This window comes from Hydractinia symbiolongicarpus, chromosome 10 (genome assembly GCF_029227915.1).
Source record: "Hydractinia symbiolongicarpus strain clone_291-10 chromosome 10, HSymV2.1, whole genome shotgun sequence".
In the NCBI taxonomy this organism is placed as follows: Eukaryota; Metazoa; Cnidaria; class Hydrozoa; order Anthoathecata; family Hydractiniidae; genus Hydractinia; species Hydractinia symbiolongicarpus.
Window position 1 is genome coordinate 26,766,749 of NC_079884.1, and position 72,089 is coordinate 26,838,837.

At 33.2% G+C, this 72,089-nt stretch overlaps 4 protein-coding genes across 8 annotated transcripts; 1 reads left to right on the forward strand and 3 right to left on the reverse strand.

Moving 5' to 3' along the window:
- Positions 1-822: 822 nt before the first annotated feature.
- Positions 823-2,016, reverse strand: LOC130613024 (cingulin-like protein 1). Its single transcript, XM_057434346.1, has one exon. The coding sequence runs from the start codon at positions 2,014-2,016 to the stop codon at positions 823-825; it is 1,194 nt and encodes a 397-aa protein (XP_057290329.1).
- A 3,414-nt stretch (positions 2,017-5,430) lies between these two features.
- On the reverse strand, positions 5,431-21,690 carry LOC130612244 (uncharacterized). Of its 3 annotated transcripts, XM_057433550.1 has the most exons (19): positions 21,627-21,687; positions 16,814-19,214; positions 16,666-16,735; positions 13,808-13,837; positions 13,451-13,699; positions 13,250-13,375; positions 13,040-13,129; positions 12,848-12,925; positions 12,642-12,758; positions 12,292-12,399; positions 11,980-12,171; positions 11,803-11,895; positions 9,486-9,668; positions 9,309-9,401; positions 9,009-9,107; positions 8,112-8,177; positions 7,326-7,475; positions 7,163-7,252; positions 5,431-6,463 (listed from the first exon to the last, which is right to left on the reverse strand). In XM_057433550.1, the coding sequence occupies exons 2-19, from the start codon at positions 19,190-19,192 to the stop codon at positions 5,670-5,672; spliced, it is 5,007 nt and encodes a 1,668-aa protein (XP_057289533.1). In that variant the 5' UTR covers positions 19,193-19,214; positions 21,627-21,687; the 3' UTR covers positions 5,431-5,669. The 3 variants fall into 3 exon arrangements, with proteins under 3 accessions (XP_057289533.1, XP_057289534.1, XP_057289535.1); XM_057433551.1 differs by lacking the exon at positions 13,808-13,837 and having other exon boundaries at positions 21,627-21,690; XM_057433552.1 differs by lacking the exon at positions 12,292-12,399 and having other exon boundaries at positions 21,627-21,688.
- Positions 21,691-23,326: 1,636 nt separating this feature from the next.
- On the forward strand, positions 23,327-44,192 carry LOC130612243 (laminin subunit gamma-1-like). The gene is made up of 27 exons (XM_057433549.1): positions 23,327-24,284; positions 27,494-27,727; positions 27,815-27,920; positions 29,521-29,688; positions 30,345-30,835; positions 31,950-32,120; positions 33,540-33,794; positions 34,011-34,191; positions 34,262-34,411; positions 34,789-35,067; positions 35,160-35,508; positions 35,590-35,842; positions 35,956-36,078; positions 36,370-36,649; positions 36,727-36,953; positions 37,116-37,290; positions 37,696-37,889; positions 38,063-38,159; positions 38,350-38,487; positions 38,628-38,878; positions 39,158-39,466; positions 39,630-40,025; positions 40,211-40,494; positions 40,597-40,738; positions 41,074-41,250; positions 42,126-42,270; positions 42,811-44,192. Exons 1-27 carry the CDS (start codon positions 23,718-23,720, stop codon positions 42,951-42,953), a joined length of 6,285 nt encoding a protein of 2,094 aa, XP_057289532.1. The 5' UTR covers positions 23,327-23,717; the 3' UTR covers positions 42,954-44,192.
- Positions 44,193-47,599: 3,407 nt separating this feature from the next.
- On the reverse strand, positions 47,600-55,786 carry LOC130612468 (LIM/homeobox protein Lhx2-like). 3 transcript variants are annotated; one of them, XM_057433784.1, is made up of 4 exons: positions 55,337-55,786; positions 49,245-49,478; positions 48,894-49,132; positions 47,600-48,748 (listed from the first exon to the last, which is right to left on the reverse strand). In XM_057433784.1, the coding sequence occupies exons 2-4, from the start codon at positions 49,445-49,447 to the stop codon at positions 48,018-48,020; spliced, it is 1,173 nt and encodes a 390-aa protein (XP_057289767.1). In that variant the 5' UTR covers positions 49,448-49,478; positions 55,337-55,786; the 3' UTR covers positions 47,600-48,017. The 3 variants fall into 3 exon arrangements, with proteins under 3 accessions (XP_057289767.1, XP_057289768.1, XP_057289769.1); XM_057433785.1 differs by lacking the exon at positions 55,337-55,786 and adding an exon at positions 53,523-53,578; XM_057433786.1 differs by lacking the exon at positions 55,337-55,786 and adding an exon at positions 50,403-51,512.
- Between the last annotated feature and the right edge of the window lie 16,303 nt (positions 55,787-72,089).

Consider the following 72,089-nt stretch of genomic DNA (forward strand, 5'->3'; position numbering starts at 1 on the left):
ATCCTACTTCGAACGATGAAGTTTGTTGTGATGAGATGGCGCCAAATTTGATAAATACACAGAGCGGAAACTTTCAACAAATCGAACGCGCAATATGGCGGTTTCAGCTTTGTTTACAAATCTTTATTTTCTTTATCTTTACTCGTGAATTAGTTTACTAAGTTCAGTATTAAAAATAAAAATGTTTTTTCGTGTTATTCAACTAATGTTCGCCTGTCCTTTAAAACGTGCAATATATTTTGTCTACAACGTATTTTTTTAACAAATGCATCGAAAGTACACCGTTTTTCATAAGAATACTGCACCAGAAGAAAGCCTTCAATGTTCTTAATTATAGCTCTTTGAAACGTTCTTAAGTTGTTCTTTGCTGTTTTGTTTTGATTATCTTCTTAGATACAAAGCATTCAATTTTTTAACTTGTTTTAGAATTGGTGAACTAAAAAACCTTATTTTTTTATCGTATTTTTGTGTGGAATTAGAAAGTTTTCGAATCTTCAACCTCTTCCCAATGTCTTAATTCAAAAAATTTATTCTTTAGATAAATAGTTGTAGTTTTTTATAGAGTCACATTCACTTAAAATAAAAATATATAAATTCTATTAAATTTTTGTACTGTTTTTATGGGTATTTAACTTTTACGTTGTTTCATGGTTTTGTCGTGTTTCTGGCAGTTAATCTCCGAATTTTTAGGTATGAAGGTTTAAAGATTGGAAGATGAAATCATTAAGATTTAAAAAATACGTTTGTCGAATTTATTCTTTAAAAATTATTAAAAAAAAGAACATGAAATATTAGAATTTTAGGTAACTTTACGAGTTTCTTCTACAGATCTAACGCTTTACTTTTTAACTCCAAAGATTTTTTAATTTCTGCATGTGTTTCACTATAACTTCTGTGTAACATGCGTTTTTCTCGTTCGAATTCTGTTTTCAATTCATCCATTCCGAGACAGTAATTGCGGTCCATTTGTTGCCGTTCAAATTTCAAAATGGAGATTTCCCGTTCGTAATCTTCAATGGTTTCTTGCCAAGCTTTCCTTTCAACACTCATTCTTGTCTCATACTCCAGTCGCACATCCTTCTCAAAACAATGTTTTTCTTCTGATAATTTTTTATCGTATTCCTCCTTTTCGGAGTTAAATAATTTCAGCAGTTCAGTTTTTTGTTTTCGATACGCCTGGGCGAGCTCATGTTGTATCGACGTTTCGTCAAACGTACCAGATGTGGTAGACTCTGTTTGCTTTCCACATGTACATTGACTGTTATTTTCTTCCGTTTTATCCAGTAACAAGCTGCAAACGTTTCCATAGTTTCGTAAATCTATGGACGAGAATGTATCGAATTCTTTGCGCAGTTGATTATATTCGTGCCAGTTTTGAGAAGCGATTTCGTTGTTTTCCATTACTTTGTGTAAATTATCAACAAAAATCTTCATTTTTGATTCTATCAATGTAAACAATTCTATTTTATCTTTGAATGAGTTTAAAATTTCTTCTCGCTGTTTACTTAATTTCTTTTCACTTTCTTCTTTCAAAACTTTTGAAAGTTCAACCAACATTTTGTCGCGCCGTTCTATCTCTTTCAATAACTCTGTTTTCTCGTTTTCATAAGCTCTTTTCATGCGCAACCTTTCCTCTTTGGAGTCTTCCATTATCTCCCGTTTTTCCCGTTCGAATTTTTCAATAATGTTGTTTTGTTCGAATAGAAAACTTCTTTCGACGTGGTACAATTTGGCTTCGAAATCTTCATTTTCGAAGGAAGCCAAAATGTGTTTACTTTCTTTCAAAGTGTTAAATTTATACGAATTTTGATTGCTTTGATTTGTTAATGAGTTTTCATCGACCTGTGATGTTGATTTCATGAGCCCGTCACTCTCCCCAGTCCTTTCTGGATCTTTTAAAATCGTCTGTGTTGATGGAGAAGAGTTGCTGCGGAGTAAAACCGTTTTCTCCTCGCCACTCTTGTTTACAGTCTCGACATTTTCCATCTTTCTGCGAAAGAGATTTCTAGGAACCATGTTCATTAGCTTTCCCATATTACCATCCCTCTTAAAACAATAAAACTTTTTTTTTTTTTGCTAAACGGAAAACAATAGAACTCGTTTTGTGTAGAAGGGGAGCATAAAACCTCTCGCATGAATGCATCTATCAGTTCTTCATCGCATGGCTTATAATTTCCACACACTACGCATGATGTAAAGCTAAATACATTCCATGAAGGAGAGTCTAATCTTAAAGGTTTTTAATTGACTTGTTCTAAGTAGTTAGCTTTTGTGTTACAAAAACATTGCACGTGTCGCTGTAGACATTATTTTCTACTTTAAGTAAGTCAAATGTTATTATAAATATTGCTATTAAATGAACAACAACAAAAAACCATCTGCCAAATACAAAATTCATTTCTTCTTTTAAATGTGCTAATATTTACTTGCATTCTAATGCGATAATTTTCTCGTAAAAATCCAAAAATGGAACACCTTTCTGTGACCACAAGCTTCGCGGGAAGAAAAAGGAGAGTGGAAAATTACTAATTCGTACGCCCCGACATTGCCTTAAACGTAATCTGTCTACACGCCTTCGTAAGAACTATTCCTATGACTTGTGTTTTAGTAATAAATATTCAATTAATTAATGAAATATGTTTAGAAAAAAAAATACAGTTTCAATAAGAAGCCCAACCTACGACACAACTATTTTCTTATTTTAAACTTTATAATCTTCTCTTTTTATTAACAAAGAAGGATGAAAGGTTAAGATAATAAAAGAATTATCACAACAGTGTTTCTTAGACGTAATTAGCATAAGTTGTTTTTAGGGACGATTGTGCTTTCTACACAGGCCTGTAGTAAACTTTTATGCTACTCAGAAAAACGCAAAAAGCATTTTGAACATTTTACTTTGGAGTGTCCGGCCGTCATTTGACTTCCGCAGCAACTCTCCACCTTAGTTCCTAAATCGATTAAGATCTGACAATTTCACTTTTCAGGGTTCGTCGTAGTGTTCCCTTTGTGAATACTCGTAGCTTGGTTTAAATTAATATTCGTATGCTTATAATTTCATGACAACAGTGCTGTGCAAAAATTAAGAGATGTTTAATTTAGGTAGAATAGCTAAAAAGTCACTTAACAATTGTGAAAATGGTTGATATGCATTTAAATTTGCGGTTCGTTGGGGAAAAATGAAAATGCGGGGTTATGATCCATTTGAGCGGAATACTTTCTTCCATTGTATTCTCGGATGAATTTTGTTTGTAGTATAGGCTTGAAAGGTTCTAGAAATTTGGAATGTTATGAGAGGGATACCAACTTTTAAACTTGGTATGTGAAGGTATGACTAACTGCTTCTGTTGACAAAATGTTGTCTTTACTTGAGAACTTGATTATCCAACGCCTTATTTTCATCTCGGTTATCTAACCACAATATGCGCTGCATGTCTTTTCTTTTCGACTGCAAAATTTAGTAAAAACAACAATTTATTTAAGACTCCGAACTTTTGCACTTTGTCTGTCTTGGAGCTGCTGAGTTTTCAAGTTTTCTAACATTTTGTGCAGCCAACAGCAACGAGCATGAACATTTTGCGTTCTGAAATTCAAACGTAACTAAAATATCTTTAAAATATTGAGAATCGTTTACAAGGATTAACCCTTGTGGTAACAAAAAATCATCTTTCAAAAATTCGAATTGCGGTTGGCAACTAAGTCCAAGACCTAAATGGTTCATGGTTAGCACCTTAGAGTGACACAATTCATCGCCTTTCTAAAACATGAGAAACACTTCTCATGACAACACATTACTCGTCAAGAATTATTCATGACGGTCAAACAGTGGGGCTAATTTTGTCCGGATATTTGCGGGACTCGTCCTTTAAAGGGTTAACGAATACTCTTGACAAGATGTTAAAATTTTGAATTTTGAAACAAATAAATGTTAATGTGAAAAATGTCAAACATAAATATTCGCCAACCTTGTTGTTTTGTTATTTTTTAAAGGTACCTCCTCGTGTGAATGTGTTTGAGAAGAACGTGTTTTTGGCAGTAACCAAATCACAAGTAAATTTTATTTGGAAGATGACAGAAGTTGTAGGTTCTATGAAGACACACAATTCGTCACTGCAAACAGCACATTTTAAGTGTTGCACGCCGTTGAAATATAATGAGCCTGGTACGAGTTAGTTGGCAACATTTTTAAGTACCGTAATTGACTGATTTATTGGCATTTACTTCAAGAATGAAATTTTATGCACAGTAAATCAATGTGCAGAATAAAACATTGCGCTGTAAGTTTGATTTACACGAAGTGAGAAGCGATAACAAACAAATCTAAGGGAACTACTCTAACGCTTCTCAACGAAAAGAATTTTGTACTTACGTTTAAAAGGACTGTAAAGGAAGAAGAAGCAAGGTCCAGAAAGATATTAATATGCCTTCTTCTAAAGTGTTTCTTTCAAAAACATGAAAAAAATTGCTTCCAGCTTTCTGTTATCCTGTTAAATTAAGTTTTTTTTCACGAAAATCAATTAGCAACCAATTCTCAATTATAAAATCAATATAATGACAACTCGTCGTTACCACTAATTGGACTTTGCAAAAATTGTGCAATACATCTAAAGAGAGGATTTGGGCTAAGTAAAAAAAAAAAAAAATCACCAAACCTTTAAAGCGACATACCAGTGACACATGCCATCGTCCAATCAATATACAGTCCAGTTTGTAGTTCGAACAAATTTTAAATCACTGGAAATGATTCTCTCGTTTTTCTTTTCGTATTTCGAATCTCTCTACTTCTAAGATTTCATAATTTGGACGAAATTTCAAATCCCTTCGAAAAATTTCATGTAGTTAGTTTTACTATGAACCGTGTAACTATTTTGGAAATATTTTGATAATTTGTCTGTTTTATCAGTGTCCAGCAAGTAAGAAAAATGCGCGGAAGAAAAGCGTACCAAGGTTCACTTAACTGGGGTGGCCTCGGGTGACTCAAATGGTTTCTGTACCGTAATTTGAACAAAATTGTTTTTAAAAAACCAAGCTGTCTATAATACGGACCTGTCTCCTGATTTGAATAAGAGAATCAACTGTGTACGAGTTTTTAAATACAGATTAAAAAAGAAAAAAAATCAGTTATTTGCAAAACTGATTTTGGCGAATGACTGGTCCCAAATTCTTTATGATGTCTCGAATTATAGTAAGACAAGATAGATTTTAGACAAAAATACTTTCAATTAAGCACGAAAAACTGGAAAGTGCGAAGAGCTGAGAACCTTTGTGGATGACCTGTTTTTTTTTTTAATTTTTTGCAGATTTTGCTGAATCCAAAAAAAATAAGTTCTGCAAAAAAAACGATCCGCAAAAATTTCTTCCAGAATTAATTCATAACCTTAAGGTATTAAGGTTCTACACCTGTTACTTCTTGTGATAAATAAAAAAAAAACATTTCCCTGTAATGTTGTTATTAACAAAATATACATAAAATAATTGAAGATAAGCATAAAAATATTTTCACATCAAAATTAATTTTAAAGTTAAAAGTCTTGAAAAACAAGACGTTATCACACGGAGCTATCATAGCACACAATCAGAAAAATGGCGAAAAAGTGGCGAGAAAAGTTTCGTTCGAGGAGTCGTATAATTTATTACAACACCTGGATCAGCAAATTCTCTCTTAAATATCATTATTTTTTCTTTGTGCGTTTTTCTTGACCTCTGGATTTGTTCGCATAACTTCCTCTTCTTTTTCGACTTGAACGGTTTCCAAAATCCATTTGTTTTATTGTGAAACTTTGGTCAGTCAACAAGTCTTCAAATGTTTGTAAGTTTGGGGGTTTAAAACTTACCTCGTTATCATATACCCAGTCCGGTTCTTGTTTTATACTAGTCTGGAGTTTTAACTTTGTATTACTTTCTTTACAGGGACACGGATAAGCTGACCATCTTTGCCTCTTTACTCGTCTGGATTTGCTCTCGTTACTTTGGTAAAACAAACTTAACGAACTCACAGCTTCCTCAGGATACGAAATCTCCTCTTCCTTGATGTCTTCTTTAGAAATCAAAATTATGTTTTCTTTTTCTTTCTTGATTTTTACTTTTCTTTGTACAGGTTTCGCATTGTTGGAATCGAAAGATCGTCTTTTGAGTCGTTCCAGAATTTGTTTCAATCTTTCCCCTTTCTTTGAACGAACTGACAACATGGTATCACACGGACTGCTTTTCGACGAATTTATAACATGCTTTGGATTTCTCACTTGCTCAGATGTTTCTTTCTTTGATGTAGCATTTGTTTTTGTACTATCAGGCAAAGTATTACATGGCAGTTCTGGACGCGCAATTAGTTCACTACTTGCATTCTTTTCCATGAAGACGTTCCGAGTACGGGCTTTTGATTTTAATCTTTTTAACGCTTCCTCGACATCTCTTGCACATAGAACAACAAAGCATTCCTTAACAATCAAACTGGGTGAATTAAGCCCTAAAAAAAGAAATTGTCGTTATCAACATGACCCCAACAATTTTCGTATATGCAGACATGGTGAATGAGGCCACATTCGCGGTTCCTCCTATTTTTTGTAACAACTTATGAGGCATACCGTTTTAGTGGTTAAAATTTGGCGACTTTTCATCATTCTTAGCTAGCTCCCTAGCCGTCAAAAGGTTTTTTGATATGACGTCACGGATGTGTCATGGTGACTTATCGGTTAACAACAGGTAGTCATGAAATAATCGCATAAATTTTAAATACTTTATTAACAACATATTATAACCATTTTATTGCTTTTATAAAGTAAATTTAGACATCTAAACCATTTGATAGTTTTTTATTTTAAAGTTTTTATTTCAACGTTGTAGCTTTTTTTAGGCTCAGAAATATATGATGATGGCATATTGAACTAAATAGCGTCATGCAAATACTTTTTATTCCCAATTGTCCCGCAATGTGCTACCAAAATGTGAGGCAAATTTTGTGGCAACACCATATTTAACACTTCCTCCCTTTTCCTCGACTTTTGGGAACCCTGAAATATCCCCGTATGGATATGGTTGCGCCAAGTCAGCACTACCCAAATGCCATCATGTGCGGTTTAAAAAAAAAATATTTCGTCGTCTTAAGATAAGTTTTTAAATCGCCGTAATTTGTTACAAAACGTTTTTAATTAATTCAAATTTATACCTTTGCTTTTTGAGGAATTCTTTACTTGTGTTTTTATTTGAACATTACGCGACTTCTCCATTTTATCACTTTCAGGATGCATGTTCTTTTCTAAAAACGAAAACAAAACAGAGTGTTTAATTAGTCAAAGTGATCTTACACGTCCCTTTTAAAAAACACTTACCATTTCTTGAAACTGATCTGGTCTTCACCACAGGGGTGCAAAACACCTTTATGTTTTGTATTTCTGGCGTCCTTGATATATTTTTAGTTTGGTCTTTAACCCTTTTTGGTACTGAAGAGCTTTCAACTTTCTTTATATCCATCTCTTTTTCTAAAGCATATAAAGAATATGTTGTACACACAAGCCTATTACAATTAACGAGTCAATTCATGGAACAAATGAAGAACATTTTTACAACATTGAAATTTTCAGATGGGGATAATATAGCTAGTTGATATAACTAGCTGTAAGATCGTAAACAAATCCACGGAATTAACTTTACAATCTTTTGCTCATGGACAGACAGCGAATATTATAACATAGATGACAACAAATAATGCTTTTTATTGGAATTAAGCTTAAAAATAATCTGCATATGGATAATTTATTGCACGTTTTCGTCATAATCGCAACATAAACGCAAATGGGTGCACATGGCAGCCCAAGACGTCCAATAAGGCGCCTTTATGACTTACTAAAAAGACTTCCAGACAGATAATATATATATTGTAATAGGTTAGACCATTGATCGCTGCTCAAAAGTACATACTTTTTTCCATATTTTAAATAAAATTACACTTCGAATTATTAACAAGACATTTAGTGATTTGCACTTTGGCAATGTTTTCTTGTCACGAAGATTATAAAATTAAAAAACCTTATATTTAAAAAATGGCGCAAGTTACAAACGTTCTTAGGAGTTAGGTTAGGATGGGTTATTAATTATAATAACGGTACAGTACTCACCTTGTGTTTTTGATGGAGACTTTTTAGAAGGTGTATACGAAATCCTGGGACTCCATTTTAATTTACCTAACAGAATAAAAAAAGTAATTCGGACTGCAAGATCATGGAGATGGGTTATACTAAGTAGGTATCACAAGATATTTAAAAAGTTTTATTATTTTAAGTACAGAAACTTCTACGGAAGGAAAAAAACGCAAAATTTTTACATTTCGCAAAAAATAAACTTTCGCGGAAAATTTTTTAAAGCATTATTTTTTATTCATCAAAAGTTAACTTAAGAATCTAGAAATGAACCTTCAAACATATTATTTTATTATTAAAGATTTCAACTGAAACTGGAACAGGCTATTCTTGTGGATTTTTTGAAGAATCAAATTTGTCGTTTCGAATAATAATAATAAAAATAATAATAAAAAAATAATGAAAATAAGACTCAGAAACTTCTTTTTTCTGTAACATTGACCTTCGCGAATTAAAGAAAAAGTTCAGAAAAGTTCAAAGAAAAAGAAAAAGTAAAAGAAAAAGAATCGACACCTTTGAAAACTTTGGCGACGAATTTTATATGAAATATTCTACACTTACAGCATGAGAAAATTTCGTCAGTTTACTTTATCATATGCACAATACCTCAAATTGGGGGAAATTTGATTTGCCAAATTTTCGTCCAAACTTGCCTAACTTCAATATAACGTTAATATACCTTTGTGTAACATTTTGTTAGGAAAAAACAATAAGTTTTAATGCACCAGACCTAGGCCAACATCTGTGTACATTTCGTCTACATCGTCTCATGAAATAGTGGTTCGCTTAAATTTTTTAAGGCTCGGATAGAACCCCAGGTGTTGCAGAATCCCAGGGATTGCAGAAGCCGTGGGGAAAATAAAACAAAATCCTAACCTTTCTTTCTTACACAAGAGGTTTTCTGAGTTGACGCAATTTCATCTTTCCTTTCCTGTTCGCTTTCCGTTTCAGTGAGTCGTCCATCCAACAGGTCATCTGTATCATTTGCAAAATTTAAAATATAGTCAATAAGTCAAAAATGTAAAAAGAAATAATTTGTGCACTTACTAATTCAAAATATAATTTTAACATTTTTTTCTGAACGTTTACCTTTTTCAACTTTTCAAAGAAAACATGTTTTTCCAGGTCTGAACAACCATCGAAAAACTGAACTCGTAATCTCAAAATTCAACTAACCTGAAATAGCCATTGAGTTTGTAATAGATGTCGCTGATCTAGTTAAATCGTTTTTTGAAGTTAAAGAATCGCAGCCTTTACTTTGTTTACCATCTAAAGGTAAAATCGAAAACATTAACAATAGAATAGTATCATTATTTTACTTCACCAAAAATATTATAAGAAGTATACACCAACCTTCTGATTTTGAATCATTTTCGCTGTGATTCAAAATGACTTCATCAACACTTTCCATTTTATTCACTTCAGGACGTTTCAAAGCAGTTCTTGCTTCAGGTGTATGTATTGACTTCTTTTTGGTATGTTTTCTTACAGTTGAAGTGCCATGTAGTGGATTCTTCGACTCGGGGACAGAATCTCCTAGTGTAAAGAAAACACTTCTTTTAACTTAAAATGACGTTACGAGGGTTTAAAAGTCAAGAATTAATGTGATATTAAAATAAAAATGATTTAACAATTGAACTAAACATTTTGTTTGGTGTTTCTGGAATTGAATATGATTTTAAAGGTAATGCCATGCAAAAAGAACAAATTATTTCTTCTACAAATTAAAATATTAAGCAAAAGTAAAAATTGAGGGCAGTTTTGGAGATTTAAGGAGTTTTAAAGAGGCGTGAAAAATCTAATATGGACATGTTAAGTAGAAGCTGGCACATGATTGAGAAAATGTTGCAAACTGTACCTTCGAGAAAAAAATTTAGGTAGAAGAACTACTTTGCGCATTATTATTAAATGGTAGTGAGCGGGGATTGACACGTAGTCCCCCAGAACTGGGAACTACAAACGAACGCACTACAACTACGTTCAGGAGAACTACTGTGCACATCACTAACACATTGCTATAATTTTATTTACACCAAAAAACAGAAACAAACAAAACTTTTTTAATAAAAATAATGATAGAAAACATATAGTTTTCGAAATTATTCTTTTTTATCATGTAATTAATTAGAGGAAGAAGAGAGCTTCTGTTGCCCTAAATACAAATTTTAAAATGTTAATGACAAATGTTTGAGAAAAAGGTATTTCATAGTGATAATAAACTAATATGTTATGAAGTTATCTATGATTTTCTGAAGTGGTATGTTCATTACTTTCCTGTAACTTAAAATGACACGCGTTGGGGCATTAGCAGATCAGAAGCAAGTGTTTACATGAAATCACAACAAAAAGAAATAACAAGTGTTTACATGAAATCACAACAAAAAGAAATAGCAAGCAAGTGTTTGCATGAAATCACAGCAAAAAGAAATATCAAGCAGTTGTTTGCATGCATTCACAGCAGAAAGAAATATCAAGCAAGTGTTTGCATGTATTCACAGCAAAAAGAAATATCAAGCAAGTGTTTGCATGTATTCACAGCAGAAAGAAATATCAAGCAATTGTTTGCATGTATTCACAGCAAAAAGAAATATCAAGCAAGTGTTTGCATGCATTCACAGCAAAAAGAAATATCAAGCAATTGTTTGCATGTATTCACAGCAAAAAGAAATATCAAGCAAGTGTTTGCATGTATTCACAGCAAAAAGAAATATCAAGCAAGTGTTTGCATGCATTCAAAGCAAAAAGAAATATCAAGCAAGTGTTTGCATGCATTCACAGCAAAAAGAAATATCAAGCAAGTGTTTGCATGCATTCACAGCAAAAAGAAATATCAAGCAAGTGTTTGCATGCATTCACAGCAAAAAGAAATATCAAGCAATTGTTTGAATGTATTCACAGCAAAAAGAAATATCAAGCAATTGTTTGCATGTATTCACAGCAAAAAGAAATATCAAGCAAGTGTTTGCATGCATTCACAGCAAAAAGAAATATCAAGCAATTGTTTGCATGCATTCACAGCAAAAAGAAATATCAAGCAAGTGTTTGCATGTATTCACAGCAGAAAGAAATATCAAGCAAGTGTTTGCATGCATTCACAGCAAAAAAAAATATCAAGCAATTGTTTGCATGCATTCACAGCAAAAAGAAATATCAAGCAATTGTTTGCATGTATTCACAGCAAAAAGAAATATCAAGCAAGTGTTTGCATGCATTCACAGCAAAAAGAAATATCAAGCAATTGTTTGCATGTATTCACAGCAAAAAGAAATATCAAGCAAGTGTTTGCATGCATTCACAGCAAAAAGAAATATCAAGCAGTTGTTTGCATGCATTCACAGCAGAAAGAAATATCAAGCAAGTGTTTGCATGCATTCACAGCAAAAAGAAATATTAAGCAATTGTTTGCATGTATTCACAGCAAAAAGAAATATCAAGCAATTGTTTGCATGCATTCACAGCAGAAAGAAATATCAAGCAAGTGTTTGCATGCATTCACAGCAAAAAGAAATATTAAGCAATTGTTTGCATGCATTCACAGCAGAAAGAAATATCAAGCAAGTGTTTGCATGTATTCACAGCAAAAAGAAATATCAAGCAAGTGTTTGCATGACATCAAAGCAAAAAGAAATATTAGCAATTGTCTCATGACATCACAACAAAAAAAAATTACCTGAAATATTGATAGACTTTGTAATAGTTGTCACTGATCTAGTCAAATCGTTTTTTGAGGTTAAAGAAACGCAGCATTCACTTCGTTTACGATCTAAAGGTAAAATAAAAAAACATTAACATTAGAATAGTGTCATTATTTATTTCAACAGAAATATTATAAGAAGTATACACCAACCTTCTGATTTTGAATCACATTCGCTGTGATTTAAAATGACTTCATTAACACTTTCCATTTTATTTACTTCAGGATTCATCATAGCTTTTCTTACTTCAGGTGTATGTATGATTGATTTCTGTTTTGTATGTTTTGTTACAGGAGTAGCTTCAGGGTTGGGTAGAAGATTACTCAGTTTTTGTGATGCATCTCCTAGTATATAGAAAATGTTTTGTCAATAAATCAAAGTGCAGCAAGTGTTTATTAGAAGACACAAAGTAGATATCTATTTTTAATCTGTTTTCCAAATATAAAAATCGGTAACAAACAAACCCAATATTTTGTTCGGTGTTTCGGGAATCAAACATGCATGAGATAGTATTTTTTCATAATCATTTGATGTTGAAAGATCAACTTTCTTGTTCTGTTTGTCCTCTGTTACTAAATTCAAGAAAATAGTCCCTAACTTATTAAGAAATCGTCTTACATGCCACTTTATTTTGATGCACAAACAGTCAAAATACGACTATTAGGAGAAACATTTTATGGATAATAATCACCAATTTTAAGTTACTTATTTTTTTAATAATAGCAAATATCTCACACCCTAAAAGGTTTAAAAATTAGGAATTCACAAGATATGTCTAGCAGATAAAACTAAGTATTAAAGCGAAATAAAGTACCTGAATCTCTGGTGTTTATTGATTGTGTGACCTCAACCAGTAAATCTAAATTGTTTTCACCAGAACAATGTGGTGCTTCCATGTTGTTGTTATTTCGATCAAGATGTTGCACCTCATCTAATAAGGTAATTGTGAGTAGAAAGAAGCAATATGGACAAAATGAACAAAATGAACAAAAAGTGATATGTTAAAGTTAAATTTTGTACCTAAAGTTTTCTTTGTGGGACAGCTTGGTAATTGATAGTACTGGTTTTGTTGTTGACTCTCTTGTTTTCCTTGTATAACTTTATCATTCCGTGAAAAAAAAAAAGTGTGATAATTTATAACAACTAATGACGTTTTAAATATCTTAAAAGAATAAATTAAAGTTCCAGGAAGATTATTCCTTTTCTTCTTACTTTTTGGTAGGTATTCAGTCGAGATGCTTGTATTCTTTTCATGATTTGTAAAGTCTTGACTAACATCAGAATTATTAATGCTAACATTAGCTGGAAATAAAATTATAATCGTGCTAATTTGTTAACTTTGTTGACAATCCCAAAAATTAATACACATGTAAGACTTTCAAACACAAAGAACATGAAATCCATCCATAAAAACATATTTACCATTAAAGTAACTATTATCTTGTCTTGGAAAGAGATCGGAAGAATTCCTCTGAAACATAGACTCATCTTGATTTCTTTGAAACACAAAATCTGTGTAATCACATCCAAGTGGAAGATCATCGACTTCTAAAATATAAAAAATATTACAAAATTCAAACTGTTTGAGTTAACCTCAAAGTAAGTCATGCAACTTATTGTCACCTGGTGGATACATGAAGCTGCCATTGGATTCTTCTGAAGGTTCAAAAAGTTGATTATCGTTTTCTGTATGCATACTAACTTCTTCAGGAAAATGACTTAATACTTGTTCGATGTTGGCATCAGCAACTGGCATATTGCTTTCAGTAAGACAACTGTTTAAATCCAGTTCTGTATTCATCTCACGCAAAGAAAGCATACTTTCGCTACTTTCTCTTATGCTCTTACTTTTCATTTCTCTCTCTTTCATGCCTAATGAGAAAAATTAAAATAAAGCTAAACGACATAATATTTATAGGATATTATTAGTAGGAAATTTGACATGATTTAATTTAAAAGATACAATTTATGACTATGTACCTCTTTGGCAAGCAGTAAGCAATCTCCCACCTAAAATTTAATACAGCACAGAAAAATCATTAAAAAAAGTGCAAGAAAGATTGGGATAAATCATTTCAGCTGGTATTATTGAACAATTGTGCGAAAAAAACTTTTGTGTGCAAGGTCTAAATATTATATTATGTTGTCTAAAACTGTTTTCATATGAAGCCTAAACATTTCCACATTCTAAAAAAATGTTCTACAATAACTAAAAACGATGAATTTTGTAGATCTGATTTGGACTTAGTTATAGAAAATTGTAACTTACATGAAAATTAAATCGCCTGTCACGAAGAGGAAACAAACCAGTTTCTGAAGACGATTTTAAAAATCTATTCTAGACGTGTTCATAAACATTGTCAAAAAAAGTTTTTATCTCGAGATTCATCTTAATTTAAGCTTAGGGCCAGGGTGCAAGATTGTGTGCCTGATAAAACTTTCATTTGATTAAATTTTTTTTATTCTTTTGTGACAGATCTAGTTTTTTTTGAAAAAAGCGCGTCAAAATAAAAAGACTGAGTTCTAATTTGAATATGACGTTTTATAGTTCAAAACATTGCGCTAGCTAGACAAAGTCCTATGTTGGTGCTTATAATGCAACAGAATTTCGAATAAGAAACAAAGAAATGCATCATAGTTTCTTGTCCAGTGACAAAGAAAAGACTGTTCCAGACATTTCGGCTCTAAAGTCTTTTAGTTTTGAGCCTGAAATGTCGTCGGAAGAGCAAAATAAATTTTTAAGTTCAAACCATGAAGACGAAGTTATACAAAAGAAGGCAATCGAATAGGACACAATAATTGGTGTAAATGAGGTGGTCACTGTAGACCGATGAGTTTATTCTCTGAAAGCTTGTGCTGCAAAGATAATAATGAAATTCCTGACGACTACTTCAAAAGTACAAATAATTTCGCTAAATATAAAGTCTTTCATATTTATAATCATGACTGAAGTGATATCCATTTTATATTTTTAACATCTTTCTGTCTTCAATTAATTGAAATTGATAAATTGAATCGTGTTAAAAATAAAAAGTCTGATAAAAAAGGAAATACATTTTCCATACGCACAACATGATAAAAAAGTTTCTCACCAAGCTCTTTACAATTTACTTTTCAACACAATCTTTTGTGAAAAAAACATCTTGCTCTCCATCCTAAATATTTTATGCAACTGCATCTTTGAAATTCAATGAAGAAGGCCCGGAAAGCAACAATGATGAAGCGATTTAAAAGAAAATAGAATACCGAAGATGTGTTTTAATGAAGAAATACAATAATGAGATGTGCTCCCAATGAGTTTACATGAACAGGGGTAAATTTTAAATTTCCTATTTTAAGAAAAACATGTATTATAGATTTGATGGGTACATAATCGATTAGAAAGAGATGTTCTGAAAGATATACCATCGTGTGCTTTATGGGCAATCCGCAATAAATACTCTACAGCCGATAGTCATTAATGTTAAAAGAAAGAATTATCATTGTGTAAAATATAATTTTTGTTGGCTTGGTATGTAATTGTTGGTTACGAACATGAAGTTTATACCAAGCTTGTATCTTTTTATTTTGATAAACAAATACAAAAGAAGTATGTGTTTGGCTGATACATACAAAATCAAATGATTTACGTAAATCAGGTAATTGCCTGAAGATCTCTTTCAAAGCAGTCTGTCTTAAAGTGTGTGGAACATATATAAAAACCTGAATCCTTAGGCAAGGCTTTTTCGAAGCTCTTTTTTTTTCTCTGCGCTGGGAATTTTGAAAAAAACTACAACATCGTCAACATTTTCTTTTGATTTATTATTACCAGTTCTGCTAGTGCAGTTGATGGTGGCACAATTTGGCATGTTTTCAAGCAGTTAAACTCAAAAGTTTAGTTAAATTAACAACTAATACTACTACCCCACTAGCACACTACACTTTGTGAACTAAAAAACGTCATAATTTTTAACTTGACCCAATCCTTTTAAAATCGCAAAGGGGCCAGAATAACGAAGCGATTTCACGCATAGTAAACACAACTTTTTACTAAGTTAGTGAAACTTTTATATAAAAAGAAATAGGTATTTCAAGTTTTTTTTGTTGCGGTTACTGTTTTTTTAAAAAAAAGCGCTTATACTTCCCCTTCAAGATATCAGTTATCTGTTAAGGCACTTTGACATTAGGCAGGGTCTAAGCAATTTTACCTGGGGTTATTATACTACTTAGTACCTAGTATATACATAGTCCCTGGTTGTTTCTTTTTCCCCATTTTGTATATAGGTTATATAGGAGTACAAGGTATTTTTTATTTATGTATTCGACACAGCACTAGATATTGTGGGGAAAAATACTAAAAATGAAAACTAAGAAAAGAAATTTCACATCAATCATGAGATACAAGTTTCCGTTGTTTTAAATATTTGGTGAATATTTTGGCATTCTATGTTGTTTTGACACATGTTTCAATTTTTGCTCAAAAGATGGGTAAGTAATGGAAAATCTGATATATTTGTTATAAATAAATGTTTGTTATAAAATATAGGTTTTATCAGTCCTGGATGTCAGTTGTTTGAGTTATGTCATGGCCACATAATTTCCCTAACCCACGGGATTAAAAAACATGAAAACAAATGCTGCCTTAGCTTTGGTGAGTTTGGGGTATGTTGTATTGTATATCAAACAACATTGCAGCAGCAATATGATTTCTATGAAGTTTCTAAAACGTTAAAACATCACCTAGACACAAATTAGGACTTGTGATCAGGTTACCAAACAGCATCTACGATCTACTTACTAAGTTGGATATTAAAGTCTTCTTAGTTTTCTTAAAAAAACATGCAGAAATATTAGCTTACCAATCTTTTTAGATTTTGTTTCACCTTGACAATTAGAATTTAACTCATTGAAAGTTTTTTCATCAGAAACCTGAAAAGAGGGAAAAAATGATAAATAGCAAGATCAGGGGTAACATAATACAGATAAAATAGAATAGATATATCTTACTAAATTTCTTTTCATTTTAGTAGAGGTAACTTTCACAACATTTCCTGCCACATCAGCAAGCAAATCCAAACTGGTTTTTCCTTTTCCATTCTTCTTCTTCTTCTTTTTACCTTTTTTTGCTTTACTTTTGGTTTTCTGTGCATCATTACTCTTTGGCTTACCTTTATTTGGCTTTACAGAGTTTGGTTTATCTTCATCAATATCAACATTTGGTTTATTTACAGAAGAACGTTCAATATCATCAATATGACTTTTTATATGATTTTCGAAGTTTGACTTTAATACCTCTTCACAACAAAGTAAACAAACTATGACATCTTCATAAAGAATATGCTTATTACATTCCAAAACATTTTCCCATATTTGAAACACCCCTTTGTGGTGACTGACCAATCTTTTTTTCCACAATCTAAAAGACGCTGATAACGCCTTATAATCAAAAACATTCCCTATCTCATCTGTTTTGGTACCAAACCCACTACGTAATGCGACAGTAAAAAAATCAATATCATTTAAGGTAAAACTGGACAACTTGGAAGATGATGGATCATTATACTGTTTACAAATCTGATGACTTTGAATATGTTGGATTATGTCTTCCTTGCAATATATTTCTATGTTACAAATCATACAAGACAGGGAACTTTTACTTAACTTATCATCATGTATTTTTAAATGATCTTTTAAATGCCTTTCAAATTCTGAATAATATAAAAAATGGCAAGTACACTGTGGGCAGTCGAACTGTCCTTTGTGTACATTATTAATATGGTCCAAAATGTTATCTGCATGACTGTACATTACATTGCACTTCAAACACTGATAACAAGGTGGGGTTTCATTATCCACAGTATAATCTTCGTCCCCATCAATGCTGGTACTGGAAGAGACAATATTACTTTGAACTGCAGATTGATGTTGATTTTTCTTTTGGCTGTGTTTCCAATAAATATGTTTCTCAAAAAGCTGTTCTGAGGTAAAAGATATGTTACAAGTTAAACAAGTAAATAATTTCTTGTTATCAGCTTTTGGGTGGCTAATAGTCATGTGATGTATCATAGGTTGTGCACCTTTAAAGAACAGACCACAAAAGGGGCATTGATAACGCTTTACATCTGCGTGAGTCTTTTCATGGCGTCTCAGGCTGCTTTTTGATTTAAAATGTTTGTGGCATATCACACATTCTAATGAATCAGATTTAATGGCATGTACAGCCAGTACATGGTCTTGTAATTTAGCTTTATTTTGAAAAGTCTGATTGCAAAACCCACACACTTTCTGCTGATTCTTTTTCTCGAGATGAAACATTTTCATGTGCTTTATTAAACAGTCTTCTGTGGGAACCCGAAGCTTACAGTAGCCACAATGTAAGGCATTTGTTTTTTCAGGTAAAGTTTTTTTCACTTTTGAAGGTATCACCATTTCAGACTGGCTTTGTACAACAATATCTAGGAGCTGTTTAAGTGTATCTTGTTGAATAATAACACTTTTTGAACTGTTTTGTTTTAAAGATGTTGCATTATACTTTTGATGCGTTTGGTTCACTGATATTGCATTCCCTTTCTTCGTTTGAAGTTTGATATCATTGTTTTTGTCGAGCTTTTCAACTTCATCTAATATAATTTCTTCGTTAACAACAATAACATTGTCAAATCTTGATAATTCTGATATCTGATCGTTTTGTAGATGTACAATCCCAACTTGGTCATTATCAACGACAAGATTTCCACCTTCACTCAAATTTTCTACAGCATTGGAGTTACAACTCTGTTCAAGATCGGGTTGAAAGCTTTTTATGTAATCTTGAAGTGAATTTAAATTCTGTGCATTTTGGGGCGGCTGAGGTGCCTGTGTGCTGTTTATTTCATGAGTGTCATGAATTGTTTCTGTAAATGGTGAAAAATGTTCCATATTGTCAGGGATCTTGGTTTGTTCAATTTGTAGCATCTTATTTAGTATGTCATCAAGCACAGTATCTTCAGCAATTTTTTCATTCCCAGGAAGAGTTGAGCAACTTTGGCCCTGTTCGTCAATCTGATGAAGAACATTTTTTATCTCTTGAAGGCTTAATGTAGAATATGTTGGTACTTCATTTACTGCAGAATTACTGTTGTTTACAGAATTTGCAATATTAAAATCTACTACAGGTGGTGCCTCACAAAGTTTAACATGATTTATACCTTCACTTTGGCTTGTATATACCTGGGTTATATTTTCTTTAAATGGAAATTTATCATCATCTGTATACACTGAGTTAATATATACAGGTGAACCCAAATTGACATCATTAATCACTGACGCTTCAATTGCGGTTTCATTTACTCCCTCACCTGTGGTAATACTTTGTAATACATCTTCTGGGAAACAATCTGATGCCATTAATTATTATGCTCAACTTAACCTAAATTAGAAAATATTTAGTATACAATCTACATGTTTTTTGTTTATTTTATAGCATATAAATAAAAAAATGTTAAAAAAAAATTATTTTATAAAACAATTTATTTCTATATTTCAAATTCCACAAGAAGGATATAGCAGTGATTACAGTGTTTAAAATAATGGCTGGTCAATGGTCAGTGACTGTCACTTCTCATTGGGAATCATTAGGGGATTGCCTTTTATTGTGGGCAGGTCAAAAAACTTGAAAGCGCTGATTTTCAGAAAAAAAGTGGGGAAATTTATTCAAAAACCTGCCTATCCTTGGCCTTATAGATATATAATGTTTGCGGGTTTGGAACCCTTGTTGAGCAGCTTTGAGATTCTGCATTTTTATTTCCTAACCAATAGGTAAACAGACCTGTAGAATGTTCTACTACATATACATTAATATCACACTTTTGCATGGATGACAGTCCTTTTTCAGTAAAAGTACAATCTTTAGTGCAAAAAAATAATGAGTACAATCGTTTAAAAAAATTTTTGGTTTTATAAGTTAAAATGTAAAGAATGCTATATATACAGAATTTTAATAAGAATAAACATTTTTTTATTTTCAAATAATTTTAGTGGTATTATTTTTTGCTGTTCCAAAATTGGTTAATTACACTTTCAATGAATATTAGTAGTTTTAAATTTGTCACATATTAAAGTAATTTTATCATCTAAGTTTGATTGATCTGTTTAGCCCAAAATTGAATTTTGTTCATATCTTTTTATAATTATTATATCTTTTATATCTATTATATTTTTTATATCTTTTTGGAATTTCAGATGGCCAATTTAATGGAAGTTTTGTTTTTACTTTTATTTCATAGGTTTGTAACGCAAAGTCCATCAATAAACAATAAAAGCAAATCTAAGCACTTTGTAGGATAATTTTAACAGTGAACTTGATTCTTGGATGATTTGCCAATAACTTGTGCAGCATTGTAAGTATATAAGTACCTACTTTAAGTACCAACTTGAGAAATAATTGGACAGAAATTTAATCTTTTTTGTTTATTTCAGAATTCTTCGAAATTTCGGTATAAAAATCTTTGCAACTTTTCTCATAGAAACCATTGGGTCCGTCTTCTAGCATTTCACTGAGTTTTTCAGATAATCTTGTCTATCCATGATAATAACATATGAATTTTTATCACAGCTTATAACTATAATATTACTAACCAGTCATACAAATTTTTACATATTAAATTCTTAATTGCACCAAAGTGAAAAATAAGAAAAGTGAGAAGTTTGTTTAACTTAAAGAGCAAAAACCATAAAAATGGGAGTGTATAAACAGTTTAAATCAAAAATACTAATATAACACCTACAGGTTTTCCCTTTTAAAAATCTGTTCTACTTGGCAGCAAATTTTGATAAATTATCATCTCATAAAAGTATCACAAGACATTTGCCTACCAGGAGAATAGTGTATGTGACCATGATTTCAAAATTGTCACTCATGCCTTGATATATTTGCACACATAAGACTTATGGTAAAATGAAATATATAATGTAATTAAGTTACACGTCGCTAATTTAGGTGGCAATAGTAAAATATACAATAATTCAATAAAAATTTTCAACTTGCATCCTGTTTTAACGACATTGAAATCTTCATCGTACAACACAACCTTTTCGTCCTCCATTTTCTTTTTCTTTCTGCGATGTGGATGGCTGAGGTCCATTATTTTTAGCTACCAACAAAGACTGTCACAGGAGGACGTTTAATCCATAAGTTGCCAATGTGCGATGCAAAAACCAAATAAAGGTTCATATTTTTAAGGGTAGCCATTATGAATTAATGAAGAAATAAAACGCAGTTAAAAGCAGTCTCCTCTTCATAAAAAGGGGCTGAGTTTTTCGTAGAATCTTTGTTTTCTAATTTTAAACCTGTTATATATTATGTAGTTTTAGGTGAGTTATTGCTAATTTAGCTTTGCTTAAATTTAGATATACTTTTAGTTCTTGTTTAATCAAAGGTTAATCTGTGACAGTTTCAGCATATAACATACGTTTTCCCCTAATCAAAAGTTGTATGCTAAGTGACATTCCGACCAGAGAATATTATTTTGAACAGAGATTTTTTGTGATTTTTTTCTTAGGAGTGTGTGAAAAGCCATTAAAGATTCTCATGTCTTAACTAGGTTATATATGGCCTCGTTAGTCTACCATGAGTCTCCTAACTAGGTGGCATGACCTAGATGTTTACTTGTGACTGGCTGAGGGTTGTTGCGCGTGTAGTTGCGTACGGGGTAAGTTTCGGAGATGTCCGTAGAATAAATGGGAGCTTTAAAATGTAAAACCGCCTTTGACGCGTCAGGGAATTCACAAGGTATATTCCTCAATATTAGGAAGGCTAACTAAAAATATAATATAAACCAACTTGACTACTATTCTTGTCTTTGCACACATTGTGAACACATTTATTTGGCTGCCATCTTGATTGGATTGAATTACTGGTTGACTCTTTGTATATGCCAGCGAATAACGGTAATGATGGCGGACACACGAAGTAAATAATCCGTAATAATTGAAAGTAAAAAAATCTGGAAATGCAACGAAGTGACGTAATACGTGAAGAAAAACTCCGCAAGATTGTGTAAGATTGTTTTTCTGATACTTTGTTGCTGATATATTATATTTGCTCTCTTCTTGAATTATGTACCGAACGAGACCATCAGACAAGAATAAAATGATAAAGAAACTTTTTTTTCAATGAAAATGTTAAGATTCATGAGTCGCAGTTAATATGAACATCGTTAATAGGACGGAAAAATATTGAAGAGCGTGTCAGGACTAAAAAAGCACCAGGGAGAAGTTGTATTGTTTTTAATTCAAAAAGTTTAAAAACGGCGAAAAAAGGAGCGTGATGAAGTCATAATAGCGCTTAATAACGGTGACGATGCAGTTGTACAATTATTTTTACGTTTCAAAGAAATTTGGGATCATTATACGATTATCCTGAATGCTACGTACGATGAAGTGGTCAAATGGAAACCGAATTTGATTATTTATGTTATTAACGGCTCTGCTTAAAAAGATTAATTACTTAAAATGCACGAGACTTGTCGACTCTTAGGGCAACGATCCAGCAGCTCATTAAAATCGAAAAAACACTTTAATTTCTTGAATATTTGAAAAAAGATTGACAAAATCTCTAGCAAAATTCTTTAGAGATTTGGTGTTTCTGGGAAAAGTAAATGTTGTATTATTGAAGCTTCTCTATTACGTGGAAGAAACAGGGCATATTGCAAATTAATGATGCTATTGAAAGAACTTGGTTGGAAAACGAACGAATTGATGAATTTCCGCTTCAATGACCTGTTAAATTGATCGATAGCGCTGCATTCAATGAATTAAAGGGCGATGCAATACAAAAAACTGCCTTGGATGGAGAAGAATACTGGATGAAATCATTTGATTCATACTCTAACAGATCTATGCAAAAGTATGTCAGCCGAATGTTGCGCTTTCAACAGGGCGCCCTTTTTATGGTGAGAAAGAGATAGAGTTAACTGGCTATTTTACACTTCTAGAGAATCTTTTCTGTTCCGTTCCAGGGGAAAAAAGAGTTCAACCTTTTCTTTGCATTCTGTGCGGGAAAATAGCCATGAAATCCTTCTCTTGTCTTCGCGTGAGACGTATAACAAGGGGAAAGTTTCTTGCCTTTTTCAGAAACGACAGGACGAAAATTATAACGACGATGAGCTGAAAAAATAAGGTGAAACAAAATGTTAAAACTAATGAATTATATTCCTATATCTAGCCAAAATATCAAACTTGAATGTGCGCACCTCTGCTGAGATTGTGAACGTGCCCCTCCTCTCTCAAATCTTAATCTGGCCGCCGAAATACCTATGTCACACTCTCTTGAATGAAAAGCTTTATGTGTCCTAAATGGAGTTACCGCCACCATTCTTTTAACCATGCCGGTTTTAGTTTATAAACAAAAGCAAACTCGACATTCGTCGCGCATTGACTGTTCACGACCGCTTTCTTATTGCATTTTTTCACTTACTTACATTTGCTCTTTTGAAATTATGGAGCTTGAATTTATCAGAAATAATAATAAATTACAAAAAGATAACTTTAATCTGTTCAAAGAAAAAATACCCTAAAAAAGTATTTATATTTACTGATCAAAAGTGAAATACTCCTAACTTAAGCAGCTGCATCATAGCGTCTGTCAACAAAATTTGAAATCCGTGGAGTGCGCTGGCTTCCTTGACCAGTAAGAGAAGCAAAATTAATCAGTTTTTATTTTGGGTTGTTTTTTCTTTCAAAAAGACAATATTCATGGAATCTGTTTTCTATTTTATTCAATGAACTTTTGCATGTCACAATCACATGGTATATAAAGACAGTATCAGTTACTTTTGAGTGGATAAAATATATTAAGGGGAAATCACAGCAATAAGGAAACTGAGTGTTGTTTGCATGGTTTTACTTTTATTACATTTGTTTATGTGGAGAGATGGCTTCATTTAAACTTTTTGGACATCCTTGGTTGCTGATTACTTACATCGTTGTATTATATACTACAATACTTACGAATGTGGTATCTGCGCAATGTGCTTCAAACATTGCTTGCTTTTCACCACCAATTGATGTTGCAGAGCTTTCTTCAAACAATATAACAGTAAACTCCACTTGTGGTTCTCCTGCCGAGGCTTTTTGTGTTAATACAGATTGTAATTTAAATTGTGACGCTACTAATAATGAAACTCACCATCCTGTTAGCTTTTTAGTAGATCAGTATGACTTGTTAACTTATTGGAAAAGTAAAAATTTTGAGGAACCAGTATATATACAATTTGATTTTGGACATAACTTAATTTTACACCAAATAACTTTGACATTTCAGTTTGAACTTCCCAATGGCTTATATGTACAAAGATCTCAGAATTCTGGCAAAACATTTTTAACCTTAGCTTATTATGCCATACGATGTGCAGATACTTTTGGTTTACCTGAGGCAAATTTTTATAACAAAACACAGGTCCTTTGTTTTCTGATAAATCCTGGAACTATACAGAAGCAGGTATATATTTATGTTTTAATACTTGTTGCATTTCATATTTCTTTCTTTGTTAGAAGATCTATATAATAATACGCCAGTTCCGTCTGTCTGTCTGTGACTTTTGCAAAGTGGATTATATTCTTCACTATTTTCTTTGATAAATTCTGTAAAACATCGCCCATAAAATTGTTCTGTAAATTACCAAACTTTTAACGTTAATATTAATAATATTAACGTCAAAGGAAAGTATATTAAAGTAATGAAGCCATTACAGTGCACTTAAAACTTGAGGCCAAATAACTTGGAAACGAAGTGGTGACGTCAATGTTTTTTCACTGTGTGGGTAACTAGGGACTACCTGGGACCAATTTGGGTAAGATTCCTAAAACTGGGTCCCTGAATCCGTTTCGGAATGGACGGGTTGGTGACGTCATCAAAAAACCTTCAAACCCTAATATCTTTGCAATTGTTTGTCAAAAGTACATTTTCTTGATCACCGTTTCAAGATCTATACAATGAAGGCAACAGGTATACTAATTTCTAAAATAAATTTTTTTGTGCTTTGACTGCTCTTTGCTGACGTCACCAAAAATTTAAAACCCTTATATCTCCTTAAACATTCATGAAAAGCAGATGATTATGTACATTTCTTGATCAGCGTTTCAAGGCAACAAGTATACAAATTTCTAAAAATTATTTTACGGTTTTAACGGGCCATTGCTGACGTCAGCAAAATTTTTAAACTCTTATAACTCATTAATCGCTCATCAAAAGCACATGATTATACATATTTTTTTTATCAGCAGTTTAAGTTCTACATAATACAGGCAACGTGAAAATAAGGTTTTAATTTTTTTTGTGGATGGATTGCTAGCGTCATCAAAATTTAAATAACGCTTCTTATTCATTTCATTTTGCCGCAGTAGATTTTTCCACGGGCTTTATCGACTAGTAATAATTATTACCATAAATTGTAGGGGTCAGATGGGCGATAATTCACAATCGTGGACAGCCCCCCCCCCAAAAAAAAAAAAAAATATATATATATATATATATTTGCTGTGGTATTCTTGTGCATTTCTCGGGATTCTATTTCAATCCAGATTTTTACCAGGCAGACTGCTGCAGGCTAGAAAAAATGTAATTAAAAAAATTAAACAACACATGGCTTTAGTCGTTCCTAAGCTTCTGTAAACAGTTTATCATTGGCTAAAGTCCATTTACTTATTGGTTTATACAAGTGGCCATGAATACTATATCTTGAAAGGTTCATCTCGCAGTAAATAAATATGTTAAGTGGCTAATCAAGAAAATCACAAACACCTAATAGTTAGTGGTTTATTTCCACTGGAGGACACTGAAAAAGGGGAAAAAATGGTAAACATGAAAGTGATCTCCATGATCTCCATAGATATATTAGATATTAGACATGATTAGACAAGTCTTTGTTTTGTTTTGTTAAAAAATCTTGAAGCTTTTTGTTGATGAACAGTTTTTTTGCCAGAAAGAATTGTTATAAGGAGAAATGAGATTAATGGCTTTGAAAACTAACAGCATTTTCTTGATGAGTAAATTTTTCAATAAACATTCCCTTTTATTTCCAAGGATGCTCTTTTTAGGAACCAAAATTTTGAATAAATAAATATAAAGGCATGAAATTTTTACCACTAAAAGCTTTGTAGCTGTACATCTATGGCTAAGTGACTATTTTTACAGACCAACCATTTTCGCCGCCTTTTTTCACCGTTACTTTCTTTAGTAAAAAAAAATTGAAAAATTTTGATACTTTCCTCTGACCAAACTATTTGTCTTCAGGAAGTCAAAAAATGACAGTCTTGACTATATTTTTAAAATCTAATCTCTTTTACCAACTTGTGACTGACATCCAAAAAGCATTAAGCTAACTGTCAATCTTGCTTTGAGTGGTAAACCTTTGATGCTACAATATTTTGCATCATAAAACACCAATTTTGTAGGTAGTAGAAAGTATTTTAATGTTGTCCACACGTTTTGTGACATAAAAGGTGATACACAATCCATTTTGCCAAGTTCGGTTTATCATATACTAGTCGATAAAGCCTGTGGAAAAAAACACTTGTGCAGATTAAAAACGAAAAAGAAGAGTCATTTGAATTTTAATGATGTCAGCAACTCATCCATAAAAAAAAATTCAGAACCATGTTTTCACGTTACCTCTATTGTATGGACCTTAAAATGGTGACCAAGAAAATGTATATTGTATATGATCATGCGCTTTTGATGAGTGGTTGAGATATAAGGGTTTGAAAATTTTGCTGACGTCAGCAAAGACCCACAAAAAAAATTTTTAAAGAATTTTGTATATCTAATACCTTTACGTATAGATCTTGAAACGCTGACTAAGAAAATGTATAGGATCATGTATCTTTGACAAACGGTTGCAGAGATATTGGGGTTTACAGGTTTTTGATGACGTCATCAACCCGTCTATTTGGGAAAATTGCCCAAATTAGTCCTAGGTGGTCCCTATTTAACCACGCGGTGAAAAAAGATTTACGTCACTACCTCGTTTCCAAGGTATTTAACTTCAAAGTTTTAAGTGCCATGTAATGGCCTCATTAAATTAATATCAGATATTGATGTTAAAATAGTGTGGTTGACATCGCGCCGTAACGTTGCAAAATTTAACATATTAGACATGCATTTTTCGGCGACATCAAAGCAAAATAAACACATCAGCTTTGCCTGTTACAGACACACAGATACTCTCCATATTATTATAAGAGATGGATGAAAAGTACAGTCTAATTTTGATATAATTTAATGAAATTCGTTTCTGGCAGATGTCCATGAGTTTTATTGTATGTTTGCCTCTATAAACAATGCAGTATTAGATTTCCCACAAGACTATAAACTTCAATCACATTATTTAAAAATGTAAAAAAAAATTTTTTGGTAACAACGTCATTTCCAAGGTAGACAGCTGTGCCGCCACTGTCTCTAAATTATTACTATACCCTACAATTAAAAGTGTTTTTTACCGAAACACATCTTAATAGGCCACTACGCAGGATGTCATAATTTCAAGTAATTGCATACTATAATTCAAGCCTATCCTTGAATTTAAAACCTAGAAAGCAACACCTTCAAATAAAACAGCAATCGGTGGCTTAGGTTTTGATGAAATGCCCATGCTTCTGAAATGGCTAGTTGCATTTGTTGATCTGTTTTTAACATTAACTTTTTTTCAGATATCATATGCACCACGAAGGGATAGATACGTTGCAACAGAAGTTTTGAAAGGTGGTGCTGTCAGAGATTATTATCTGGCAACAAATATTCGAATTGTACTTCAAGAATTTTTCACACCATCAGACTTCAATAGAGCTTCAGCAGATCGAAGGAAGTTTTATTTCACCCTTCGGGACGTTGATGTCCAAGTTGCTTGTTTCTGCAATGGCATGTCAAACCAGTGTTCTCCCCAAGTATTACTTCACATCTTGTTGTCCATAATATACTTTTATATTTCCCGTAAAATTGTTTTTTTAAACTAATTAAAATCAAACATTTAGGACTATGGCACTTGCATCTGTCAAAAGAATACAGAAGGCAAAAACTGTCAGTTTTGCAAACCACTTTATAACAACAAGCCATGGGGATTTGGACAAGCTTGTGAAGGTAAGAAAAAATAATTTCAAGTGATAAATGCAGTAGCAATTTCTGGTAAATTTTAGTATTTGCAGGATATTAGCTAGCCCTAATGTAAAGGAGGCAAGCAGTACTTACATCAGAATTATATTACCTCATTCAGTTTTTTGTACATATTGCCAAAAAATTTTGAACAACACAAAGTCTTGGATGGTTTTTGGATCAAAACCTGGAATTTTTGAGTTTTAGGTCGTTCTTAAAAAAAATCTTATTACTGCAGTGCTTAAAATAACAGCTGGTCAACAGTATCTGACTGGCAAAATTTGACATTTGACAGTCAAGAGACAAAAACCAATGATCAAATTGACTGGCCATTGCTAGCAACTTTTATGCAAAAGACACTCCCGAAATTTAACTAAAAAAAATCATTGTTTATAAGAGTGGTGCATCAAAGCATAAAGCATATAAGATCCATTTTAGATTCATGTTGGTCACGGTGACCAGTGGTGTATCCAGGGGTTAGTTTGGGCACACCACAAGCGCAAAGCGCCAAATTTTGAAAATAAGCTGGGGGTGTGGGGCCCCCAGCCAGTACAGGGGATGAGGGGTGTAGCATATGGAAAATTTGAAGATTTTTGGGCTAAAATCACATTCTTGTGAGCGAATTAAAACGTGTATTATATTAATGACTTTAAGATCCTAAACAATGTCACTAATTTAATGTGTTTAACATTGGATGTATGCTACAAGGTTTATATGACGGATACGTAGTAAGAGTCTGTATCGATGCTACATGGTAACACTCCAATCTCTGCCGTATTTTGCTGGATTGCGATTGAACTGGCGGCCCCATTTGGTACTTTGCCACAGGAAGCCTGACACCCCGCAATGCTAAACTAGTCCACGTAATCCAACTCAACTACAAGGGAGTGCGCACCCATGCAAGCTAATAAAATTGCCAGAACACGGTAAAGCTTCAACCACTGAGAAACACAGTTTCTCCTTACAGATGAACTACGGTATTCCTTTGTCTCTTATATATAAAATAAATTGCAATAATTTTAAGACATTAGCATGCCAAAAAGAGTTTAATCAGGGTTAATATGATTTCTTATACGCCCTTAAATGATTACAGTAAAGTTTTTTTTTAATTATGGATTAAATAAGAAAACCCTTTTTATTTAACCACTTTTTAATAAAACTGGTATACCGGCATCTAAAACCTTCTGGATATGCCATTGGTGACCGCCACTGATAACATTAAAGAACTTTGTGCTATGTGTCATTATGAATGTTTTCATTGTGAAAAACAAAATCAGTAGATATAATATGAAAAGTTTGCGTCACAAATGATATACAATATGTCAGTAAGACGACAGATTCATCCATCAGTTGCACTTTTCATTGTGATGCTTTTCAGGCTAAATTACCAAACTCAATATATATACTGTTAAAGATAATCTATATGTGAACCTATTGTGTTCTTCAAAGGTTTTGGTGAGGATGAAACATTAATGAAGCAGTTGAGATCAATAATATTTTTAAGTTGATAAGATAAAAAAAGCATTTTTTAAAAACTTATGTACTTAAAAAATGATTTTAGCAACTTTAATTTTAAACCTTATTTTAGCCTGCAGCTGCAACAGTCACAGTTTTCTATGTCAATATGATTCCTCACTTGGTTTTGGTGTTTGTCTTGATTGCATGCACAATACAAAAGGCCACAAATGTGACTCGTGCAACACAGCGTTTTACAGAAATCCTTCCACTGGAATAACAGATGTGAATGCATGTATTGGTAAGTTTTATACTAGAAGATTTAACTTTTTAAAATTTTATTTTTTCTTACGCACATTCGTCATTCAACCCTTTCAGTATCAGCTATTTCTTGGCCACTTTTCCAGAAAAAAAATTCATGTTTTTTCAAAGCATGCTCAATTGGAGATGTATTTAATAGCATTAGGGCTATGATAATGAAACTTTAACTTGTATGTCAAAATACAATTAGCATTAAAAAGAAATTTCTGTGAAATCATAATATGGTCATGTGATTGAGGAAGCATGAAAAAAGTATACCAAATGCTACTCTAGTTTCTTGTTGAAAGTATAACTACACCATTTTAAATCTTCCATATATTCATATTTTGCAACATTAGTAATGATGGTCACTCATCTTACTTATGGTATTGGCTCAGAGAAATCAGATATATTCCACTTATTGCAGGTTTTTGTATAGGGTGCCACAATTCTTCTATTTGTCTTTAGAAAGTGTTTAACCCATATATATAGGTGCCAAAACATTAGAAAAAATAAAAAAAATGGTCGCCACTAAGCAGTGACTGGGAAAAAATTAAAAAAGTCAGTCGCGACTAAGCAGTGACCAGGGAAAAATGTCTGGGTTGTGATCACCACCAAGTGCTTTTCATAAAGTGTATGTTTTAAATTTTATTTTAGCTTGCTATTGCAATATGGATGGTGTATTATTTGGCAGCAGTGTATGTAATGCTGTCACTGGTGTGTGTTTCTGTAAAAGCAATGTGCAGGGAGCCACATGCAATGTTTGTAAGGATGGATATTTTGGTTTATCTCCCACTATATTAAATGGTTGTTCAGCTTGTGCATGTTATGCATTTGGTACAGTTGGAGGCACAGTTGTATGCAACAAAACGTCAGGTCTGTGTCCATGTAAAGCAGGTTTTACAGGTAGAACATGCTCAAACTGTAAGACTGGTTATTATGGTTTCCCAGTTTCTAATCCAACCGAATGTCGCCAATGTGGTTGCTCCCCATCAGGATCATTGGATGGCAATTGTGATACCTCTGGACAATGTAACTGTGCTGCAAGGTATTATGGCAGACAGTGTGAGCAAGTTGTTACTGGTTGGTTTTCTGCAAGTGTCAATCAAATGATTTACAGTGCAAGTATGGCAGTCATAACATCTCCTGTATGTATCTTTTATTTCAAGTAACTCACTATCTGCCATAAAAAAATAATGGGGTATAATACACAGTTTTATTGTTGGTATGTAAAATTACAACAAAAACAGTCCTAGGGATGGGTTTAAAGGAGGTACATGGGAACAAAAGAAATTTGAATAGAATTATAATTGACATTGTATCATCATCATTCTCGGCTTAACGTCCGTTTTCCATGCTAGCATGGGTTGGACGGAGTATATTAATGACCCTCTTCCAATCTGATCTAGACTGTGTTAGACCTAAACTCAACTTTTTCTGTATCAAGTCTGTCCTTATAACCTCCTGCCAAGTCTTTCTCGGTCTGCCTCTGGGCTTTGCCCCAGGAACTATCAAGTCTCTACACTTTCTTACCCAATTATCCTCCTCCATTCTTTCCAAGTGTCCCAGCCAATTCAATCTTCTTATCTGGATAACATCTTTAATTCTACGGAGACTTAGCCTGCTTCTTAGCTCATCTGAACTCTTTCTGTCTCTCAGACTGGCGTTACACATCCACGTAACCATCCTCATATCATTCCTAAACGGTCAAGATCTTCCTGCTTCACTGCCCATGTCTCACTACCGTACAACATAACACTTCTTATACAGGCCTCATACAACCTACCTTTTACCTCAATTGACAGGACTATGTATTTATTCCTCTTTTAAACCTCTATGAATGCAGCAAATCTACAATTATGTCAGTCTTTCCAATTCATATTGACAATATTTCGCTTTCTTTCAATTTTCAATATGATCTACAAAAAGGGAGAGAATTAATTTTTATTTCATTTTTCATAAGAAGTTATTGACTTTGTGTTCTTTAAAGTGAAATATACCGTTTTAATCAATTTTAAATGTTTTTGCTGAAATTTTTGCAAAGTTTAATTACTTAATGCAACAAATGTTAGGCCAAGAACTTGTTTAAAGAATTTTAATATGCAGTTTATTTTTTTTTTGTATAGTATTGCTCTTGCACTGCCGTTATTTTAGAAGGCCATAAACTCATTATTTCACATGACAATGATACAAAGAAACAAACATTAACGTAACAACTTTTGTGTTTATTGTTTTGTAATTGTTGTTGTTTCCATTTTTTAGGTGTCTTGGACATCAATGTCAATGAATCTCACTGATGCTAGTGGCAATAATTTTTTTATTCTTGGTTATTCCATTGGGTTAGGTGGTGTGACAAGTTCATTGGCAACAAGTCTAGCTTTTAGTGTGTCAATTTCAGCTGTCACTTATTATGAATTTTTCTTGCAATATTCTGTAAGTACCAAAATAGCTCTTAATTTTGAATATAATATGTGACTTATTTAAATTTAGAGGTTTCTATTGTCTTGTTTATTTTTGCACAAAAACAATTTTGAAAAACTAAATGTTGCAAAATAGTTCTTTTTCGTGTACAGTTGTTCTAAGAAACACGCACAGGTGATATATTTGGGGGGGGGGGGGGATAAGAGGCAAAAGCACTAAAGGTATTAAAATACATGCAGACAAAATACAGAAGTCATACGCAGAGTGGTACGGACCATATCACCAAAAGCAATCTCACTTTATTATCCCAAATTTTACTTTTTAATGCAACTACTAAAATCTTATAAGCCTGTTAAGCACTATGCAACTTTTTCCATTTTTCTTGCATGGAATGTGCAGCGCGCAACACTGAAAATCATAGTATAGCTTTCTGCAGTGTTGCATGCAATTGTTTTAGGTTGCAGCAACTATGTAATGCACAATGCATTAGTTATTTATTCTTTGAATTTCAGAAATATTTTCACTTTTGCAGTCTTTTGGCAGAAAAAAACTTGAAGACAAACTTTGGCAACGACTTCTCCTCACCACTATTTTAGTTTTAGAGGAAAGTGACCTGAAGTTTAACTGAAGTCGCATGCCACTACTGGCCACTGATCATCTTGCCATTTTAAACTATGAACTGAAATTTGGGATTGTGGTTTCTACTATACTAGGAATTCACAAATATCCCATTTCTGTTTTTGTGATATGAGATATGAGCTGCGTCAGAAAAAAATTCCCTGATGACAGCAATATTATTTGTTTGTTGTCGAATATATGCATGATTTTGATTGGTGAAAATAAAATAAAATTACAGAACAATATCACAGTGGGAAATTGAGTTTATGCTTCGTCAATTTTTTTTACTGTAAATAACCTTTTGTATTTACTAACATTGGCAATTTCTGAGTGCAGAAGCAAAATTTGAAGGCTGTTATTTATAGTATTTTCGTGAGGCGAGTCAACACAAGAACTATTAAAGTTTTGTAACAAAAAATTCCTATTTTTTGAATTACTGACCATCATTTTTGTCATGATAAATTGAGAAGCTTTCCAATGGAAGAAAAGCTTGCAAGATATTTCACGCAAAGTCTACATACATGTGTTAAAAAAAGTAAAAAAAGTCACACTTTATTATAACTTTGTTATAACTGTATTCAAGTTATTATGTTTAAAAATTTTATGCAACAAAAAGTATAAAAAACCGCATAGTGTGTATCTGCCTGTTATAATATAGAAAGTGTTTCATTATGAAAGTGTTTCCATTACTGGAAACAAGATCAAAGTTTTAGTAAATTCCATCTCTGATAATGTATAATGTGAGGTGGATGGTATAAAATCTTCAATTTTGTACTGTTTACATATAAAGAGAAAACATCTGTTCATTTTTAGACAACTTTTTCTTTCATGGGAGTCAATATGATTGCAGAATATCAATCAACTGCGACATCTTATTCTTGTGACGGTGGCACAACTACCCTATTAACCAGCTCATCAATCACAATGACAAGCAATTTGAATCCTAATTCAGACTCACAAAGTTTTGGGTACAAATGTTTAGCTCAAGGGCAGTATAAGGTTGTGGTCTGGTTTTCTCCTGGTAGTGCTGGATCTTCTAGCAGCAGTGCTAAAATATTTATAATGTCGGTAAGTTTTTTTGTTTGTATTGTAATAAGATATCTATGTTTACTTTAATCTCCGTATTCTGGGCCTACTACTTTTACATCTTTTTATTCCATATTTATAAATTTTCTTAAGTAGAAAAATGTCAAAAAAATATAAAGCTGAAATAAATTATAACCAATGAAAAAAGTTTTGATTTTAAGGAAAACTTTCTTCAGTACTTTAAATTGGTATTTTAAGGTGTTGTTGATGCCACGATACCAGTTTTCAATGGGATATATTCAAGCAAGCGTATCAAATCAAGCTTTAATTAGAAATTATTATCAGACGGCATCATCAAGAAGTACATGGGCTTTACAGGAGGCACAAGGGGCACAATATTTAGCATACTTGTATGGTTATCTGTATACTAATGCTGTTGGTGCGTATTTTTATAAGAGATGTGTAAATAGCATTATGTTTTCGTGTTATTGTTTTGTGTCCTTTTTCAGAGTGTCAATGCAGTCCTGTTGGTGCCATCAATCCATCAGTATGCAATACAAACGGTGGTCAGTGTAATTGCAAAAAAAACATTTATGGAAGAACATGTCATTCGTGCATTCCTCAACATTACAATTTTACATCTGGGTTAGGATGTGTTGGTAGGTATTATATTATGTGTATCACCTTTCTCACAACCAAAATTTTAAAAAATGCTGTCATTTTAAAATGATAGTACTTGTGCATGTTAAGTACCATCGTTGAAATGTTAGGACCTGTATGCAAAGAGCGCTTCAATTGAAACCTAGCACAAGTTTAAATCTGACTTTTTAAGCCAGCGGTTGTTAACGCTATCTTTACAAGATCAAGGATATTTGTGATAACTGCCTCAGCCAACAAGTTACAACCTTTTTTTCCCTTTTTTAGTCAAATTTCAATTTTTGATGTGCGTATAAGAAATCTAAAGCTGTTTGTAAATAATAATAGTGATATGATTACTAAAAGTTATTTTTATCATTGAAATAAATCATTTTTATAGCATGCAGTTGTGATCCAAATGGTTCCATAAATCAAACTTGTGATGCTATTACGGGTCAATGTTATTGCAAGCCAAACGTTGTTGGTCGAACATGCAATCAATGTGATTTACAATATTATGGTTTGAGTACTGGTGCTGGTTGTCAACCTTGCAATTGCCCTCCACTGTATTCAACCAGTTCTCAATGCAGTGATGATGGCCAATGTCAATGTAAAACAGGTGTAGGTTCAGAGAAATGTACAACTTGCGCAGCTGGATATTATGATCTTACTGTGACCGGTATGATTTATAACCTTTACTTACTAGAAATTTTTTTCTGGTGCGTTTGCAGCTACATTTCTCTCATTGTGTTATTTTCTATTCTTCTTTAGGTTGTAAGAAATGTTCTTGTGATGCTATTGGTACATCTGAGAATAGGTGTAATCCTACCACTGGTTCTTGCACATGTAAAAGTCTTGTGATGGGTTCACGATGCGAGCAATGCACTGTGGGTTATTATGGTTTCAGTTCGGATTTTCCTGATACTTGTTTGAAGTGTCATTGTACCGGTAAGACACAAGAATGTGATGCAGCAGACGGTTATTATCTGACAGATGTTAACACTACCTTCCCTACAACGGTTAATAGCAGAGGATTGTCAGGTTGGAAAGGTGTAGATGGAAATGGTGTTGAAGCTGGGAAGATTTCATGGGACTGGGCACCAGAATATGCTCTTCTTAAGTACAAAAAATATGTTGTAACTTTTAAATTATCTCGTTTGATACGTAATCAACAAATTGCACAAATTTTATTTTATTTTAGTGGTTTCGCCAAGCTTCTAAACGATGCCAACTTTCCAGAACTTTATTTCACTGCACCTGATATATTTCTTGGCGATAAACGATCAGCATATATGTATTATCTTACTTTTGATCTCACACAAGAAAACTTAACAGCTCCAATAGATGCATCAACTAAAGGAGATGTTATCATTAAGGGAAAGAGTGAAATTTTTACTTTGGTTTTGCAGTTGCCAGCTCCACCTTTAAAGCATCAAATGTTTAGATCATATAGGGTATGCATTTCTTAAACAGGTTCATTGGAAATATTTGTTTCGTTGGTATTTTGTCTTTTAAATGGATTTAATACAGATACACAATACTGATCGATTTTGTTTTGAAAATGTAGGTACAATTTTATGAGAAGCTTTGGAAAAAAGACAAAACCGATGGTGTGCAACCAACTAACGCCGAGATGATCAAAACTCTAAGTAACTTAGAATATATACGAATTCGCGGAAAATGGACGAAGGTAAATCTTGTAGTGTAAGGAGTTTTGTTTTGTAAAGAAGTGGAAACATTTGGTAGTATGTTTTGAAGTGAAATAACACTTTGAAGTGCACGAAAAACAAAGATTATGATTCTATTTTCTACACTAAAAAAAATGGATAAAAGAACATTTATCTGAATATCAATAAATGTTGGGTGACTATGACGTTTAGGAGAGAAGTTTGTTTTTTTAAAACAAGTGGTTAAATAAGTAGAAATTACATGTGTTTTTTATCATGTTTTCTAACGTTTGTACTTTTGTTCGCTTTAACAGGAGCCGGGTCATTTTACTGGTCTTGCAAACATAATTATGCAATACAGCGATTATAACCTTGGCAGCACGACTGGGTTGAGAGTGGCAAAAAATGTTGAGTACTGCACATGTCCTCAAGCATATGGTGGACAGTTTTGTCAAAACTGCAACAGCGGCTACACACGCTCACCAGCTAATGGTGGGCCATATGACAAATGTGTCCCGTGTCAATGTAACTTGCATTCTACTCAGTGCAATCCAAACAATGGGCTATGTATGAACTGTAAAGACAATACAGAAGGTTTGTCTGTCTGTCTGTCTGTCTGTCTGTCTCTCCAATATCCACGATATTATTTATTCTCATTTGTATACCATTAGGACCAAGTTGTAATCAATGTTCTTTTGGTTATTATGGTAATGCAACCATTGGGGAGGCAACAGACTGCAAGGAATGCTTATGTCCGGGTGGATTAGATGCACCGAATCAATTTGCGAAAAGTTGTGTTATGGATCAAGACAGAAAGCCAACCTGTTTATCTTGTGAGACAGGTTACAGCGGTCGTCAGTGTCAAGTTTGTGCTGATGGTTACTATGGAAACCCAATGGTGCTTATTTACCTTTCGTCAATGTTTTTGTTTAAAATGGAAGCACCACTTACTCTCTTTCCTTCTTTCTTTCAAAATAAAAACGTTTTGACTTGATGTGTACTGCAATAATATCTCAGCTTTAGTATGTTAAATTAAATACGAAATACATTTTTTTCATAGGATCCTCTTGGAAAGTGTAAAAAGTGTATTTGCAACAACAACATTGACCCCACTGCACCCAACAACTGCAACACGACAACTGGAGAATGTCTTCGTTGTTTAAACAACACTATTGGTCACAGCTGTGAATTTTGTAGACCTGGCTTTTATGGAGATGCTCTAACTCGATGCAATGGTAATTTTGTCATTAACCAAATATAAAAACTATTAAACTATTAAACTTAACAAGCGAGCTATACACCTGTTTTGTTAGGAGTGACTATGACATACAGATTAAAAAGCCATAACAATGGTTGAAGATAGTTACCATGGCATTTTAAAAGTTGTGAAATTTGATTCCGTTTTTGCGTGTGGTATCATTCGTTAAATTGAACTTTGCATATCCTAAAAGAGAATGTAAAAATCAGTTCAACGCTTAATGTATGTGTTTAATATATAAGTCATCAATGGAAAATAAATCACAGCAAAAAAAATGTCTGAATCAATTTTCAGTAAAATAAGTATAGTGTTACAAAAAAATTCCTCTAGATTTCCCTTACTTGATCAATGAGTTGTTGTTTTCTATGATTCTCCTTTCCAGGCTGTTCCTGTAATCTGGTTGGTGCAGATGGAAATGAATGTCAAAATATAACTGGCCAATGTTATTGCAAGAAAAATGTAATTGGCAGAATATGCGATAAATGCGCAGAGAATACTTTCAATTTCGCCAGCAATGCAGGTTGTGAGTTATGTCAGTGTAATGATAAAGGATCATCATCGTTGCAGTGTAACCTGGTAAATTACTATCGTTTCTGAAATTAAATATAATATAAAGCGTGTATGTTATTTGGCTAGACCAGTCTGAAAACCCTTTGTGTCTGACAAAAGTTTTTCTTTACAATCTATTAAAAAATACTCTAATTTTGTTCTAAAACTTTGATAGTTTTAACTGAAATTTTTGAATCCAGGTGACTGGTAAGTGTACTTGCAAGGCAGCAAGAATTATTGGTGACAAGTGTGATCGATGTGCTCCAGGTTTTTATGATTTATCCAAAGGATGCTTGCGTAAGTTTTCTCGCGATTTTAATTTTGATATTTTAATTTTTGATTATGCAATTGAAGATATGTAACAACTGTTTTTTTTATCAATTCTCATTCAAAACACTTTCTTCCTACCTTTAAAAGCCTATATTCTCATATACTTATGAAATATTTAAACTGTCACCATCAAGCAATGTATTCCTATCTCATTAAGCTTGTAATTGCAACAAAGAATTCGCCGTGGGTAATTCGTCTTGTGATGCGGTCACAGGACAGTGTGAATGTAAAAGAAGTCCACTGGGTGGTACATATAGTGGACGGACATGTAGCGAATGTGATGTAAACGCTATTGGTAAGATTTTTTTTGTATTTGAATTAGAATTTCTTTATCTCTCGCGTTATAAGCGATTTCGTAATCTTGCATTCTGATTATTATAAATGCTCATACTAGAAATAGTCGGAAATGAATTTATTTGTTTTTATTGTCTGTAGGAACTCCTCCGAATTGTGAGTTGTGCCACTCTCCTTGTTATGACAACTGGCAAAATTACATCGATCAAGAAGCTGCGGATATCGCTCGCCTTCATAGTAATGTCACTTACTTACTTTCAAAGTTTGGAGGTATGAGTTATGAGAATGTGCAATCGCACCTGACGTGGTTGAATGGAAATCTGACGTACGTGATGGACGTCTTCTCTGGAGCAAATTACAACACAACTGCGAAAGAAGGACAGTTCAAACAGGTAAATAAAGATTTTGGTCAAAAACACTGTAGGATTCGCATTTTAGTGCATGAATCTTTGCAGTGGTTGGTCACAAATGTAATTGAAACGTTTTTCTCAGTATCTGTGATTCGAATTAGTACACCTACCTGCATATGATACTTCTTACATTCAATTTTTTTGTCTATAATATGTTATTTTTATCGTTGTTGCCATAACCTGTCATCTTTACTCTTCTATCTTGTTTTGGTTATATGATACATTTCTTCTGCATGTAGGATGTTTTTCATTTTTTCTTAGATCGAAATGCATATCGTGGAATTTGAAAGTGTTTTAACGCAAACGGAAAGACAGTTGACAAGCTCAAAGCAATACTTTGAAACCACTGTTGCTAATTTTAACGGAACGGTTACACTATCTGCTTCAATTCCTCAACCAGTACCTGTCCCGCAGATAAATATACGCGTTAAACGTCAAACTCTCATAGTGCCCAACACTGTTGACGCGGCGATGGTGACGCACATGGCGCAAGGTTATATTGAAACGACGAAAAGTAACAATGTCTCAGGACAAGCTGTGTTCACTACCATTAAAAATCAATTCAATGAGGTAGCATTTTTGTGTATTTTTTGAAAGGTGATAGTGGCCGTTAATATATGTTGCGGAAGATGATGTTTATTAAATATAGGATGGGAACTCTGTTCCTGTTTTGGCCTAGTGCCTGATAATTTATTCTATTTGACAAAAAAATCAAGATTAAAGTTTTATTTAGATTGTTGCAGCTAATGCAAGTGTTGCTGACGCAGCTGTTAAATTGTCAGAAGCTATGTCAGACCTATCGAAATCGGCAAGCGAGCGCGCACGCATAGCAGGATATCTTGATACTCAGTACAAAGCTACGTTCGCAACAAACGCTTACGAGTTGAAGAAAATTCATGACATTGTTGCAAACATTATGATACTACAAAATCGCACTGTCAGCATTCATCAGAACGCCTTGTCGACCTTAGCATCTGCTCAAACTGTGATTACGCAAGCTAAATCGGAAGCGCAAGCACGACTTGCGGCAGCTCAAGCTGTTACAAAAACAGCAGGTGAAATGAAAGTTGATGCAGTCGCTTTAAATGCTAGTGTCGGTCAACAGGTGAAAGAAGCTTCGAGGTTAAAGGTACGTTCGGACTTTTACTAAAAATTTTTAGCGACGACCGAGACGTATTTCTTCTTAAAAGTTAGATTAGTGGCCTTTACTTTTAAGCAAAATCAAACACAGCCTCAGCGCTTAAAAATATTAGGATCCCTTTTCTATTTTTAATATCCTAGCAGTAATTTTAAGTAAATAATTTTCTCGCTTAGGCCACAGCAGATGGTGTTTTATACGATGTGCAACGCGAGACAGCATCGCTTGCTCAGGGTGTGAGAGACATAGCAGTAGTACGAAACAACACAGCCAACGCGTTACACCTAGCGTACGAGATTGGTAATACTTCAATGAGTGTAACGATGAGAGAAATACAAGATTTGTCATCGCAGATTATCAACACTGTGATTAATGAGGGCATCATTAACGCTACATATGAAGGAGCCCAGGAAGGTCTTGTGAAAGCTAAAGAGGTTCAAGCCAGATCGCAGCAAGCACTGTATGTTATGGTATTTTCATGATAAATTTAATACTTGTAAGGTTTTAAGTCATATTGCAGGATACAGAGTTTATAATTTCATTCATCGTATTTTATTATTAGTGCTGTATCGCAGTCGACATTGCAAGATATTCGAAATTTGGAAAATGCTATTGCTGAATCAGCAGCTCTTCGTGTTAATGCTACACAACTTCAAGTTGAAACTGATATAAAAGTACAGAGTGTACAAAATATAACAACTACGGTATGCTTCCATGATTATTATTCTTGTTGTCGACGTTTTGTATTTGTCGACGTTATTATAGACGTCGTTTTATATATATCGTTATTATCATTGTCAACATTGTCGTAGTTTTATCGTAATTTTTTCTTTTATCTTCGTCAAAATATAAGTGTCTTTGTTGTTATGTTTTTGTCCACACTCACTAGTTTATTTTTGATGCAATTTTTCGCAATTTTTATTGTTGTTAATTGTATAATAAGTATGTCGTGTTTATTTTGTTTTATTGTCATATTTGTGTTTTGTCGTTGTTTTATATATGTCTCGTCGTTATTGTGGTGACGATTCATTATTTTTAGATTGAAAATCAATTTAATACAATAAGCGGTCAAGGCGGCCAAACATTGAGTTTATTGAAGACAGCTATCTCCCAAGCAGACGCTAATAAAATGTGCTTCGTAAACGCGAAGGCGATCGTTGATAACGCAACAGCGGTAGCAGAAGAAGCCCGAAAAAAATCACAGGAAGCTCTGTTGGTAAGTCCGTTCACTCTCGCATGTTTTTATTACCCTTGATTTGCTAGTAATGTTGTGATGTTTATCGTAAAGGCTCGGTGAAGCCATGGGAGGGAATGACTGAAACCTCAATTCTCGAACGTCTGGGGTACAACTTTTAGTTGAGGGAAAACATGGACGTTTTGCGGTCACAATCTCATGGAAAAAGCTTTGATTAAATAAGAATTAAAATATCTGTGTTACGGTAAAGCTGAATTAGCGAAAACTCATCAAATCTACACAATAAGTCAGGTTTGAAGTTAGAAAATAAAGATTTTTCGAAAAAATGCAGCCGCTATTTATGAAGGTCTGACTGCACGAACTGCGTGTTTTCCCCCAAATCATAATGGCTACCCTGAAAAATACGGGTATGTAATTGGTTTAAAAATATGACGTGACATTTGCCGACCGGGAGAGAGGAAGCTCTTAATCAAGAGGAGCGGTTAGTGAAAAATCAACTTGTAATTCATCTATTGTTGAGAAAAATTATATGATGTCTGTAATTTTACTTAATCTTATATTTGAAAGTCTAAAAAACAGAAACAAAATGAAGTATATTTATACTGAACGCCAAATGAAGTGTTTGATTCACAACCCTCATTCAAAGAATTTTTTCTAATATTTACTGTATAACCTATATATTTTAATCATGACATTACAGATTGACATTTTTGAACCATCAAGCTAACAGGATTCTTTTATGAGAATATTAAAACATTGTCAACATGCAGGTGTCCGGGTGTACATATTGTAATCAATCAATTGTCACAAGCACTTTTTCGGCTAAGAGTGGTTGAAAAATACTAAAATATTGAGTTTTATTATACGTTTTTTCCTTTAAAAATTTTTTTTGTCAGTTACATCAATCAAACGCTGGAATTCTTCCGTCCTATTCAACACAAATCAACAGTTTGTATCAGCAAACGTCAGCAACCCATACGAAAGCGCAGCAAGCTGCCACGGACGCTCAGCAGTTACTTGAAGATGTTACGGAAGCCGAAAGTAAACAATGATTTATCTTACTTCTGTTAGAAATACTTTTTATTTTGCAATGCAGTGACTACGACAATTAAAATATATAAGCGTACACGTTTTTGTATAAAAACCTAGTTTATAAGAACATCAAAGTTAAGATTTTGCCGAAAATTAAGAACATATTAATACATACGTACTTAGCGTGAATTCCTTCATAGATTATAAAGTAATTCTAGAATTACGAAGAAAGAATTAATTCCGAACAAATTTATTTTTTTGTTAATAGTATACATTATGTTTTTACAATCAACCAACATCTATTTCTTCCGATTCTAAAATTATTTATTATACTTAATCTGATGATATATTTTTCGGAAAAACACAAAATAAGAACTTTTTAGGCTAAAAAGGTGTAAAAACTAAGCACATCCAATCTCAGCTGTTGTTATATAAAAAAGTGTATTGATTGATTAAAAACAGTCTGATAATCATCGTTGAAATGTTACAAATTACAAGAATGATATAAATGACTATTTTGTTTTTTTTATTCGAGTTCTCTGTTTTTAGGATTGTTAAGTCAATTCACCGCTCAACAAAACGAGTTGAATTCGCTAAAGTCGGAGACAGAAACATTGGAAGCCGAGTTAAATGATTTACTCTTAAAATATGAACAAGAACGGGTGAAGTTCAGTGGCTGTTCAAGGCCCTAAAGACGACGAGTATATATGTTTGGAAAAACAATTTATACTCTACTCCGTGTAGGGGCACATTCTTTATTTTTTGTTGATTTAAAACCATTGAGAGTGGGTCAAAGTTGGATTGTGACATGTTTTTGTTCCACAACGTACGCGCTTATACTTTTTAAAGTGGCTGTTCCGGATTTTAAAAGTTATTTTTAAATAAGTTGTTTTCGCGTTCTGTTGCACGTTTTAAAACATATCTTTAATAAATTTAAATGGAACGTTTATTTATAAGATAAATTTATGAACGCTTAACATTGGATTTTGTGAAGAAAGTATACCGTGCGAGTTTTGAAAATAATTTCTATTAACAAGATATTCAGTGATTGATCCTCAACACACTTTTTTGTAATGAATCTTCACAACTCCACAGTTTTAGTATTTAGGCGTCTTTAAGACAATCAGTTGATGGGAAAATAAAGAACAGAAAAAATACGAAAATTATAAGATATAACCTCGTTTATTTTGGACACTCTTATATTACTGAAACATGAGATAACTGAAAGTATTATAAAACATAACATATTTTGAACGTCCACAAAATCCGGTGCAACATTCTTGACTTTTGTGAGGATAACACGTACACTGCGACTTTTTTTTATTAAATGCGAAAACATGTATATAGCTAAAGCATATTGAATAACACGTGCATTAAGCATACATTCGAATTTCAGTTGTCCGCCCTAACTTCTGAGACGTAGCTTCTTGTGGAAATGCTCCATACGAGTTTTCCTTAGCCGCCCATAGCAAGTCGGGTAAAAAAAGTGTCTTCTGACTTTATTTTAAATATAACGTAACCCACGGCTTTTAGTAAAATAAAGGTGTCAAGAAATCTAAATACTAGAATCACGGAATTTTCACTATCACTTTGTTGAGATGCAACTTGAGTTTTAAACTTTGTATCTTTGTTCCCTCGTTAACTACTTTTCATGTAAATAAAAACGTGAACAGATTTTTTTCTTTTTTTTAACTTAGGTTATATAAAAATTTGAATTTTGTAGCATTAAGAATTTATGTACACGGACTAGACATCGGTTCAATTTTGTAGTTATGTAACGGATTTGTTTTTTTTATATTTTGTAAATATTTTAAAGTTAATTTATTGATGTGAAATAATATAATTATTACCATTTTTATATGTACATAAGCTTCTTCAAAGAGCTGGGTTTTTTCTGTTCATTTTTCTAATAATAAAAACAGTAACTTTAACTTTTTTTTCGTCATTTTTTTCTACCAATTTTCTCTTATTTAGGGTGGCTCGTTTGAAACACATGGAAAGGGAATACTTGAAGATCTTTCATCTATTGTTCCTTTCAAGTATTATTTTTCCACGTTTAATAAGAGTTTTCGAATTTTTTTTCATCCAATTTTCTTTTATTTAGCAGGGCGTAGCCAGAAAAAAATTAACCTTAGTCGAACCAGGGTCAACGCAGGGTCAACATCGCACCAAAGGTGCGATAAGAACCAACTGGGGGTTTGGGGGGGCGTTGTGAGCCCCCCCAACGTGTGCAACGCCTTTTCACGCCCCTTAAGCACGGAAACGCCATAAAACCAACTCTCTGACACACGCGATAGACGTTAAGTATTCTGAACAATTGATCGAAAAAGGAGAATAAATGACAACATAAAATACATTAAAATCTTTATCATCAAGGGTGTAATCAAATCAGCAATAAGACAACACAACACCATCATAATGTTTTTTATAGATTGAAAGTTATTAAAGCAATAATTAGAATGTTCATTCTTCTTTCTTCATAATTAGCACCAAAATAAAGTTTTCTGCAGATTGGAGGTTATTAAAAAAATAACAATGACAACTATTAATTTTAACAGATACATTACCAGCATCATCATAACATTAACCTTATCAATTCTGTATATATATCAAGAGAAAGTTCATAAGGTTTTTAAAATGACCTTTGAAAAAGACAAACCTGAGAGCCTTCACTACAATGAATAAACCTTAAGACGGACCCACGTTTGACAGCAACATCATGCTTTCTTCACCTTCACAACTTTGCCAGCCTTGTTTTTATTTTTGACTTTCTTGCGTATTTTCTATAGCCATATATGGAGCGAATTTTTAACCTCTCTGCGAAATTTACTAGCCAATAGGATGCGTCCAAAATTACCATAAAGGGAAGACACAAGACCGTACATAGGCATACTTTTTGGCAGGTAATCCTGCGAAAGAGATTATCTGGGAAACAAAGTAGAGATTCAACACCTCAGCCTGCAAAACAAAGCGGATACTATTAAATCCTGCGCAAACGGCGGGCGAAGTGCGAAGCTTTTGTGCGCCGCCCGGGAAAGGATTTGTGCCGATGATGCACAATTGGTGCGCCCATCCATGTGTTGGCGGTGGCGGTGGAAAAAACGACGTGTTGAGATGAAAAAAGTAGGTCAGTCGATCGCAGAGCCTGACTAACGCTGGCTACGCCCCTGTTTAGGGTGGCTCGTTTGAAATACCTGTGAAGAGGATTCTGGAAGGTCTTCCATCCATTGTTCCTTTCAAGTGTAACTTTCCATGTTTAATAAGAGTTTTCGAGTTTTTTTTTTACATATATACCAAAAAGTCAAGGTGCAAGAAATTACATACACTTCAGAACCACAGTGAGGTCTACATAAACCTGTCAATGAACAATTACTTTTTTATGATGGATTTGTTACTTTTTTATTTTTGCTAAAAAAAGCAAAGTTTTCTTCAGTGAATAGAAAGTTTGTTTTGACGAGGAAACAAGCATATTTTACTTGTTAAAATATGCTATTTTGCTAGCTTTAAAAGTTCAAAGTTTATTTATTAGAAAACATGTAGAAGTATGTGCTTATATGGAATAAATTATGGATATCCAATATATGCAGGGAACTTTTCCTGTCATTTTTAGTTATATTTGGGTACCCACTAAAGCCGAAAACCAAACGCCGTTTTGTAGCCGCTGTAAATTTTTTTTTTTAACAGTGTTCGTCCTTTTCATATTTCTGGCGTCGCTACTGTTAACAGCGCTTAGATCTTAAAAACTTGAAACTCAAATCAGGTAAGGTTAAAAACATTGAACTAATCATTTTGTCTAGTTATAAAATTATCCTTACATCTGTGTTTCCGCACTGCAATTTTATAATATTCTTTGCATTACTTGTTTTGTCCCTTGTGGGAAAAAACTTGAAAATGTAAAAATTGTTCAACAATAACAACAACAACAAAATACACCCTGGTTGAAGGGTCGTACTTGCACTTGTGAAGTAAAGGTTGACCTGCAAACATAAAAAAGCAGACACATTGTGATTTACATGTCGCCAGACATTGTTTTGTTTATACCAGAAACCTTTCGTGTAAGTAAACTGTATTGTTTCAAACAAGCACCCGTCCAATTTAGTGCCATTCGATTAAACTAAGTGGCCCCAAATTCCAATTCAACATACAAGAAAACAAAGAAATTTTAAAAATACAAGATGCTAATGATGAAGCACTGCATTTATTTTTATTCAATATTAATTTGGCACGTGTCTGCTTGACACTGGACACTTGACAAATCTATTTTACAAAAATGGTGTTGTGTTTTGTTTGTTTGTTGTTTACTGCAAGTGTAGGCATTTGAAAATAAAACCGGATTTCCAACAATGGATAATGTTCTTCGCGGGGGACATCGGCTTATCTTTGATTCACATGTCACGCACAAAATGCTGAATTGAATCCAAAAAACTCCTGTCCAATCAGATCAATTTATTTTCGGTACTTTACGCATATGAACATTTTCTCTTTCTTGAAATGCGGTGCAACTCTAGTTACAACACTCTCACAAAGAGATAAAGGCGATGGTGTAACACGTGACGCAGTTGTTATGGGAACACCATTGACATAACCAATCAGACGTACGAACGTCTGGTTACCGTTGTGGGGTGTGTAAAGCACTTCCGCTTTTTTTAGTCTTTTGGCAGTGTGAACAAAAGATGTCAGATGTTATTATTTTGAAACAAAATTTGATCCGAAATTTTTAATTGTTCGAAAGTTTTTGTTATCGAAATATTTATAGCGTTCAAATTTTTCCCTAGTAGAAATGAATACAAATTCAAAATGTTACTTGACATAATTCGGAATTTTTCCATTTTCATTAAAGAGAATTAGGTAGAGTGCACTTCATCCTAAATCACACATCTCTCCACAAAAAAACGAGATGGACTGACGTGATGACATGGCCGACAACAGAAAAAAAACTTAGTAGTCAACAAATCTTCTCACAAAAGCAAGCGGATAGATTTAAAGAGACTTTGTTAGTCCTCGTTTCATATCAGACGCCTTAGAGAAATAGCCCAAATCATTAGATGGTTCTATTTGTAAATTTAGATTTCTTTAGGTGCCTCTAGGTATTTTGGGTGGGTGATATATATTTCAGTATCATTTTGCCCAAAAGCGAAAAATATTTCGTATTTAGCTGTATAGAAACACCACAAGCAGCACTCTTTTGCTTTATGTCATTTTAAAGGAGGCAACGCGATTTATGGACGACAAGACTTCGCACAACACTATAGACACAATAGCAGTCCCGGGTTAACCGCTATTATAAAAAAATTAGTATTCGACATGCGTACAAAAAACATTTTTTTAAAAAGTTGGTATTTTTGAGTAGAAAATACAAAATACGTGATATGCAAATATTTACATAATAAAATTTCTGTTTAAGATATAAAATTGAAAGTAATAAACGATATACTGTAAAAAATATCACAAAAAGACAGATTCTAATTAGCATAAAATAATTATTAAAAGCACCATACGGATATTATAATATAGAAGTCGTTAACCCGTGGAAAACCTTTATATATCGCACACGAAATACGGCTATTATTAAAAAGATTTAAATTTTTTTCTTATGAAGCTTTTATTGCTCAGGTGTAGAAAAAAATGGCGACTGCAAGAATTCACTACATACATATACTTATAATTTTTTACAACTCTATGGTAGACTATGATGCATTAAATACACTTGGCATGAAAATTCACGAAAAAATCCTAAATCCATCAATCAATTTATTTTATGAAACAGGGGTCATTGTTTCTCCCTTTTTTGATTCATCCCCTAAAATTGTAGATGACTCAGGGTCGAAGTCCGGTTTTTCATCGGCTTGTTTTTTATCGGCTTGTTCGTCCAACGACGTTCTTACAACAGCATCACTAAATATACTCAAACCCTTTCGATGTTTAGCTCGAGCATTCTGAAACCAAACTTGAAGAACCCGTTTTGTTAAACCAACTTTTTCGGACAGTTTTTGCAAAGCGGCTGAGTCTGGGTTCTTTTCAATATCGAACAGATCTTTCATTGCCAAAAGCTGAAAATTTTTGAAAGTAGTTCGTATACGTTTCGGTTTTCCGTCTTTGGACCGACTTTTACGTTTCGTTTTTGGGTTTTCCGTAAGCAATTTTTCTTCGTCTCCACTGCTTGTTGAAGGCGAGATAGAGTGCGATTGATCGTGGTCAGAGTAATTTAACACAGGCGAACCAATTTGTTTGTCAAGCAAAGTGCTTGTAGAAGAACTAAAAGCCGATATGGTTTTGTCTCGATTAACTTCGTCACACGATGTCGTCACCGTTATATCTTGCTCTTCTTTTTCATCGATATCAGCCAGTAAAGATGGTAGCTGTAATGGCTCAATATCGACGCTAAGCTTTATGTGTTTGTTATTTACGTCTCCAAGAAAATGTTGGTCCGTGTTTGATCTTTTTATATTTCGTGCTGGATTTTCTTGTATTATTTTTCTGTTGGTTCCTTAAAAACAAAGGGTTCCATAACAAAGAGATATTTATGCAAAAAACTATTTCAAGTTATGCACTTCTCTCATAACATTTATTTATTTCATATTTTGATATCCTGACAATTTACGGGTGTCCTGCGAGATAAAAAGTTTACATACCCTCGTTTTCATTTGCTGGTGTAGAAAGCGGTTTTTGAATCCTCGCATCACAGAGATAATGTGGTTCGCACAGTAGCTGAAGATTTCGAATGCCGTACTTGTCGCCTTTTTTCAGCAGTACTGAGCAAAGGGAACAGCGAAAACAGTTAACATGATAATAAGTTTTTTTTGCTTGCATCACAAAATCAGACGAGGAGATTTCCTGCTTGCATCCCAAACAATTTGGTATGGAAAACAATCTAAAAGTATTAATTAATATCGCCATAAATAATATAATGAATAAATAAAAATAAATAAATAAATAAATAAATAAATAAATAAATAAATAAATAAGAAGGAAGTATATTTCACTTGAAATAGCACGTTCTGCAGAATATTTGTTCATTCTTTTCGTAACATGACGTATCTGAACATAATGACGTCATACATGCTCGACATTTCAAACATTTATTGTGAAGCTTCTTTGTGCCGACTTGAAGGTAGAACCTATCAGTGATTTTTAGCCAGCAAACTTCGCAGATGCTAACTTCGGATTCATCCATTTTCAGTAACATCTTTCAGCAACCTCCTTTAACGTTTTGATCTCTAAATTAAAAATACGCTATACTTATAAAGCCTCAAGTCCCACGCACGAATATGTGGCCAAAGGACAAATTATTATTTGCGGTGGATTTTCTCTCTCCCACTTTTCCTACATTTTGTCGCTGACCCTATGACAGTCATGTCCCAATTCGTGGGTATATATTTATCAAATTTTCTTGAAGCAAGATAAATTCAGTTTTTTTATCCGTTACTAAATTCGGATGCACTTTTAATTTGAAATGTTTCATGCATCGCACTTTGTGATTTCACTATTACGTGCGCATCAACCGTACCTTTTTTACTAGAGGAAATGAGACGTACGAAATTTGATCTAATGTTTTGAACGGATCTCTCCTCACACAAACAAAGAGCTATCAAACAAACTTTGATAATTTGTTAAAATAATACATCCTCTTGTCTTGTTTTGGCATCTTACAAAGCTTAATACAAATAAGAAATATATAAAAATAATATAAATATGTGTATACAGAGTATTACTATGCACCCTTTTAAGAGATAAAAGCGTGGGTTGTGGTCAGTGAAAATGAAAAAGTTGCTTTTGCATGTTGTCAAGGTGGCAACCTCATTCCTACTTATTACCGTTCTGATGTCGAAAAAGATACAAAATTCTATGAACATGAGGTTGGTAATGTAAAAGAATTTCGGACAATTTGAACTCTATAAATTTAGATATATATAATTTTTTTGTGGTATATAAAAGATCGAAATATTAAGCAAATGCCAATCAGAAAGTTAAATTATAGTTTTCCCTATAAGTTTCCTCGTCAATACCACCCCTCCCACTCCCAAAACGATTTTGCTTCTTATTGGCCTGCCAGCTTTTGCTGCAAACTTGAGAGCGAACACGTGACACAACACATGTGACAAGAGTCTGGGGAAGTTATCAATGGACAAGGACATTGGTACCTTTACATCCTAGCGAGATAACACACTAGAAGACATGTCTGCGTGGTGGAGGTACAACAAGTGTCACAACAAACTTTGACAGAAAGAAAGGAGAGAGACTGGACAGCGTCAGATTCCAGAACTTCCAGACTTTGACTTGTAAAATGTTTCTTGTTTATCCTACATAAATCCAAAAATATTTTGATAAAGTTACGGCAAAAAAAACTTCGACAAGATAAAAGATTGGACAGAAATTCAAAATATCAGTCAAAAAATAAAGATAAGGAAGAAACAGAAACGACCAAAAACACACATACAAAAAAAACAACAAGAAACGAAAAAAATATAAATAAAATAGGCAAAAGCAAATCAAAAACATTGATGACAAATACAAAGTTGTTTATTGACTAAAATAACTACAAAAAAGCAGAACTAGAACAACTTTGTACGTTGTACTGACTTTTGTTTTGAAATACTGTTCAGTTTTTTCTTAATACCATAAAAATAATTTTTAGAAATCCGCCTGACAAATTTAAGTCGATTCTAATTTTCGGCGAGTAAATTTTCATCCTACTTTTTCACCGAAAGTTTGTTGGGCTGAAACTTTTTTGAATTTACTTACGTTAAATATCTTCGATTTAAGGAGAGTTTTTTCATTCTAAAATGCTAGCTAAAAAGTTAAACAAGGGAAACCTTTTGCAATTTCCGATTAAAGCAACAAATACATCGACAGGATAAGAAACAAGTAATCTAAGTGAATGTCTAACCAATGTGGATTATGGAGGCTATTTTTAACCGAAATGTTTACGTGGGATAAAAAAGGGTCCACTTTGTGAAGGCGTTCGCCTTAAAGATGTTGCACTGCGAGAGTTTTTAAAAAAAATAAAATATTCGTCTTAGAGTGGCCGTTTTAGACAGTTTCCACTGTAATTCTAATTGTATAAATATAATTATATAAACAACAAAAAAGTTATCCTCAGGTAACCGCTATCTCTACGAAACCGCTATCTTTATGAAAGCACTGTTTTTACGAAACCTGTGTATTTACGACAACGCTATCTTTACGACAAAGCTTTCTTTGCTATGAATCTACTTTATAAAAAGAACAAAAAAAAAAATTTGATTAAAAAACAAATTATCACCATTTTTTTTCTCCCAATAAGCGAATCAATCAACTTATTAGACCACCGAGCCTGTCGAAACGAAGCAAAATACAACCGCAAAACACGCTGGCTAAAAAGAAGATGACTGCAGGGTTTTCTGAGTACAATCAAACCAATGTTTCCAATGAAATACTTTAAGTGTGGTCTAATGATGCTATACTGTTGATATTTGTATCAAGCATAAGGAAAGGAAATACCTCTTGAAACCCTTGGATGGATCACGTAACTGTACTTCAAGAATATAAAGGTTTATTGTGAGATATCCAGGCTGGTTTGTAAAAGGTATTTTGAATGCTGTTTTTGACGGTTCACGAAAATACAAAAGAAAAAATCAGATTTATTTACAGTGAACTCTCGAAATAAAGAACACTCTTAATATGAGACGTTATTATAGGGGAAAGGGCTGGGAAAGTGGTCGGAGTTCTTAAGATGCCATGAACAAAAAAGTTAAATATTTAGAAACACTTGACTGCATGTTCCTTCATTATTCTTTCACGTGACTCTTGTTTCATATACAACTGGTAATAGTTTCAAAATGCTTGCGATGGAAGGGAGAGAGAATAGGAATGGGCAAAAAAATGTACGTACTACCAAGAAACACAAACAGTCTATTTTACAGAATAGCAAGAAACACAAACAGTCTATATTACAGAATACACAAACAGTTCAACAAATGCAAAGGACACAATCAATGACATGCAGCTCTTTGTTTTATGGAATTTGCAAAAATATTTTAACTTAATCAAAACGGTCATTAACATTAAAGAACGTAACCGCTAATTGTCATTAAATTCAACACCAAATCACGTGATAGGTAGCGATGAAAGATAAAAATAAAAACCGAACGTTAACTTCTCAGTCCTCCAAGATTATCACTTTTAGCATTAATTTTGTTCTTTATTTCTCGCGCTCCGCCAATTTCCGTGCTTTTTTTTACACAAATATTTAAAAATTGATAGTAAACAAAATCTATAGAAGATCAAAAAATTGAAAAATTCACAATATGAAGCCTTTATAAAAAGTTTCGTCGTTTTTCTGATTTCACGCACTTATTATTTTCAAACACTCAAACATTTGGCGGCCTTCCTTGCGCAAAGTTAATTAAAATACCTATATAACAAAAACCACGGGACGTTTTGACACGTGGACACACTAGAAACATAAAACTGCAATAAAGTAACAAAACCACCGTGACATTCTGTGACGTGGCACACTAGGAGCACTACATAATACTAAAATAAAGTACCAAAAACTGTCTTGACACGAGGACACACTAGGAACATAAAACTGCCACGTCGACAGAACAACCTTGCATTATAAACAAATTCCTTATCTACAAGCGACAATCTTTTATCATTACTTGATAAATATCTCATTAATCGCTAGATTAAAGGGTAATAGAATTTTACATTTAGACTGTATTCATATAAAGCCATCACCATATCCTTACCTTTTATCACCAAGGGGGATAGCGAAAATTGCTTGTTATTAAGGATTTGCACAAGGAAATGGAACAAATTGTCCTATTGCTTGTGTAAAAACTTGACCTTGACATGTTCAATGACAAAGTTGCTGTGTTGGTAACTATGTTTACTAGGTTGCTAGGTTACGTACCTAGGTTACGTACCTAGGTTGGTTGAAAGCTACTTAGTCGCTATGCTTGCAAACTGAATATAAAAAAATATGGTTACAGAACCACAGAAAAGAACAATTACTTCCTTTCTGAGGTTATTAGTTATTCTAAGTTTCAGTACCGTACACGTTAACTGCCGTTTATTGAATCTTCGAAATATTTTTAAACAATTCATCTTCATAATGCTATTTCAGAAGAAAGCCTTCAAAGTAACGTTTTATAACAATGAAAAGACATCGTTTATGGAAAGGATTTTCATAATCCTTAGCAACACACTTTCTCAGGGTGAGAAGAATCCAGTATTTAACTTGCTCTAACTTTTGAAAAGAACTAAGTGTTACTTACATGTTCTTTTAGTAAGAAGTCTAGTACCTCCATAACTTGCTAACAAACTCAAATGTTGTTGTTTATCATAATTTACAGAAAAAAGGGAAAAGAACTTGACATGTTTTTCTATTATACGTCAACAAAGAATAAAGGGAAGCTTCAGAAAGCTTCAGGGAAAATTGAAAAAAATTATTTTAAAAATTAAGCGGAGTTGGTGCAGCGTTGTTTTGTGTAGGGTCAATTGTAATTTACTATGGGTATTATGTGTGGGGGGACAGGAAAAATTGTGCTAAATGGCAACATATCAATGGACTTTCAATGAATTTGTTAGAAATAGCGGACTTTTCCAGGGAGAGTGTCCAATGTAGGAACTATCCAGGAAAAAGGTGTTCTAAATGGAAACTTATCGCTGGACTTTCCAGGAGTTATTTACAAATACCGGACTTTTTCAGAGACAGTGTCGGATATTTTTTACGACAAATGAAATTTTAGTCAGTCAGCCAACATTAAAACATCGTCAGTGGATCTTCATCTTTGCGATTTCATTTTTTTTTTAAGAAAAATTCTCTACCGGTTGAAAATTATCGGTCTATAATTTCATCAATTTTCTAACAATGTTCAAGTCGATAAGGTATGTCTTGAATACCCTCGAACCTCACTTTATCTCGAGAATGCAGCTTTTTTTTCCTTAGATTTTTTGTCGCATTATAACCCTTCTTTTATTTCGGACAAACTTTAGTCCCTTGTGCGCCGTGTCATAATTAGAATCCCGCAACAAAATATAAATACACAATAAAAATAATAATTACCATAAAGAAAAGCAGTTTCTTTAAACAGATTTGATTCCACTGTATACAACAAATTTCCTATGCAACATGGCCTGCAATACCACCATGGCTGCCTGCACGAATATTTCAATGGTTGAACTCAAATAACTGAACTAAAAATAGGCCTAAGTGTTTCTTTCACTCTCACAAAATATGTTGGTGCTTTGCCAAATTTTTACACACAACCACTTACCATACTAATTCCAACAGTAAATATATATTCAAACTTTCCCGAAAGTTGATTTTAAAATGGCAGCTGTTGCTGCGTTTGACTGCAAAAAAATTAGTCTTGCGGCAGTTTGCCAATAATTTTATTTTTTTATTTTAGAAGTGGACAAGAAGTAATGAATGAAATATGGATTATAAATATTACTAGAATCCACAATACTACCATCGCTTGGACAATACATACAAAAATTATTGGAGGGGCGCTTGTGCCCCCCCTGCCCCACCCCCGGCGGTTATGGCACTGTACAAAGCAACCATGAGAAAAGAAATGGATAGCATAGCTTCACCAGAAGAGGGTCGTACGAAGAAATTTGAATGCACATCGTTTCGACACATATCCTTGAATCCTTGAAATTATGATATCTTTCCTAAACACTCTTGCGTCCTTGCCAGATGGGGAAGGGAGAAAACATTTCTTGACAATACCAGATCATTCGTAAAAACTAAATTTTCCTATTTTTCGATTTTAAAAATTTCCTTGGGTTGTGCTGGTTGACCAATGTAGAGGCAGATGAGAACTCGATGTAACTTACAGAACAGTATTAGAAGTCTCAGCAGATGTAAAGCAAATTGACCTTAATTCATCACGCATTATGAAGCACATACCGTCTACTATTACACCATTCAACAACCTTCTCAGTCCATTGCAGTTTATATCAATCTCTGCAATTGTTATTATAACAGAAAAGATAGCTACTGAAAATATATGCATATGTATTCCGGAGGTAGTTTGACTTCGGGACTGAAAATGCGTACAACGTTTATAAAAAAACTTACAAGCGATGTTTCAAGTGACATGTTTTCTCCACACTTTTTTGATTCATCTATCTCTCATTAATGTGAATATAAATTGTTTTTTGAAAACATTCTTGTTTAAAAAGCGTAATAACTTTCTAATTTAAACTCATTAAAAGAACATAAAAAAATAATTCCCTGTTTCATTGCTAATTGTCTTAGATATTTTATGTCTATATTAAGCTTTATTCAGAAATCTATTGCACAAAATATGTTAATTCCAATTGATTAAAAGGAACCTATTTTGCTTTTGTTTGTGGATGGAATATTAACAGCAACACACCTTTGCCACCACCACCACCATCACCATGGACACCTCCACTGTTACTGCCAACAACAACAACAACCACAACAACACCACTACAGCTACCATTGTAACCACCACCATCATCACCACCACCAACAACAGCAACACCACCACAACTATCACCCCCAGCACCCCCGCTACCAGCACCACCGCCATTACCACCACCGCCATCACCGCCACCACCACAACAACTACCACTACCATCAACAAAACCACCACTCTTACTACCAACAAAAACAACCACAACACCACCACCACAACTACCACTACTACCACTTCCACCACCACGTCAACGCCACTGCTACTATCATCACCACCACCACAACCACCAAAAACAACCGAATATCATTATTACCATTACCACCACCACCACTACGACAATACAAACCATGGCTACATATTATTTATACCATGTAGTACTTAATACAAAAAAAACTCATACCTTATCTTTTCATTATTTTTCTCTCTCTCGTTCTCTCCTCTTTAATCTGTTTAAAAACACACATCACGTACGCAAATTAATATTCGTTTTTCAAAATGCAAGATTACCCCCGGCACGAGAGCATAAGCGGAAGTTGAATTAAACAACAAGAATAAAACAAAAACAAAAATTACAGTAACAAAGTTTGTGTAAAAAATTCACTACTTATCAGAGTTTTTAACGGAGTAGCTAACACAGTAATTTGGATACTTTATGGTCTTTCCCCCAACCCATATTTTTTAGTAAAAAATTAACCCCCCCCCCCCTGGCACGAATGACGTCACAAAATTTGTGCATGCGTAATGTTTTATTTTATATTTTGTCTACAACTACACTTGTCATCCCCGAATAATGCAAATACATTTTCAATTTATAGCTCGTTAGCCTGTAGTAGAGCGTTCGGTTCCAGTGCAGAAGGTCGTGGGTTCAAACCCCGGCGAGTCATGCCGAAGACTATAAAAGTGTGAATCTATCCTTTCTGTTAGCGCTCAGTATGAAAACAGAATTGATAGGTTGTTGTCTAGTTGAGTGATGGCTGTACCTCTGAAGCTCAAATGGAAGTTTTAAATGCACTAGGATCCCCTCTTCGCAGGACCCTCGTTGATAGTACCAATATGAACTGAAGGGCTCCCCTAGGGAAACAATGTAAACAATAATAAGAAAATCCAATAATAATAACAAGTCTCAAGTGCGCCTGAATACTTTTTAAAAAAGTTATATTTCTTGAAGAATTGTTGATTTATACTATAGACTCTTTTTTTATTTTCAATTCTCCATATCTCCACGCACCTTCGACCCTTTCTGTCACTATCAAATTTTTATTTTAAACTTCAAAAGAGCTATAAAATGGACTCTTGATTTTTGAATTTAGTGACTTACACGAAAATTAAACTAATAGCGGTGAAAAAATTACACTTAAAATTTTCTTAAATATCACATTAAAATAGCAATATAACTGAAAATGGCGGAAAGTTCTCTGCGTGTAGTTGACAAGCATAATTTATTCCATATAAACACTCATCTTACTACGAAATCAAACTTTCTTATGAAATAAACTTGAAACTTTTTTTGCACCAGCTAGCTAGCCATATTCCTCTAAATTTTGCATACATACAAGATAATTGCACATATCGCCAGTCAAAACAACAACAATGGTATTAATTACCCTCTTAAAGCTAGTAACATAGCATTTGTTAAGAAATACAGCTCCTCGTTTTGTCTCTGTGCCCTGTCAAAACAAACTTTAATTTACTGACATGTAATATATGTTACAGACCATAACTCATTTCCCGCCAAAAAGAATACATAAAGAAAGTATTCCTTGTTTCAGAAAATAGCAAAAAAGTTACAAATTTATCAAATAAAGTGATAATTCGTAAACAGTTTGTCTACACAGTTATGAAGTCCGTTCTTTTACTTAACTTTTCGAGTGGTCTAAGTATTACATACCTTTATTTAGAGTGTGCTATGATGAATAGGAACATCCAAGACGGAGATCTTACTTGAACCCTTTAAAGTCACGGAACATTAGTTTGTTGTCGAGCAGTAAAGTACAGAAATTTCAACTCTACCACAATGATAATGCTGCTCAACTTTTCATGAACTCTAGACATCCGTTTTAAAGAAAATATTGTTACGTAACTTATTGAACATTAGCGTTAAAAAAGATAAGTTCTGTCACATGGGCTTGCATAAACAACCAAAGAAATATGGAGAAAACTTTAACTTTCGTTGTCAGCATAACTGAAAATGCTTTTCATGTCCGGTAACCCTTTTTACATTAATACATTAAGACTGAGGCGAATGTTGCTTGCTCTATCTATTCTTAGCTTTTCCCTATTGGCCTACTCGCTGTTTGTCGACTTTCTGCTAAAAAAATTCAAGTTCTTGTGTTACCTTAATCCGTTAGACTAGTGTGCCAAGTCAAAATCAATCTTTAGTTTTAATAATTTTTTTGTATCAAATTAGTTTTAGGTTTACACCCAGATGTTGTCATTCTGGTCAAAACAACGTGACCTTTAATGATGGAATTTGTAACGGAAACAATCTTGGAATTTAGAATGATATTATATTATTAAACAAGATAAAAAAATCTAGTCAAAACTTTTTTGACATATTGGAATGGGCGGTATGGCGTCCAATTAACCCTCCATCTTATGCTCTCATCGCTCTTTAAAAAAAGATGGGCTTGCTCGGGATAAAGTTCATTTTTTATGTAATTGTGAGATGTTCTAAGTGATGTCCCAATATTATATTGGCATATAATAACTTAGTAAATGGTGCATATTTCGTATTAATTATTTGGACCAACTTTATATTAATATTTTAAGGCAGTAATATTTTCATTCAAATTTAGATCTTAAAAAGATTTCCGTTTCGTGTGTACCACAAGAAAGAGGAAACATTTGGTATCGAAACTATCAAAAATATTTGCAAAAGTAACGCAAAGAAAACATGTGTAGCCGGATTGCGGTTGTTTCTACATTTAAAATTGGATGAAATTAACAGTTAGATATTAATTTTCTATTTTTTGTGCCAAATTTTTTGTGTATGAAAAATATTCTTTGGGCAATAACGCTGTTTATGCAAGCTCATATGACAACACTTATCTTCTTTGTCACTTCTTTTCATTAAGTATACACTTTTTTATAAAAAAAAACAAGAAATTTGTCTTTCTGGAGTATTCTTATTTTTTCACATGGAAGAGGCACACATTTAGTGAATCGCGGGTGTATAGTGTTTCTGTTTAGAGGATCCAATAATCCACTTTTAATAACAATTTTTTTGTCTGACATACTACCCGGATAAGCAGACAAGATAAAAGTGAAACCGCCTCCAGGAGCAATTGCAACCAATACTTTCACGGTTGTAAGAAATAAGGAATCTGAAACTGCAACTTTCAATTCAACACAATCAATGATACATCGTGTGTTTGGAAATAAATCTTTTAAGGACTTTGGCATAAGTTCCTGAATTTTTTCTCTGCTAGGCCAAATGCAAATGGAATCGAGTCTGAAGTACATATAATGTATCCCATGTGGTGAAGGTATTTGTGATTGTGACCTCACTTGCTTTAAATAAAAATGCAAAGTGCCTAATTATAAATCCTCTTCTCAATTTCACAAGAGTAATTAAAAAACTTTCAAGTGCTGAAAATGTTCTTTTACGTCCACGACTGAATCTCTTTTGGTGACTGATTATTACATAGGACAGGCTTTTCTCCCATGATACCAGCATTCCAAAATACCAGCATTCAAAAAAAAAAAAAATGCAGCATTCAAAAATGTCAATAATGACTTTAGAACATTTATATTTTGTAGTCCTGTATAAAAATGACATATTTCATCTGATCCAAGTATGTAACTAACAAATTCAGATTTTCTTGAAGGTATTTGTGACATGTGTTTATTTTGCTGCTCAATTTTCAGTTTTAATTGTGTTGCTGTATTTTTCCAGTAATCAGATGTATTTTGTACTGTTTCTTTTTTGACATAACAAAGTATTCTCACTTTCAAGTTTTATAATGTTGTCTCTTAAAATGTCTAATTCATCAGGTTTCATCTCCATATTTTCTTGTTCTAACTCTTCTTGAGGGGATGAAAATCTGTACTGAGGGTCTTGCAGTTGGTGCCTCTCTCTTAGTAATTTTATCTCCATAATCATTTCAGCTGTGTAGTGTAGGCTTAGCAACAGTAATAAGTCGTTTTCTGGTACCACCTGGCGGTCTATAAATTACATTTAAACTGAAATATTTTTCACAAATTTGGGTATATGTTGTAACACTAAAACCATCTCTTCCATCCTGGCGTTTTATCAGGCACTGTTTTAAGCGCTTGGTCAGTTGGAAAGTTAAAAAAAAAAACTACGACCAGGAGGCTTTCTCACTTCATTATCAATAATGTACTCACGTGAAAAAAAACCATATGCTGCACATTGTCTGCCAAGAGATACTTTCTTAATTTTAGTAGAGCTTTTCTCCACCATGTTCAATGTTGTTTTTCACGGAATAGCATTAGTCTCACTTTCATGTCGGGGCCGCATTACGTAATTTAATTTATGAATAGGTCTATTATTGAATTTCCGCGCCCGCAGGCGTAGGAAATTCTTTAAAACCGTCGTTTTTTTCTTTTAGAGCATTTTTTGAGAAAAAATCGACCCTGGGATTTCACTTTCCTCTGAGAGGAGGATAGTATTGGTATAACTTACTAACCCTGTCCCAAATGGTCAATTGAACGTCACAGATATAAACTTTGTACCCAAGCTCCCTAAGTACTGGGAAGTCATCTAAATGACGTATCAGGCCAAAATTGGACAAAATTTGGCACAGTTAACAAAAAAGTATGCTGAACATAATGGTGACATCATAATTTTGATTTTTGTCACCTTAATGTCATTTTAGGCCAAAATTGGTCCAAAAATTAAAACTACTTTATTTTCAACAAAATTTGGCACAGTTAACAAATAAAGTAATGATGATGATAGAAAAATGTGATTTTTTGTCACCTGAATGTCATTTCAGGCTAAAATTTGTCCAAAAATTAAAACTCCTTTATTTTCGACAAAAATTGACACAATTATTAAAAAAATTGTGCTGAAAATGATGGTCACATCAAAATTTTGATTTTTTGTCAACTAAATGCCTTTTAAGACCATAAATGTTTCAATCGCAAGAGTTTTAACCATGAATGATAGGCTGTATTTTTTGTTAGCAATTTCTTTTAAAACGTGAGTTTATTATGACACGTTTCGTTTTGTTTGCGTTTGTTGTAAGATATAATGTCATTTGTGTGCTTTATCTTCAGAGCTTCATGCACCAAACCTCTTCGAATGTTTGACACGATAACACAACGAATTAGCAGGTTGTCATCAAATATTTTGGTAGCAAGCGGAAATTCTTAGAGCCCCCAAGGCTTCTTGTTTTAATTAAAAATGATTTAAGGTATTGTTTTTGTCTTTACTGATCTTTACTTTATTGATATAACTTTTGGAAATTCATATCTGAAATCTTTGGGGAAAAATACTTTCATTTGTATTTTTTACTATGCAACGGGTTTTCTTTAAGGTCAATTTTCCTTAAGTTTCTATAATTCGAACAGTTTTTCAGTCCCTTCAGCACGATTCTCTACCTCATTCGAATTTTAGAGCGAAAATAGTGCTTTGACAAATTCAAATGACACCATTTTTGGTGTCGTCCTGAGAAAAGCACTTGGTGATGCAACTCGTATTATCGAAAGAGATCGTATCTCCAATGTAAAGCGATCAAATATTCAACAGTTTTTCAAATAGAGTTTCTCTTTTTTGTGTAAACAATGAAAATAAAGATTGAATGAAACTTGAATTATGTTTTCTTGATTTTGAAATTAACGTAATTTCTCTCTGTAAATTTGAATTTTTACTCTCTGAAGCTGAACGTTCGAATTACAGAGACTTTTTATAATTCGAATCTCTCTATAATTTAAACAAAAATTTTTCCCTGTGGGAATTCGAATAACTATTCTTACCCGGTTTATACGAGAAATCCTCAGCGCTGATTGGCTAAAAAGCCTTAACAACGGGCTTTATACAGCACGGGATAACTTTTAACCAACCAAATCGTAGCTATGAATGCAAACAAATAACATTGCTGAAGAATCGTTAAAACGTAGTTTGCTACATACAGAATCAAAAATCAAGTTACAATAATTTCAAAATCTCGAGTCAATCCACCAGGAGAACAGCAAGAAATATTAATAATTTAAAACCCACTGCGTTTTTTATATAAACATTAATCAGCACAGTGAGTAACAGAAAAAAGGCATATGGTTTATACAACCTTGTCACAAGTAAATCTGTAGAAAATAATCCCGGTTTCTACAAACCCAAACAAAATATCTATCAGTTGATATATACAATATAAACTGTTTGTACATCTCTTCCGAGAAATATTACCCTCGGTCAGCGCATCGACATCGCAAGCTCGGTCTATACCTTGACTTCGACTAACATTTTTCGGTATACAGTAGACTCCCGGTTATTCGAACCTGCACTTATTCGAATAATTCGGTTATTCAAAGTGAGATGGCGTTCCCTTGGATCTGCTTACCCAACTCAGGCAAAAACACTCTCGGTTATTCGAACTTCAGTTATTCGAATAATTCGGTTATTCGAAGTGATTTTTATTCCCCTTGGGGTCAATTATAGGCTAAGTCACCCTCAGTTATTCGAATTTTTCTTATTGGGAGATCGTCGAGTGAGAACATTGATTTTCTGCGATTAAAACACTTTTTTTCTTCAAAAAATCAGGTTTCAATTGAGGCACATGACATCCCCCCGAAGAAGCCAAAGCAGTCAGAGTTGGAAGAGGCCTTAGAATTGTTGGAAAGATGGTCTTTGTTTGACGAGAATGGTCTTGAAATCAGAAAGCAGTTAAACATGATAACACGTACATGTCAAAAACACTACATCGATAGTAAAACACAATGTAGCATTAAAGATTTTTTTAACAGTTGAACTCCTTGTATTTACTAGATACATTTTCTTTATAACTTTCATATTTTAAAACCTGTTAACAATTTGTTCAAATTTATTCTTTCTTCAAAAAGTAAAAATTCTTTGTGTTTACACGCTCAACTGAACCACAATGCCTCAATTACTTAAGAAAAGTCCATCCAATTAAGGTTAAGTTGAAAATCTGGCGGGAAAACGAATTTTTCAGTTATTCGCACTCCCGGTTATTCGAAGTAAATTCTTATCCCCCTTGAGGCTTCGAATAACCGGGAGTCTACTGTATATAGACAAAAAAATTATATTGTACTAGAAACTTCCCACGACTGTTGGTGAATTGGTGGGAGACTAGCTGGGCGTAGCTGATATAAATTAGGAATTACTTATGTAAATGTAGTGTATTAATGATGTGCCATAGAGACAGTACAAAAAGTATAACAGACGTGCGCAATCTTATAGACGAAACCTTCTTTGTAAAGTACACAAGTGAAAGCTCCTTTTCTTGAGATTACGTTCATATAGAACGGAAATTAAAATAGCCGCACAACAAAGGAAAACAAAGATGAGATTATTTAACATTTCTGTTTTTTGGACAAATGGAATTTTGAAACATTTGAGTCTAATCGGTTACCAAATGGAAAGACAAGTTAACATATCCTGCGTAGCCATAGCATTAAAGGCGTCATGCTTGGTGTGTTGAATTATTTTGTTTTGTGACAAAATATTTTGATGATGTTACCGCTTCAAGACGTCATTAATTCAGCCAGCCAATATTTTCTAACGGGAACAAGCACAAAAACGCTACTTTAATCTGTAAGTTAGGTGACAAGAGTAGACGAAAGAAGTTTGAATGCTTTTCCGTTGTGTGATGCGTTAGGAAAATGTCCAAATAGTCATAACACGCTTTTCGTTTATAAGCCACACCACCAATTTGAGGTTCCAATCGTTCAAAAAACGAAGCAACTGGTAAGAAACATCCAGCTTAGAGTGAGTACAAAAAAAGAAAAAAAAAAGAAAATACAAACAACCATAATTATGAGAAACAATATTGCCGATACTTTTCCTTTTTTTAACAGTGACGTAAATTCTATGGGACGACAATCATAGCAAGAATATGATTTCGATTTGCGTACACGCCTAACTTCGCAAACAAACAAAGCATTTGTAAATAGCTAACAAGGAACAGAAATAATCGAATTAACATAATGAAATTATTATTCAGTTCGTTTTTGAAAAAATAAAATCTTGCTTGCCAGTAATCAAGGCCAACAAAATAATTTACGGTGAAAATCACTTTGATCTCGGGGTGGAAATGACATTTGTCTCGGGGTAGAAATGACATTAATCTCAATGTGGAAATGACATTGATCTTGGGGTAGTAAACACATTGATATCGGGGTGGAAATCACGTCGATCTCTGGGTTGAAATCGCATTGATCTCTGGGGAATTGTTGTTTAGGCTTGAAATGCGATTTGTGTACAAGCAAGTCAAGATAGTAAAATTCAGGGCTTTTTTGTTTTTTTGGACTGCAACGAAACCTGAGCAGTTGAAGGATGGAGCTTGAGACTCTGATAAAAACCGTTCGTACTCACCTAGGCTTTCTAAATATTGTTGTTATTTTTTACTCCGTATATATCTCTCTATTCCTTTTACATCATGTGGATTTCAACTTCTATTTTGGGTATCAGAAATAAAAAAAAACGATATAGCGATACAGTTTAGATACGTTATAAAATGACTTACCAATTCTTGGTGATACATAAACTGTCTTTCATAAAGTGATTCATGTGGCACACAAGATAGAGATACACGCGTGCGCTCAATGTTATTTTTTTAGGTACGAGACTTAGCTTGTCTTAATAACGAAAGCGTCACTTCCCTTCCATGAAATTAGATACTAGTGATTTTAATTTATTTAATCATCTTGAACCATAGATTTTTTTTGTTAACAAAAATCATAAAGAAGAACAATTAAAAATTTAGAAAAAGAAAGCCTTTCAAATCCATCATCTTCTTTCTATTTTATCTTTTTTACGACGAAAAATGGACCCTATGTTGTTTGTATTTAAGTGAAAGGGCGTATCACAACAGGAAATAAAAGTCATTTCGTTGACGTTATCCTGAATCATTTTCCGCTTTGTTATGTGTTTTCAAATGTAACATCCATTTTTTTGGCTGAGAGTAAGAATTATTTACGGACTTTGGCGTAAAGGCTGAATGATCCTATAGGATACAACTGGGGACGATGAGTTTTTATGAATCCAGCATAAGCTCTGGTATAAAAATTGTTTATTAAAGATATTTCGACGTGCGGTCGTGCATGTTTCATATTTAAAAATAGAAGCAAGAAAATTTGTGGTTATCAAAATATGCATACCGCAAAAACTTTTTATTTTTTTAAAAAAGTACTCCATTGACAGAAAATTTGTGAGTCAACTCGCAAAATTAAATTTCACAGTTTTCAGTTTGATCCAGATTTAGCGAGATTTAATTTTGTAAATTTAAAAAGGTTTTAGAGGTTTTTTTGAATTTATACAGCTTTCGAGCATTGATGTTGCTCTCCATTCTCCTAAATTCTGAATAGCATTGTGCAATAACCAGACCACTCAGAACATCAAGGTACAGTATTTTTCAGTTGCCTTAATAAATACATAACAGTGAAATCTAAAGAAAAAATGCTAAACTAAAAACATGCCCGGGTATTAATTTTAACATATGACGTTTAGAATTTAGATGATTTAGCGAAAGGAAACGAATCAACAAAAAAATTCTGGTATTATATTGACTTAAATATGATTCGTTTTACGAAATTGCTTCCTTTTTAACTCTGTTATGATTTCAAGAGTTATTTATTTTTCGTGATTTTATTTAAAGGTATTAATTTTCGCAAATTCGATGTTGAAGGGCATTTGTTGGTACTTAATATCTCGAATTTAATCAAACTTCAAACTCTACGAAGACTGCGTAAACTACAACCAGCGAAGATTTAAATTATCGAAGGATTTTAAGAGTGCGTAATAATCTCTTATAATAACACGCCAAGTTTGTATATGCAGTCTACTCTCGTTAAGCGGAGCCTCCACGGGACCGAAAAAAATGGTTCCGTTTATCGAATGTTCCACATATCCGAATTGCTCGATAAGTGAAACCTCTATGAAACCGAAAAAAAGTTCCACCCATCGAACTTCTCTCTTATCTGAAATCTCAGGAGACCGCGGAATTTACAAATAATCAAAAACAGGAGGAGGAATAAAAGACGCCTAAATTTACACAGGTAAGCCTTTGCTTTGAAGACTGAACAGCTGCCATTTTTGAAATGTGACTGCTAATATAGTTTTTATGTTTTCATTACTTGATAGCAACCGAATGTTCGCATTCGAGAAAAGAATGTTTTCGTTAAAATGATTCGAACGTACTGTAGATGATTTTTCTTTTGGAAAAGTTCCACTTATCTGAATAAATATTGCTCAAGGGTCCAAAAAATGGTTCCACTTAATGAAAGTTCCACTTATATGAATAAATATTGCTCTAAGGTCCAAAAAATGGTTCCACTTATTGAAAGTTCCACTTATCTGAATAAATATTGCTCAAGGGTCCAAAAAATGGTTCCACTTATTGAAAGTTCCACTTATCTGAATAAAAAAGAGATGTTTGGTGATGCAAATTCAAGGGACCGGGAAATTGGTTCCACTAAACGAAAGTTCCACTTATCCAGGATTCCACTTATCGAGAGTAGACTGTAAAACATTACCTATTATAATATTTTGCATTTAGCTTATAATTTATCGTGTGGCGAAAGTAGTAGCTGTAAATTTTGGTAAAATTTAGAAGTCATGACTTGTTGTAAAACAACACAACCTCAATGACTACATAAAAGCTGGATCACTGGTGGTTGGTTTGTTGGTTCCGCAAAATTTAGTGGTTCCCTGTTTTAGTATATATGGTAAAAAATACTCTTTGAGGAATCATGAAAAACTATCATCTATTTCATTTGCGATTTCGATTAAAATTAAGGGGAGTTAGTTTTAGTGCAGGAAAAATCCCCTAATCCTGTAACTTTTAAAATTCCTTCTTTATATCAAAGTTATAATACCAATCACAGGGAAGTATCATTGTTGTCTTGGTTACGTCGTTTTTAACGTCAGAAAAACCGTAAAATTGCGGTTATTGTAGTGTGCATTTTTCAAGAAACCTTTAAAAGAACAAGCTGTGTGATTTATTTCCATAGAGAATAATAAAAAGATTGAAAAACTTTTAACTTTAACTACGACATTGTGTTAAAGGGTTCTAAAATTTTAATCATAAACACACTCCTGCACAGTAAATTCCGTGAAAAAAAATAGACAATAAAAGAAAGAACACCCACCAGTTTTATATTTGATAAGTATATTTCGAAGAAAAGTTAAAATCAAACCTATATTCCAACTTTATTTTCTATATTTTGTTACTTTTAGTCGACGTATGAACATTTCATCCAACATTCATTTTTTGTGATCTGATTTGCGCATTTTAAAATTTTTGAAAATTTCAAGAAAGAAGAAAAAAGTTGTGTTGGATGAAGTTTGATTGCTGTGAAACATTCCATCCAACAATTTCGGCAAGATTAAGGAAAGTCTCTGATTGAAATGCGTCATTTTTTATGTTGGTTTGGTTTGGTGGTATGTTATGTCCAACATCTACAAACTCTGTGAATTTCGAACCTCGTTCGACAACATTTGAATTTGTCAATAGAATGTTTACAATTCGTATGCGTCAATATAAAATATCATTTGCAATTACGGGCAAAGCAGGCTAAAACACAGTTACTCATTTGACCAGGTGAAATCAAATAGGAAATCTCATTAAGTATGAACTCAAAATCTCCTACGTCCATTCTAAACAGTTCCCTGAATTCGATTCTCAATTCCTTTATGATATTATTAAAATATCCATTTTCCCCTCTCCTCTTTATCCACTCTCTTCTTTTACCACCTATTGGCTTTTTGTCATCTGAAGCTCATTCAGTAACACAACAAGCACTGCAAGAATGAATGAACGATCAAAATTTCAAACGTTCAAATAATGGATGAAAGAAGTGCCCACAAACCTAAAATCTTACTTCCTCCAACATGAAGTTTGTCATACAACATTTCATCCAACATGGGAAAAGCGTGTTTGTTCCGGCCTTTACATGTTGAACTTTCAATCAGTAGTAATAAGGATACGTCACAAACTATTCTCGTTTCCAGAATTTATTCTACGCCTATACTCGCTTGTAACAACAGGCTATGGTGCTAGCCTGTTGTTACAGAGAATGCAGTTCAAACTATAGATGTTGATTTAGAAACACGAAGTACCCTTACAATTTTCACACGAGTAATTGCAAACTAACGTAAAATGAAATGCACTATAAGCGAAACACCAAAAAGGCGTCGTTAAGGGCAATTTAACAATTACACTTCTTCAATTGGCTGCTTTTGTGGGAATATAATCTTTATAGAAGCACATAGCTATAAACAAAACGAGAGGTAAATAATAGTACTCCTATATCTCTTCTTCAAATATTGGCACCCTGCAAATAAGTCGCCACAGCTTCAACCCTTGAAATTAAATGTTTATGTGTGCCCTGTACATTAACTGGAATAATTATTAGTTTTTTTTAATCTAAAGTTGTGAAATAGAAGTCAAATGGTGGCATTTAATAGAAGACAGGACTTCTTTGATTCAACTGATCACCCATTTAATAAACACACCCTTAAACGAATCTCTTTTAACCAATGAAAAAACAGGAAAAATACATCAATACACAGAATATCATACCGCAGTAGATCTTTTACAAATCTTACATATTATCTTTAAAACATCAGTGGCAAAACTACAGTGGTGCAACCGCAAGACATCCGAAAAGTTCACTTCAACTAAAATAAGCTTCATAATTTTTAAAATGTTCACCAGCTTGTGAAATGTTAGTTAAACATTTGATAAACAATTAAACAGTTGATATCTGGCGATGCGCAAAATGAAAGCTGCACAGTAATAACCAATTTGACGTTTAGGTTTAAATTTCAATGTTAACAACAATAAATTCCCAGTGTAACGGACATACTGTCAAATAACACTAAAAAATAATCTGAAATGTATTATTTAGAAATATGGAATGTGCTGTCACCTATTACATGCCAGTTTATCAAATTTATAGGTACCATACCTCCAAGATTCCTAGATACTGGCTATTACTTTAACCTACCCCTCACATTTCGGTGAAATTCATATAGTTTGTAAAATATAATAACTTCCGTTAGAATTTGAAACTTACACTATAATTATTTTTTATCGAAAAGATTTCTAGCACAAGATTTAGATAAATCCGAATAAGTTATTGAAGGAGTTAGGGCGAAATCAATTCATCAAATTCATCATTCAAATGTATAGTCCTTCGAAAATCCTACGAAAATTTGGGGTTGATTCTCTGCACTGATTTCTCTTTGTCGCTTTTGCGCTACGTTAAAAGAAAAATTATAATCGAAATTCTGCGAAATTAAAGGTTTTGCTTGATGTGTTTTCTCAACAGAACTGACATTAATACCACCACAATTCTGAAAGAAAAAGGCAGTCAATTTTCGGGTCAAATTATTGTCAAAAAAAACCTGCTTTTTCTCAGATCCTTTTTCCCAAGTTTATTTTCAAAAAAAAGTAAATTTCCTGAAGTGAACACTCCGAAGGGGAGAGAGAGTACTATCGTCACAAAAATGCAAAGAATTAAATTTTCCTAAGTTCTTTTTTCGTGATGACGTCATTTGCACGAAAAGAGAAAAGATTGATATTTAGGAGTGGTACAGTCTAGTCATGTGGTGCGCATGTACATGCAAATGTAAACAAATGAAAGTAAAAACTAAAGTAGATTCAAACAAACAAACAAAGTTGCATGCCAATAATTTTTGCAAAGTAAACAGATGTTGATTGATTTCCACTTCATCATTTTTCTTATCAATGTCAACAAATGTTTTTTTTACAAACGCAAATAACTGGGTTTTGCACTCAGCTTACCTGCTGTATCAATGAAAGAAACAAATCACGACATCACGTGGTCAGTTTACCTGCTGTATCAATGAAAGAAACAAATCACAACATCACGTGATCAGCTTACCTGCTGTATCAATGAAAGAAACAAATCACAACATCACGTGGTCAGTTTACCTGCTGTATCAATGAAAGAAACAAATCACAACATCACGTGGTCAGTTTACCTACTGTATCAATGAAAGAAACAAATCACAACATCACGTGGTCAGTTTTTTTCCCCAAAAAATATTTCATTCACTTGCAAGAGGGACTCTTGTTGAAGTAACCTAGTCAAGTTAAAAAAGGTTTAACGAAAATAACGACCTTCTACTGTTGTAACAAACTCCATTCATTGCACACTGTAAACTAGCCTCGTTAACTAAACTTTCTTTCAGATATTAAAAATGGGTTTGTCATACGAAAGCATAGATGTATGTATGTATATGTAGACGAATGTTTCAAAGCAAATTCCTAAATTTCAATCCATTAATAGACATAAAATCATTTCTCACAGCAAACCCTGAATTATAATCACCCGATGAGCATAAAGCAAGCTGGCCACATCTACTCTCTTAAATAATAGAGGTAATAATTATGTTTGATAAAACGAGTAAGATCTTTTTCAAAATTCTCGATTTTGATCACGTGAGCAAAGAACAATAAAAGTAACCAATGAAATAGCGCGCTCAGTATTATAACCGCAAAAAGTTTGTTTGCAACCCAGTGTAATTTTTCTTAAATTAGCTTGTTTCAATTTCCCAATAAAAAAAATTATGTTTTTTTGACGTCACCAGAAGCTTAAAATGTTTCCATGCCCGTTAAAAATCGGTTTTCCGGTTTCCGGTTGATAAATCAAAAAACTTCTTGATTTGTTTCTGTTTTTTTTACAATAATTTAAATGCAATTTGGATTACCGCTTTTTTAATTTTTAGTAGAATTTTGAACTTATGGTTGAAGTAAGCTGATGGCATGATTTCTAAGAGTCCTCTTATTTTCATATACATTCAGATTATAAAAAATTCCAATCGTAGTAATTTATACTCTCATATAAAAGGAAACATTTTGCCGGAAAAAAAGGGCGGGAAAATACACTCAAAAAGCAGTAACTAAACTTGGAAAATGTTCCTGCTTCGTTATTTCGTCAATTCTTGGCTGGCTGTTATTTATAAATTATATTTCGACGGGGGTTATTTAAATTGGCTCCCAGTCAGACAGTGAGTATTAAAATGTGACTAGTTTCTATCTCATGGTAAATCCACATGTCCTCGTCCTTTAACTTCCACGAAAATTCGCCCGTTGCAACAAAGTGGATAAAAACATATCTTATTTGCTATTTTGTGTGCACGCAGCACGACTTCTTTTTTGCGCACACACGCACAGACAGAATACGAGCATTTTTAATATAGAGATTATATTTTGACCTTTTTTATATTTCTTTTAACTAAAAATGGTAACTACGTTATGAAATAAAATTTAGAGAGGTGATATACAAAGTTAGATGCAGCCCTGAGAATAGGCAAAGCGCGTCATTTTTACATTATAAACTTACTCTGTCTTCTTAGCTTGTGTGAAAAAGATTTAAACTGCTGTTTAAAAGGCATTTGTTTGTCTGCCTGTTTAAATTGTGAACTAAATTAAAGAGCACAGGCTCTATTGCAGATGCTCTTTGACCATACGTCAACAAACCTGTTTTCTTTCGAATAAAAAAAACCCGCCGGTAAAATGTTTTGATAGTAAAAAATATTTCCACACGAGATATAATTTTTAAACAAAATACAGAGACAGGATCAATTCGCATTATATAGATAGCGTTATTGCAGCTTGATCCAGGACTGGATCTAACTTTGAATTTCTGCACCCTACAGAGCTAGCAATTAGTGTCACATTTTTAATTGAAGAGATTTATTGAAGTTTGAATAAATTCGGTGCAACAAGTCGCGTGGAGGAATTTTCAGATATTATAAATAAATGTTTTGGAAAATACTAGAAAATCCTGAAAATCATTACTGGCAAATTTTATAGCATTTTTAACAAATACAGTACCTCGTGTTCCTTTCTCAGCAAAAAAACTTTTGATTTTATTGTTATGTATTATATTTTGCAGAATATAGTTGATTTTAAATTTGTTTCTAAAAAGAGAATTTTAAGTAAGCGAATTTTCTTTCATTTTACCAAACATTTTATTTTAGAACGGGGATTCCACTCGAGAGCAGAGCATTTTTGAACAGAGAATTTTACGCAGATTTGGGTGTCGTGATTATATCAAGACTGTCTCTATTTAAATGTCAGTTTACTTTTGAAATTACTTTTATGTCCCGTGAAATAATCCACTGAACTGGAAAAAAATGATTGATGAAACATTTGAATGTTTTAATTAAAAATCTCAAATGAAATAGATAATAAATTATTTCATGTAATTCTT

Excerpts from the sequence above, each read along its gene's own strand:
- LOC130613024 (XM_057434346.1), bottom strand. The coding sequence starts at position 2,016 with ATGGTTCCTAGAAATCTCTTTCGCAGAAAGATGGAAAATGTCGAGACT.
- LOC130612244 (XM_057433550.1), bottom strand. The coding sequence starts at position 19,192 with ATGGCATCAGATTGTTTCCCAGAAGATGTATTACAAAGTATTACCACA. Across the intron at positions 12,926-13,039 it reads GACTGAATACCTACCAAAAA|TTATACAAGGAAAACAAGAG; the intron begins GTAAGAAGAAAA and ends GGAATGATAAAG. Across the intron at positions 8,178-9,008 it reads CTCTTGTGTAAGAAAGAAAG|GTAAATTAAAATGGAGTCCC; the intron begins GTTAGGATTTTG and ends TTATTCTGTTAG.
- LOC130612243 (XM_057433549.1), top strand. The coding sequence starts at position 23,718 with ATGGCTTCATTTAAACTTTTTGGACATCCTTGGTTGCTGATTACTTAC. Across the intron at positions 24,285-27,493 it reads CTGGAACTATACAGAAGCAG|ATATCATATGCACCACGAAG; the intron begins GTATATATTTAT and ends ACTTTTTTTCAG. Across the intron at positions 34,412-34,788 it reads ATCTGGGTTAGGATGTGTTG|CATGCAGTTGTGATCCAAAT; the intron begins GTAGGTATTATA and ends TCATTTTTATAG.
- LOC130612468 (XM_057433784.1), bottom strand. The coding sequence starts at position 49,447 with ATGTTACTGAAAATGGATGAATCCGAAGTTAGCATCTGCGAAGTTTGC. Across the intron at positions 49,133-49,244 it reads TGCAGAACGTGCTATTTCAA|ATTGTTTTCCATACCAAATT; the intron begins GTGAAATATACT and ends TAATACTTTTAG. Across the intron at positions 48,749-48,893 it reads ACCAGCAAATGAAAACGAGG|GAACCAACAGAAAAATAATA; the intron begins GTATGTAAACTT and ends TTTGTTTTTAAG.